Source organism: Eulemur rufifrons, chromosome 29, assembly GCF_041146395.1.
Source record: "Eulemur rufifrons isolate Redbay chromosome 29, OSU_ERuf_1, whole genome shotgun sequence".
NCBI lineage: Eukaryota > Metazoa > Chordata > Mammalia > Primates > Lemuridae > Eulemur > Eulemur rufifrons.
Genome location: NC_091011.1, coordinates 23,165,206 through 23,237,294, shown reverse-complemented (window position 1 = coordinate 23,237,294; position 72,089 = coordinate 23,165,206). Strand labels below are relative to the sequence as shown.

Below are 72,089 nucleotides of genomic sequence, written 5' to 3'. Positions count from 1 at the left end.
TTTTTTTTTTCCTCTCCAAGAATTCTCTTTTCTCACTTAGGTCCAATTACTAATCTTTTTACCAAATTAATTGAATCCTCTCCAAATTCTCCCCAGCCAAATTCTTTAGGCTGTTGAGTTAGCTTTAGGCAGGTTTCCAGAAAGCATTTCACCTGAGCTCCCAGAACTCAGTGGGGGTGGGAGGATACGTAGAACAAGATTGTTGAGTTAAAATCAAACCTTTTCAGTAGCAAAATGAAAACCCAAGGGCCAGGCTAACCTAGATTATATGAAGTTAAAAGGAAATAGATATCTCTAGAGATATATCACATTTTAAATTGAAACCCATGGTGAAGAGGGTGATTGTTTTTTACCCATGGACAAAGAACACAGAGTTACTGATGATGATGCTTGGCTGTTGCTGTCATTCGGTTCCTTTGATGTTGGAGTCAGTGAAGCTGTTCGGGCCTTCTCTAGGGAGAACAGGCACAAGCATGATACTGAGTCATCATTTCCTCTACAAAAGCAAAATCAAAATAGAGGACATTAGCCCTTAGCAGCCGATATATTTTAGTTCTTCCCTCATATTGTTAATAAACAATTCTCTTTCCAGGGAATTTGAATCCGAACAGGAGTCCAGTGATCATTACAGCCCCCAAGAGACGTGGAAATCTCCAAAATGGCCCCATCTATACAGTCTAGATAGTCAGTTCTTCCTTTGACCATATTATATACACTAGATTGTTCTTTGCTTAAGATGTACAACCGCTGAGACTCTTAACTGGGTCTTACAAAGTTCTAGCCCAGTGCAGGTGGCAGGGAGTGGCAAGGGGTGGCTGTGTGATTACTGGTTGCATCAGGAACGTGTGGAAGGTGGGAGGAGACAGGACAGCTTGGGGCTTGCACACCACAGTCAGGACTGGTTTCTTCCCCTGGAGCCCAAGATTTCAGTTGAGATGGTGCCAAATCTTGGAAGAGCCGTGGAAAAGGTCCTATCCTCTCTGCCATGCTGTGGCGTCTCACCTGGCCATCTGGCCCCGAAGCAGAGCTCTGTCTGTCGCTGCCCATAGCCCCACTCTCCAGACTGCTCAGACGGGTCCTTGTGGAGCAGACGTGCACAGTCTTTGCCTGTCTCCAGGCACCAGGACATACACTTCCTCCCTCATCCATTAGGCAACAAATAAATAAATAGATGAAAACCAAATTATGCAAATCCCCATCACACAGGCCAGTGTCTCTGGGTTGCCAAACATGCCCAGACGTGCTTAAGCTGAGAAGTAAAGGCTGATCAACCTCATATCTAAAACCCTGGGTGGTAAGGAAAATTCCAGCTCACTGGGAACCTTGACCCTGACTCCTCCCACATGACACTCCAGCAAAGAGCTGGTCCAGGAAAAACTCTACTCATTCAAAGATGAGTCATCAAAAAGGAAGCCATAAAGGAGCTCTGCAAACAGAGGGAAGGGGTAGGAAAAGCAATGGCAGCAGTGGAATACTCACCAGGAAGATGCTGCCATGGAACAGACAACAGCCGTAACCAAGCAATTGCCAGGCATTTTAAAAACTTAATAAAATGTTTGCCTTTAAGAAGAAAGACCATAAAGTAAGCTCAGGGAAAGGGTGGTAAGACTTCAGCAGGTGGAACATGAGCTGAGGAAAAAAAGTGGAAAAAGAAAAGAAAATATGGGCAAAATCGCCCAACGGAGAAACAGCCCTGCTGAAAATATCCCAAGGACATAGAAGGCAGGAATGACAAAAACCCAGCAAGGTGAAATGGAAAAAAAAAAAAGAGAGAGAGAGAGTTGAAAAGAATTACAGGAAAAAAATATGCAAGGATAGGCAAAGAAACCTGATGTTTTCTAATTTACTAAGCACCCATGATGTGCCAGGCGCTGTTCTAGGCACTGGGAATGCAGTGGCTCCGTGACTGTCCTGATCATACCCTTATGGCCCTCGAAAGAAAACATGTCTTGTTTTCAGCTTTCCAGACCATCTGCAGTCAATAATGCACCTTTGTTGTGAAACCACCCAATAAAGTGCATGTACTCAGGTATTTGATGGAATTCTCCTGCTCTCTCCTGGCTGTAGGCAGCTGTTACTACTATAGCAAGCATTAGAACAACTCCTCAAAAAGAAACTTACAGAGATTTCTAATTTTACCCCCATCACCTCCTCCTGATCCACACACTTTAGTAAAACAGCTTGGTCACTGTTGTGGACTGAATTGGGTCCTCCCAAAATTCCTATGCTGAAGCCCTAACCCCAATGTGACTGTGTGGAGACAGGCCTTTAGAGGTAATTAAGGTTAAATGAGGTCATAAGGGTGGGGCCCTGAAGTGACAAGACTGATGTCTTTACAAGAAGAGGAGGCAACACCAGAGAGCTCTCTCTCTCAGCATGACCACAGAGGAAGGGCCATGTGAGAACACGGTGGGAAGGTGGTTGACTACAAGCCAGTAAAAGAGCCTTCACCAGAAACCAAGTATGCCTGGAAGATGTCCCAAAAACTAGCCTGAGGTTTCACAAAGGTGCTGTTATCTGTGGGAGCAAGGAAGGAAGCTAAGAATCTTTATAACCATCAGCTATGAGACTGCTGAGTAGTAAGCAATTATAGGAAAGCAATTTAGGGAACAATGACTGGTTATACATATATTTTAACTATGCCTATAACTTTGCAGAGTTCAGGCTCCTACCACAGTTCCCACCTTTTGGCCCTTTATTGATTTTATACAGGGCAGTTTCATTCCCAGCCTCCAGGATGTGAGAAAATAAAGTCTGTTGTTTAAGCCACCCAGTCTGGGGTACTCTGTTATGGCAGCCTGAGCCGACTTGCACGGTCACTGAACATGGCCATGCCCAGAATGGGATCATCGCCCCTTGGGTCGCGTCCTGACCAGAACAAAAGGAGTGGGGATCTATATAAACCTATTTTGAAAATCTGGGACCCCACCCTGGCCGTTCCTGGGCATAATGCTTCTTTCTTTCCCCTAAAAGCAATACCAGGCCAAGTCAACCTGTGTATACCCTCTGAGTGGCAGCCCAGCCAGAAAGAAACCTAAGAGCTCCAAACTGAATTCCGGGTCAACTACACTGATTTTCTTGTGTTGAGATGGCCCTAGATCATAAAGACAGTGACCACTTGATGGAGCGCACTGCTCGCTGAATCCTCCTGCAGTGGCCCACACAGCCACTGTTATGGCTCTGTGTAGATTTTGTGAAAGTGCCCTTGTTACTTTCACACTTGCCCCGTCTAGCAAAAAGGTCTGACCATGTTGTGAGGAAAGGTGATGTTATAGGTACAAGAGTACCTGTCAGTGTTGCAGAGGTAGAGGGAGAGCAATAGCCCCAGCATCTGGCAAGAGCACACCTTTGACCTGGGAAGAGTGTTGAGGTTGGGTTTTTGAAAGAGAAATGTTGTCCTGGCCCTTTGGCTCCTTTCTTGGAAGAATCGCAATCAGGGCCGGCGCAACAGAGTGGACACAGACAGGAAGCAATTCCACCCAAACAGCTTTCATTGTAGAAAAAGAAGGAAGAAAGAAGAAAGCTACACAATTGCAGAAAAGAAGGAAACTGCACAAAGTGAAAATATGTTCCAGACAGAGGAACAGGTCAGTTTCCATGAATGGACAAAGACATTAAGGATTCCCAGGTGGTTTCCTTTTATTGGCCTGGTCCGGAGGCGGGCTTACAGGAGGTGTGGGATGTTACCAGATGATCGATATACATGATTGTCAGGTGTTCTGTGTTTTCCTACAGTCCCTTCCCCTGATTGGTCCCCAGTTTCTCCACCCCTAGGAGCCTCCCTTCTGGCCTGTACCTGCCACCTGCAGATTTGACCCCTGCATAACAAGAGTCGGGGTAGGAGGGCTGCATCCAATGCTTCCCTTGTCCACGAGGCCCAGCCTAGTCACCTGGTCTGCCTGAGTTGAGTGGCAGCTATTGCTACAATCTGACCTTCCATGGGATTTGTCACTCCTGCTCATATGCTATGAAAATTTTAAAAAGTTCCTGTGGACACAGCCAGTCATGAGCTATTCTTCTGTACTCGAGGCCTTCAATAGCTCCCACCTGGCAACTGCACCCCCAACCAACAAACACTGTTCAAACACAGGGTCGGGAACAGCTTTGTTCCAAACTGGCTGATGTAAATGCACATGTTTCTCCTGATGCCCAAGTGGTCTTGGGCTGTGCCAGATATGGCAATCGTTGCTACAGCAACCCAGGGACATCGTCCATGTAACCTAATGGACTAGTCTGGGTTCTCTAGGGAAACAGAACTAATAAGACATGTATGTATGTGTATAAAGAGTTTTATTTTAAGGAATGGGCTCACACAATCATGGAGGCTGGCAAGTCCAAAATCTGCAGGGTAGGCTGGCAGGCTAGAGACCCAGGAGAGCTGATGCTGCAGTTCAAGTGCAAAGGGCCGGGTGCTGGCAGAATTCCCTCTTGCTGGAGGTGGGGGGTGATCAGTCTTTTGTTCTACTCAGACCTTCAAGTGACCGGCTGAGGCCCACCCACATCAGGGAGAGTGATCTGCCTTACTCAAAGTCCACTGATTTAAATGTTAATCTCATCCAAAAAAACCTTCACAGAAACATCCAGAATAATGTTTGACCAAGTATTTTGGCACTGTGGCCCAGCCAAGATGACTCATAAAATTAAAATTAACCATCATGCTTAACCAAAACAATGTAGTGATGACCCAAATTGAAACCATCTATATTAAAATAATGTAGACCCATAAGGTATAAATAGTGATCAAAGTCTGATTTTTATGCAAGTATAGATATAGCCAGAAGGTAACCAGCCATTGCTCCCTAACTTCCTTACTGCTATAACTGATTACTGCTTAATGGCACTGTCCTCCCTGACAGGTGCAAGATTTGTGACTTCCCCACTACTTCCCTAGATAACTTTGCCATTGTAAAGCCCAAGACTTGTGTTTACTATTGTAAAGCCTAAGACTGGTCTTTGAAGTATTTTTCAGACTCTGCATTCCAGGGGCACCCACTGACGCCATCCTGACTGGTGTATGGGCGTGAGAACGGATCCAACAGCCTTGAGACCCCCTGCCCACGAAATCTCCCAACTGAGAAGATAATCTCCTCCCCAACCCAGTGAGTTCATCCCCCTACCAATTAGCAGATTCAATTCCCTGAACTTTTGCCCACCAAACTATCTTTAAAAATCCTTTCTCCCAAATTCTCGGGGAGATGGATTTGAGAAATTCTTCCCCTCTCCTCACATGGCGCCTGTGATATTAAGCTCTTTCTCTACTGTAAACCCTGCTGTCTCAGTGTATTGGCTTCCTTCGAGCAGCCAGCAATGAACCTGGTTGGGTTATAACAAAATAAAATTTAACAACAAATCCCAAACTAGAGTGACCTATTTGCCTTTTGAATTGTATCTCTGCATGTGAAGGAGAATGAGCCATGGAATGTTCCTTACCCTGCGGATGGTGGCATCCTGATATCATGACAATCATATTATCAAGAGAGGATTTTCCAAAAGAAGGGAGGGAGTAAAGGAGGCTGGAAAATGCCTGGATTGGGCACTAGGTTGTGGTTAACCCCAGTGAGAGCAAAGTCAGCGTGGCGTGCACGACCCAGCAGGGGGCGCCTCTTCCCGCCTGCCCCCTGCGCCCCTGAGGCCCTGTGTCCTGCACGTATTTGCCACTCCCCCACGGTGCCACAGCTCTCAAGTTTTCTCTGACCCACCCCAGTTTATCCTTTGACCAACTCTGACTTATTCTCCAAAATTCAGCTCAAGCTCAGCTCTTCAGAGAGGCCCAACAGGTCAGTTCCTCGGTCCCAAAGACGAGGAGCCACCGCCATCACTTTGTGTGTTCTTCCATCTGGTCATGGATCATTACGCTGTTTGCTACGCATGTCTGTCTCTTCCTCCAGCCTGTGAGCTCCTTAAAAACAGGGACACGGGCTAATGCGCCTTTGTATTCCAAGCACTCAGCACAGCGCCTGGCTCTGAAATGAGCTCAGTGAGCACTAATGGATCCATGCCTGGGGGGATGCATGCACTGATCTGACCCTCTGCTTTTAGAAAAACACGCTCTGGTTGCCATGGCGCTAAGAGAGTGCTTTCTGTACCTGCTGTTTCTAGGATGAACAAATCACATTCAGCTGACCACTCTTTGGCATCTGGCCAGCAAGATCTGCCGGATCCAGCAGGATGGCTGCTGGGCCAACCCTGAGACGTTTACCTGGGAAGGTAAACCACAGAGCAACATCAAAGAGTTTCCTTTTTTCCCATCCTTGGACGATTTAAAGTGCTCCTCTTTTCTCAATATCCCCTTAGCTCTCCTGCCAGGTGTCTCTCTCCTCCTGCACATTGTTTTTTCCATCTCCTTATCTGCTGCTACTTTAAGACAGGGGTTTACAAACTATAGCTTGTGGGCTGCATCTGGCCCACCACCTGTTTTTGTAAATAAAGTTTTATTGCCTCACAGCCATATCCATCTGTTTACATTCTGTCTGTGGCTGCTGATGCTCTCCAGTGGTAGGGTGGTGACAGAGATGGTGTGCCTGCAAGGCTGAAAATATTTGCTATCTGGCCCTTTACAGAAAAACGTTTTCTGATCACATAAACATCCAGAATACTGTCCTAGAGAATGAGCTTCATCCAACGAGAGACCACCAGGAAATAATGCAACTAAAAATAGGAGGAGAAGGAAAAGAGAAAAACATAATAAGCTCTGATATGCGCAGAGGATATAGGGGCAAATGAGTGGGAGTTGCAAGATACTACAGTATTTATAAACCGGATAGTAAAAGCTTAAATAAGAAAATAGGAATAAGAGCATAAAAAAGGTATACAAGTACATACAAAATAACCACTAAAATAAAATTACAAACTTTCATAAATACATTTTTTTTTTTTTTTTTTAGAAATAGGATCTTGCTCTGTTGCCCAGGTTAGAGTGCAGTGGCATGATCAACGCTCACTGGGCTTGAATGATCCTCCTGTCTCAGCATCCTGAGTAGCTGAGACTACAGGTGCATGCCACCACACCTGGCTAATTATTTTTTCATTTTTTTGGTAGAGACAGCGTCTTGCTACGTTGCCCAGGCTGGTCTTTGAATTCCTGGCCTCAAGTGATCCTCCCACCTCGGCCTCCGAAAGTGCTGGGATTATAGGCGTGAGCCACTGCACCTTTTGCTTACCGCTTTCTTTTACTTTTTAAAAAAATTGTATTTATAAAGTGCATGTTCTCTACAAAAAATTTTAAAAAATTAGCTGGGCATGGTGGCTCGAGCCTGTAGTCCCAGCTGTTTGGGAGACTGAAGTGGGAGGATTGCTTGAGCCCAGGAGTTGAGGTTGTTGTGAGCCACTGTGCTCCAGCTTGGGCCACAGAGTGAGACATTGTCTCAAAAAAAAAAAAAAAAAAGTAAAAGAATACATTGCATAGAGAAAGAAACACAACAGATATAATACACATGATAATTATAAAATTATAACAGAGTAGAGACCCAATATATCAATTGTGGCAATAAATATGAGGGGGCTCATAAAACGAAAAAGATTTTCATTTTGCCTCTTGCTCGTCAGCCTTCCTGGCAGGAACTCCCTGTTCTCTCTTGAACTCATCCAGTCAGGCTCCAGTTCTCACCATTAGCTGAAACAGCTCTTGTTAGGGTAATCAACGGCCTTCAAAGTTTCCGTCACTCTCTTCCCAGACTCTCAGCAGCAGCCCACAAAGGTGATCACTCCCTCCCCCTCGAGCAAGCACACGTTCTTCACCTGACTTCTGGGATAGCCCCTCTCCTGGTTTTCCCCTCCCCCAACACCTCTCAGCCTATTTTGCTGGATTCCTCTCCTCTTCCTGAGCCAATCAAAGGCTAGGTTGTCCCTGGCTCTTCACTTTCTCGTAGTGTCTTTAATCACCCCCTTAGCTTTAACAGATAGGCTGATGATCCCTGAGTTTGTGTCTCAGAGCCTGAACTTTAGACTCATGTACTCAGCTGTCTACTCAGTCCCTGCACCTGGGTGTAGGACAGACATTGCAACCCTGACGTGTTCAAAGCCAAACTACTGATTTGTCGCCCCTGGTTTGTTTCCACTACAGCCTTCCTCATCTCAGAAAGAGGTACCACCATTCACCTGGGTGCCTGGGCGGAGCAGTAGGAGTCCTTCTGGCCTCCTCTCTGGAGTTGCTCAGTAAGTGCTCTTGGCTCTAACTTGACCACTTCTCATCTGCCACACAAGATCACTGAGGGCCCAGACACCCTCCTCTCTGGTCTGGGCTACTCTCACAGCCTCCTAATTGGCCTCCTCCCTCCACCTTCCCGCCCTGCCTCTGCTCTCCACATGTCGGCCAGGGGCATCATTCCAAAATGTAGATGAGACCATACCAGCCCTGTTCAGAACCCTCCAATTGCTTCCCATCCACACTTGCAGGAAAATCTAAAGATCTTAACGTGACTTACAAAGTCCTACATGTTCTTGAGCATAGTAGCTCATGCCTGTAATCCCAGCACTTTGGGAGGCTGAGGTGGGAGGATCACTTGAGGTCAGGAGTTCAAGACTAGCCTGGCCAACATGGTGAGACCCATCTCTAAAAATATATATATATATAATTTTTTAAAAAGAGAAGACCAAAAAAGTCCTTCGTGTTCTGGCCCCTGCCTCTCTCTCTAACCTCACCTCCAGATGCACTGGCTTCTCTCCTGTTTCCAGGACACACCAAGCACAGTCCTGTCTCAGGGCATTTCGCCATCTGGAAGAGTCTTCCCTCAGGCATCCTGAGGCTCTGTGCTCTTCAGAGAGGCTTCCCATGACAACCCTGGACAAAATAGGGTTGTACCCCTTCACTCACCCCACCCAAGCCCTGCTTCACTTTTTCATAGTATTTATCACCACTTGTCATCATGTTGTATTAAACATGTTTGTTTGTCTTTCTCTGCTCTAAAATATAAACTCTCAAACGTAGTGACTTCGTCTTATTTGTTGCTGTATTCTCAAAGGGCAGCTCAGTGCCTGAAAAATAACAAGCGCTCAGTAAATAATTGTGGAATGAATGAATGACCCATGGTCCTGTAGTTTGTGACCTCTGACATGGTGTTCCAAATTCCTGACAGATTTTAATCTTTGGGAATTGGGAATGAAACATCAAAATTTACAAGAAGTCTGGGGAATTCCTGAAATCCTAAATTAGTTCCAGGTTGCCTCATGGATGTTCATTTCTTTTTTAAAAATGAAAATATTTTGTTTGCTTTACAAGAACTGTGGGCTCTAGTAAAGATTCCAACAGTGGAAAATGCCAGTGAACATCATTAGATAGTATTAGGACAACATAAAGCTGGAATCTCCTAGCAAGCTTAACTACTGCAAGGAATCATGTGTCAGAATTGCCAGTTTAAGGACTCATTTCCAAAGCCCTTCCAAAACTTGTTATTTCTGGAACTTCACTCATAGGATGTTTACAAGTATAATATGCATACAAACTGATTAATATTTATTTGATTTGCAAGAAAACTCACTTAGCAGAAGTCATGCCAGGAACACACATACATTGTGTAGCAACTGCAGGGAAGACTGGCTGCTGAAATGGTGAAAGGGTCTGTGCACTTCCGGGCGTGGTTCCCAGGAATGTCAGCCTTAACCTTTGACTCCGTGGATCAGCTCTTGCTTCAACTTGAGATCAGTGCATTTCTTCAAACCAACCACGTCTCCGTGTTTATTGTCAGGCTTGAATTCCCACAGCATTTTAGAACTTTCCCCCATTTTCCTGATTTCTCAAATGATTTTTCTTGGGATCCAGGGTTCAGAAAAACATGCATTTCCGGAGAATTGCTGGAAAGGAATTCTCACATGGAGACACTGTCTGAAAGTGTTTACATCTGCCTTAGTTTCAGGCAAGCAGGCACATTGCGAGCTACAGGTCAGGACCTGAGGCTGTTTTGAAGGGATAAGCAGTTAGGGAAGCAACAGGTCCAGCGTTTCTCTCCTTCTCAGCCTGGCGGGGCTGGAGGTGCGCTGGCTGGGAAAGGGGGCGACCTGGTGGTCACCAAGCCGGCCCTCACTTCTGGTCACTGTCCATGGACAATGTACCTGGCCTTGAACCATACACCAGTGGAAAGGGGAATTTGAGGAAAACTATTAATAGGAGAAAGCAGAATTGAATAGTTAGAACACAACCTCTAGTATGGGAACAACAGTGCTTAAAAATGGCAGAAATCACACAGCATAGAATGAAGAAATCTCACTGTAGGAAATGTGCGACTTTTATGTGTTTTATTTTTTGAAGAATGATATTGAAAGGCAAATAATACTACTTCCTTGTTGGAAAACAGTTTGGAAAAATGGGTCAATATTTTTTTACATGTTTGATACGATTTGTTTCAATAATGTCACTGATTAGAATTCATTCTAAGGATGCGATTCTAAATGCACAAAAAGATTTATGTAAACAGATATTAATTCAGACCCTCTCTCTCTCCACCCAGAACAGCGAGGTAAGGGCACATTCTCAAAGCCGGGCACAATGGGGCCGGTGTCCCAGGATGTTGGGGGCTTGGCGCTGTGACACAATGAGGGAAGGGTTTAATGAATGTGGGGAGTTAACATGATCAAATTTAAATATAAAAGAGGCAAGAACTGTATTTAAATTTTAAGTGGATATCATTTCTTCCTCCAGCAGGCAGTTTATCATCCTCACACCACACCCCTATACCTGTGGAAGTATCCTTGGTGACCAAAGAATTAATCATCTCTCATCCCTCCCCTGGAGTCACAATGGCTGTGACTCAGATTGTATCATCAGGGGTATTGAGTTCAGAACTAGGGAGGTGATGCTCCTGCTGTCTTGACTCTGGTTAGCATGTATGCCAAGTATATCACATCCAGCCCTGGTCCCTGAACCACAAGGGGGAGTTTAACAAACTGGAGCTTGTCTAGGTAAGGTGACCATCAGGAAACCAACGGGGAACTTCTGAGTGTCCTGGACTAGATAGTTTAAAGGAGAGAAGACTGGGGGATATAAGGCCCCTGTGTGCAAGTGTCTAAAGGCAGAGGAAGCAGAGGGGTGGCCCTGGAGTGCAGGGCAAGGGCTGGTGGGCTGAAGTTACTGGGAGGCAGAGTTTTGTCCAATATAAAGAACTTTCTCTGGGTCAGAGTGGCCCCATGTGGACAGGAAGCCCATCCTGAGAGGAGTTTGGGAGGAGACTGAGGAATCCCTCCTCCCCAGCCCCCCAGGGAAGCACGAAGCAGGGACCACAACTCAAATGCCAGTGGGAGCCAGGTGAGTCATCAGCAGGAGTGGCCCAGCTAAAGTCACACGAATAGAAAATTAAAACTAGCAGCATCAACAATAAACACGGTGTAATCCAAACAAAACCTGCTGCAGAGGTGGGATCCAGTCAACGCACAACCTCCGCTGTGGAAGGTGGGAGGGGTGGAGGGGGTATTAGTTTCCTGGGGCTCCCATGACTAAGTACCACAAATGGGTGGCTTAAACCACAGAAACTTACTGTCTCAAAGTTCTGGAGGTTAAAAATCCAAAATCAGAGTGTTGGCAGGGCTGGGCTCCTTCGGATGCCTCTAAGGGAAGATCCTATAGCTTCTGGTAGCCCCAGGCATTTCCTTGGCTTGTGGCAGGAAATCCTACCTCTGCATAACTCCTCCCTCTGCCTGTGTCTTCACGTGGCCATCTGCTCTCTGTGTCTATGTCCAAATTTCCCTCTTCTGATAAGGACACTAGTCCTATCGAGATAGCATAGGAGGTGGACTTTGGCTACCTGCCCGAGCCTTGAGCCAAAGCTTAAGTCTGCTTACAATACTGACAGAAGCTTTGAAAATGATTCACACCCAGCTTTAGTAGAAGGTGGTTCTGCTCTCTTTAACAGGACGTGGTGACCATTGGTGCAGGGGTCCGCTGGCCCGAAAGCCAGCACAAACTGGTTACTGCCAAGATGAAGCCCAAAGTTCACCGCTCATAGACCTTTTGCCCCATTATAATGCTAAAAATCATGCCCAAGGGTGGAGATTTAACACGCTAATGAGACATGCGATGTATGAAGAAGCGTGATCACCAGATGGGCAGCTGCCGACAAAACTCTACCTCTACATGCTATGGTATCGATGGCGGTGTCAAACTTTCTCTCTCTGCCTTTTAGAAGTTCCCCAGCCTTAACCAGCACCGTCTCCCTTTCATTTGGGCAACCCCACAATAAAGCCTTGCCTGTATAAATTTCTTTTTCCATCTCGTGCCAATTTCCGTTGTCTTGGGGACCAAGAGCTGTGAGGTTGGTAACACTACTGGATTAAGGGCCCACCCCACTCCAGTATGAGCTCCTCTTAATTTAATTAATTACATTTGCAGTGACCTTTTCAAATAAGATCCCATTCTGAGGTGACCTTACCTTTTTGGAGGACACAATGAAAATCATTACAGAGAGTCTGAGGTCCATCCAGCTGGAGACTTGTCAACCTAGAAGTAACACCTCTCTCTGGTGAGGCTTTTTGCTTATTTGTCTGTTTTTGCCTATCTTGTCTTCCTAGCTTGAGTACACGTCCTCCTTCCCACCGAACTGGCAAGGCCAGACACCACTCATAGTTACTGACCAAGCCACCTTCTCTCTGCAGAAGAGGGATGGGGAGTCTGGGACGCCTTAGAGCTGAGAAGGGGCCTGGAGGACTTCCCTGGGGTCCCTGTGCAAGGCACAGAGTCTCTTCTGCTTGGACCCCCTTGGCTCAGAGGCCAGTTTTCTGCACAGAAGGCCTCTGAAGGCGGAGCCTGCCCACAGCTCCCTCCCAGCCGGGCCTTGCTGAGGTGTTGGTTTGTGGGTAGCTGCTCCCCTCTGCTGGACAGAGTGAAACCTGCTCTCCTTCCATTTCTTAGGGATTTTGTCTCCCTAAGTCACAAGTTCGTAAACTCAGAGCAGGAAGGGGTCAGAAGTTCAGCAGGCTCAGCTGCCCTCGTTGTTCAGATGGGGAGACGGAGGCCAGAGAGGCCAAAGGCCTGGTTGAAGGTCACACGGAGCGAGGAGGAGCTGGGCCTAGAAACGTGCTGCCTTCCCTCCCACAGCAGTCTGGGAAGCATCACTTAGGGCCCTGGCCGTCTGGGCTGGAAGACAGCCAGGGCTCGGCAGCTGGGAAAGAACTCCCTAACTTTATCTCTCTCACGAGGGGAGACTCCACAGGCTAAAATCTAGAGGAGGGTGTATGAAAAATTAATGTATGAACCAAAGAGCAAAGGGAAAAATAAAAAAGTGCTACTCATGGTCAGTAAATATGTGGTAAAGAAGGAAAATGACCAAGTTAAGGAGGGGATTCAACTGTTAGAAACTTCTGGAAAGGAGAAGGAACAGCAGAAGGAAGTAGAGCCCCAGAGGTCCAGCCTCTCCTTTCCCTTCCCTGCAGAAAGAGCTATGAGAGAGAAATCCTCCCAGGGCCTCTCACAAGGCAGAGAAAAGACTGCCTTGAGGAGCAAGTGGAAGAGGTAGAGACCTCCTTAGGCCCCCGAGGCATGCGCTTCAGCAGGAAAAGGGCAGCTTCTGTTCCAAGACCCGCTGAGGGCACTTCCAGAGTTGCAACACATGAGGGACCAAAGGAGAAATCCTCCCTAGAGGCAGGTTTTACAGGCCAAGCGGTTCTAAGCCAGAGGCACCCTGGGGCGGTATTACGGCAAGGCCTGGGGAGGTCATGCCACTGGGCAGAGCCCACCCTCAAGGCAGCACCCAGGTTCCAGAAACCCAGGGCTCAAAGGGGAAACGGGAATGGAGATTTCTGAGTATGCAGAAAGGGAAAGACGGACATCTCAAATGAGGCTGTGACACAGACTTCTCCATGGCAATGGCTATGTGGTGTCAGAAGGCCGGAAGGTCTCAGGGGCAGCCCCTGGAGAGGAGACGATGTGGACAGTGGATCATCCCTGAGACGGGGCAGATGGAGCTCACGTTGGGAGTTAGCCGAATGGCGGGAGATGCTGGCCAGTGCAGGTGACTGTCACAGGCCTGGCCTGACAGGTGTCTGGGGAGGCTGAAACCAAAACCATCTCGGTGGCCCTCCTTCACTCGGTACTACTGAGTCTCTGATAAACAACTTGTCCTTGTGGTGCCACCTTCTAGCAAAACCTTAGCCTGGGATTGGGCCATCAGCCCCTTTTCTGTGGGCTCCCAGCCACCGAGCCCTGCCAGGGAACATCACAACAGACCAAAGACCTGTGCGCACTGGAAGCTCAGGGTCTCTACAGATATATGTATCCATATCATAGAACGATCACCCCTACCTGATCTTAAGGGAAAAACCAGCAAGATTCATTGCAGTATGTTTCATACAATAATTCCTGTAGAAATACTATGTGTATGGATACAAAACGGACTTGTATTTGCTTAGAAATAGTACAAGTTGTGGACCTGGCTGATAATAGAGTTTATCTCTGGGGAATTAGATTTTGAAGGACTTTCACTTTTCCTCCATTTAGAAGTATTTTTAAATGTAGAGGTAATTCAGGTTGTAAAACAATAGAAACAGAAGATTAGCATGGCCCCTCTGTGTAAGGATGACACGCAAATTTGTGATGTGTTCCATATTTTTAAAAAACAGAAACTTGTTCTTTCACAGACTGGAGGCTAGACATCTGGACTCAAGGTGTCGGCAGAGCCCTGCTCTCTCTGAGACTCCAGGTGGCATTCTTCCTTGCATCTTAGCTGCTGCTGGCGGTTGCCAGTCCTTGGTGTTCCTTGTGTTGCAGCTGTATCGCTCCATCCTCACCTAGTGTTCTCTCTGTGGATCTGTGTGCCCACATGTCCCTCTTCGCATAAGGACACCAGTCGTAGTATATTAAGAACCCGCCCTAATGACTTTACCCTGCTTACACCTGCTAAGACCTTATTTCCAAACCAGGTTATCTTCACGAGTAGCAGGGATTGGGATTTGAATGTACCTTTTTGGGGGACACAGTTCAACCCATAACATTCTCCAGCCTCGCTTGGGCCTCCAGGTCTGTCCTGCATCACGTCCACGTCTCCCCGGCAGGGTCCACCTGGCTATTCTCCACGGGGGCTCTTGCGAGCCTTCCCCATCCTCCTCCACACTGCAGCCCTGCAGCCCTCCCCTCACGCCCAACAAGACTTTCCCCAGACTTCCCAGATGCCAACAGCAGGGAAGTCCCTGCACTTCACGCAGCTTCTGCCTCTCATTACCTGCTTTCCTGTTCTCCAACATCAAGTTCTTCCTTAGCTCTAACCTATATCCAAGTTTTGGATCCCTTCCTGAGGATGTAGGGAGCCTGCCCACCTCCCTGTTTTATCCAGATCAGGAAACAGCACCACAATTTACCCATTTGCTCAGGCAAAAAATACCTACAAGTCAATATTTATTTATTATTTTCTTTTCCTGATTTTCCTCCTTCCCTGACACATGTAATCCTTCATTATGCCCTATCAAGTTTTCCTAATTTATTATTTTTAGAGTTTTGTCAGTATCTGGAACCATTTATTAATCAGCTTATTTTTATATTGCTAATCTGTTCCCAAAGACTGTAAGTTCCATGAAAATAGGGCCCTTGTCCGTTTTATTCACTGCTGTCCCTCCGGTGCCTAGAACTATGCCTAGCACATAATAGGTGCTTTGTAAATCTTTATTGAATGAGTACGTGACAGGTGTCAGGACTCTTCTACATCACAGAAGATTCAGGGAGGACACTACCTCACGCCCCTGACATTCACTGTTCAAATCCTAAGAGGTCCCTCGAAGGCCAACAGTTTGGTCACATGTGTGCCAAGCTGCAACACAGGAGTCCTTTCAAAGGTTAGGGTCCCCAGCACTGGGACCTAGCCTCCCTGAGAGCACCACATGGCCACTCTCTCTGAGCCCGTCACTGTCACCCAGGTGCTATTTGGGAACAGCTTCAGGTCTCCATTTCTTCTGGGATCCACAGACCTTGGTTCTATAGATCCTGGCACTCTGGCCACTTCTGCTTCTCACTCTCCAAGCCCCTGAGTGGGCACCTCTCCCCAATCCCTAATTAAACAGTTTAGAGGATAAACTCTTCCCTTGACTGTGCCCTGGGAATCAAGGAGGGAGGGAAGGGAAACATATCTCTTTCCACCTGATGCTTCTATCCCAGTGAAATCGAAACAGAAATTAAATCTTATAATAAATTACCCTGCCTCAGCCACTGACATTACCACTCAGGCTTCAAGGGACCTGGCCTCCTCGTTTTTGGAGGACAGAGGCTGAAACTGATCTTTGCTAAGAGAGGCAGGAGTCAAAATGTTGCTATTGGTACAGAGGCCAGAAGGAGCATCAAAGAGAGAATTACTGAAGCCAGATCATCTGGCTCACAAGCCCGGTTCACTCCTCCTGCACTTAGAGCCTTCGTCAGGGCACCTACCTGCTTTGTCTCCTGCTGTGGTTGCCTGAGCCTAAGCAAATAAGACCCAGAAAATCAAGACTTGAGTTCTCTGCTTTTCAAGTAAAGGGGCAGATGTTTATTGAATGACTATATGACAGATGCCAGGGCTCTCATACAGTATAGAAGATTCAGACAGCATACTACCTCACTGCTAAAGCCCCAAAAGGTCCCTTGAAGGGACCTTACTTCTCAAAGAAAGGGACTGTTTAACCCAGTTCGGGGAAGACCACTGTATTAATCATTTATTGTTGTGGGACTAATTACCCCAAAACTTAGCAGCTTGAAAAACAACAAATTTTTATTATCTCACTGTTTATGTAGGTCAGAAATTTGAGAACAGCTTTGCTGAGTGGTTCTAGATCAGGGTCTTTCATAAGGTTAGATTCAAGATGTTGGCTGGGACTGCAGTCATCTGAAGGCTGGATGGGGGTAGGAGGACCTGCTCCTAGAAGGTTTATTCACATGGCTGTTGGCAAAAGGCCCCAGCTCCTCACTGGCCATTAGCACTGATCATAAAAAAGCTGGAGTGGTTATATTAACATTAGGCTAAATAGATTTAAAGATAAGAGGTGACACAAAAGTGTCATTCATCAGGAAGACATAACAATTATAAATGTGTATATGCATAATAATAAATTCAAAATACATAAAGCAAGCATGACAGAACTAAAGAGAGACACAGACAAATCCACAGTCATGGTTAGAGATTTTAACATCTTTGCTCAGTTATTGAAAGAATAACTAAATACAAAATCAGTAATGATTGTGAAAGTTGTCAGAATCAAAATGGAGTTACTCGTGTCAAACTCTAACAAAAATAAATAAACCCAGGAAGCTAAGAAAGGAGGCCCTCGTGCACACATGCCTGTGATAAGCACTATTACAAAGACTCTGCGAAGGGCTCTTATGCCCATATGCCTGTAACAAGAACTTTTGCCAAGGGCTTTTCACACTGCAGCTTGCTACACCAGTCACAAGGACAGCTAGCTGGATGTACGAGAACATTTGCCTGACAACAAACTGTCTCCACTAAGGAACTAGCATAAACTCCTGCAATAACTGAGCCCCTGTAACCGATGTTCTCTTTGTTTCAAAACAAATTATGTGTGCTTTTCCCTTTTGCCTCTAAAAGCTTTTCTTTGCTTCAGTCTCTTTGGATATATTTATGGTCCCTATGGCCTGCATATCCCAGATTTGCACACTCCTGAATAAACTCAATATTTTTGGAGAATTTCTCTCTGTCTGTTATTTAGGTTGATGTGATATAGACACTGAATGACACTATCAACCACCTTGATCTAATTGACATGTGTACGCTACACAAAACAAATGCATAATACACACTCTTAAAGTACACATGGACCGTTCGCCAAGATATGCCGTATGTTGGGTCATAAAACAAGTCAATAAACTTCAAGAGTTTTCTTCAGATCACATGGGAATTAAATTAGAAAGCAATAGTAAAAATACTAGGATATGTTTTAAAAAGCTCCAAATATTTGAAAATTAAACAATATTCTTCTCAATAACTAACAGGTCAAGGAAGAAATCCCAAAGGAAATTAGAAAGTTTTTTGAACTAAAACAAAATGAAAACACAATGTATCTAAAATTTGGGGGTTCAACTAAAGTAGTACTTAGAGGGAAATCTAGTTTTAAATGTTTGTTTTAGAAAAGAAGAAAGGCTTAATGATAAATTATTGAAGTTTCCACCTTGAGAAGCTAAAAAAGAACAAGAGTGATAGGTACACTAAAAACCCAGACATCACCACTCTACAATTTATCCATGTAGCCAAAAACCACTTGTACCCCTAAACCTATCAAAATATAAATTAAAAAAAGAAAGACTTCATTATTTTTGTCTTGCTGCCTTCTATTTTGAAGTAACTTATGCCTCTTCTGTCTCACCTTTCTTGAAGAATTTGTCCACTTTCGTATTGGCTGAAGCTAAACACTGTGTGAAAATAATAGAAGGGCTAAAGTTACACTTTCAGTTTCTGGTAATGAGGGTGTAAATAATTTAAAAATAAAATTACAATACAATAAGAACAGGCCAGGCACAGTGGCTCATGCCTGTAATGCTAGCACTTTGGGAGGCTGAGGTGAGAGGATCGCTTGAGCCCAGGAGTTCGACACTGGCCTGGGCAACATAGCAAGATCCCTGTCTCTACAAAAAAATCTAAAAATTAGCCAAGTGTGGTGGTGCACCCGTGTGGTCCTAGTACTCAGGATCCCTTGAGAAAGGTGAGCTGGCTTGCCCAAAGCGAAACATCCAAGTCACAGAAATAGCAAGGGTGGAAAAGCGAAAATAAGGGTGGGAAACCCCAAAACAAGAGCATTATGGAGAAAGGCTTGCGTACAGAGAAATATTCAAGTCACAGAAATGGCGGGCATGGAAAAACGAGAGCAAAGGGCTGGAGCAAGGCTTGCCTAGAGAGAAACATGCAAGTCACCGCACCAAATATGTCAGGTTTTAGGCTGAAATGTCGGTTCTTAGGGCACTCGTGGCCGATGAATGACCAGACGCACCAAAGCAAGGCAAGCGCGAGTGAAGTTTACTGAGTGGGATCAAGATAGGATTACAGAAGAACACAAGCTACTGCCTACAGACCCTTCTTCCCCTAGTCCTTGCTGTCAACCAGGGAACTCAGTGCTCATCAAACAAGTGGAAGGATGGGTCCCCCACATCACAGCTAGCCCGGGTGTGGAAAAGTCCCTATCCAGTCTTATTTTCTACCCCACAGGCTACCTACTTGGATCCATCATTCTTGGGTAAAGCCTTGGAAAGACCAAAATGAAACTCATCCAGCCCCCACGGACAAATGGACTCCAACACCAGAGACAAATACCCGTGTACTCCCTCGGAGGATCTCCAATGCCTGTTCAAGTGGACTCCTCCTGCTGTGGCTCCTTCAGAGGAGTAGCAAAACTGTCCATGGGCAAGACAGCTTTTGCCCTGGCAAACCAAACCGCCTCTTTTTGCCCTCATGGGAACAGCAGCCACTGCTGGAGTAGCCACAGGAGGCACATCCCTGGGCCTGTGACAGTCTGGCTGTGGAGGCAGCACGAGCCCTACTAAACACTAGAAGTACACTCGCCCTCTTAGAGGAACAGTTAGATTCGCTGGCGGGGCTGCCGTGCAAACTAGCTGGGCCCTCAATCTTCTAACTGCAGCAGAAGGGAGCACGTGCTTGTTCTTAAAAGAACAGCTCTCCCTCTATGATAACAGGTCAGGACAGGTTCAGGACAACATCAATGCCATCCTAGGGTCTGCCTCCAATCTCCAGACACGAGGCAAGACCTCTAGGCCCTGGTGGATGTCCTTAATAATTTTCTTGGTCACCCCATTACTTTGCATCCTGGGAATTCCTATATTGTGACAGATCCTCATAAATTTTCTAACTAAATTTATTTCATCCCCTCTAGAAGCCATCAAGCGACAAATGGTCCTACCTTCTCTGCCAGCCCTCACCTACAACTACAACAATCTACCAAGAACATAAACCGAAGTCCCTTGGAGAGACCCTGCAGAACCTACAAGAGGCCGCCCTAATAGGGATCATCGCCCCCTACTCAGCACGAAGCATCCAGATGAGTTGACGCCCCTACCCAGTGATTTGGGCCTCTAGAATAGAGAGTGGGGAACATTAGGTAGACAGTGAGGAATTCTGGGTCTCTTAGGGACGACGGTGGGTGCTCTTGCCCCCATCTTGGTCCTGCCCAAACCTAATTCTCCATACCTGGGGGAGGAGGGAATATCCTACCTATCTGTCAGTCAGAACTTGGTGTGCCAGCTGCAAAAGAATGCAGAGGACTCTCTAGCCCATCGGCCAAGCCACATGGGTACCATAAAGTCTGGAAAGTGACCTAGAACCCACATGCGCGGTAAGACTTAGGTCATGCAGCTCCCCAACTGTCAAATCAAAGTGGTTCTATGGTGACATCTGAACCATGGGGAGGTCCCTATCCAGACACCAGACACAAGACCCTGACCCATAACCAAGCTCTCTTTTTGCACCTTTCCTTTGGCTCTCACTTTGCTGCATCAATGGGTCCAGTCGTCATCTGTGGCGTATGTACCACGCTCTGTAAACCTACATCTTTCTCTTGCCCTATAATCTTATCTTTCTCTCCTCAATAAACCTCATTTTCGTGCCTGCCTAACTTTGGTGCATTTGGTCATTCTTTGGCCATGGGCGTTTCAAGAACCGATATTTCAAACTGAAACCTGACAGTGTCAGATGCTGCAGGGTGAGGGCTCAGTCCCCAAGACTGCCCCTACCCCAACACCAGTTGCAAGTCCAGGCCTCTGGAGCTTCTGACTGACCAGCTTCAAATTTGGGTTCCCACCACCCTCTCCATCTTTGGGTTCAATTAATTTGCTGGAGCAGCTCACAGAACTCAGGGGAACACTTACTTGTACTTACCGATTTATTATAACAGATATTATAAAGGTTACAGATGAAGACATGCATAGGGTGAGGTATGGGGGAGGCGGGGTGGAGCTTCCATGCCCTCCCTGGTGTGCCACCCTCTAGGAACCTTCTCGTGTTCAGCTATCTGGAAGCTCCCCAAGCCCAGTCCTCTTGGGTTTTTATGGAGGCTTCATTACATAGGCGTTATTGACAATCATGTAGAAATGTCATTGGACAAAAGGCGCATGATCTAAACCCAGCAAGGCCCGTTTGTTCTTCTTGGCCTCCCCGTGTAGTATTCTTTCCTCCAGGGTACGGGGCAACCCTTTCTGTAATGAGAGTCTTTTGAATCACAGTCAGATTAGAATCCTGCCTTGGGCAGGTAAAAGGAGGAAAGGAGATCAGAGAGATTCTATCTCCTGAGGCCTAAAGTGCCCCAACTTTATAACAAGGACTGTGGGTGTTATGAAATTCCATAGGAACTGTGGATGAAAATCAATATATTAATATATAACATAATACCATAATATCTACAACATTTATAACTCAATATTAAGCAAAGAACCCAATAAAAATGGACAAAAAAGAGGACATTTCATGAAAGAAGATATACAAATGGCCATTTAAGCACATGAAAACACACTCAACACCATTAATCATCAGGGAAATGCATAAAAACCACAATGTGATACAACCATTAGAATAGCTAAAATCTGAAGGACAGGCAACGCCAAATGTTGACAAGGATGTGGAGTAACTAGAACTCTTACATATTGCTCGTGAGCATGTAAAATGGTACAACCACAGTGGGAAAAGTTGTGGCATCTAATAAAACTACATATGCATCTACCCTTCAACCCAGTAATTTCACACCTAGGTATTTACTCAGAGAAATGAAAATATATAACCACAAAAAAAGATGTGTAAGAATGTTCACAGCAACATTATTCATAATGACGAACAGGAAACAACCCAAATGTCTATCAACTAGTGAACAAATTAACAAATTATAGTATATTCATACACTGGAATACTACAAAGCAATAGAAAAGATGAATCACTGATACATGAAGCAACATGGATTAATCTCTCAGACATTATACTCATTGAAAGAAGTCAGACACAGAGTATATATTACATGATTCCATTTGTATGACAGTCTAGAACAGAAAAAATCTAAGAGGAAAGAAATCAGAATAGTGATTGCCTGGTTGCAGAGGGTGGGATGACTAGGACAACATGCAAGGGAACTAGTGGGGTGAGGGAAACATTCTTTATCTTGGTCAGGGTGGGGGTTACAAGAGGGTATTCCTTTGTTGAGAGCCATTGAACTACGCACTTTTGTTCATTTTAATGTGTGCAAAAGTTATTTCCCTTAAAGAAAATAATTTTAATAAAGACGTTCAGGAGAAGTGGCTCACGCTTATAATACCAGCACTTTGGGAGGTCGAGGCTGAAGGATTGCTTGAGGCCAGGAGTTCAAGACCAACCTGGGCAACAAAGTGAGAAACCATCTCTACAAAAAGTAAAAAAAAATTAGCCAGGCATGGTAGCACACCTGTAGTGTTGAGGTGGGAGGATCACCAGAGCTTAGGAGTTTATGGCTGCAGTGAGCTATGATTGAGCTACTGCACTCCAGCCTAGGCAACAGAGCAAGGCCCCATCTCTAAAAAAAAAAAAAAAAAAAAAGAGAGAGAGAAAAGAAAAATATATGATCATGTGTGCACAATGCCAGGGCCTCTTGCAGGGTGTTGAAAGAGCTCATGCAAGAGAAAGGCTCTGAAGGTCACTTAAAGCTTATTAGCTACATGGTAAATCTGCCTCTACCCTCAGCTCATATTCTGACCCCACACTCACTTAGTATTTGTGTGATTGTGGACAAGTTAATATCTCAGTGCCTTGAGTCCCACATCTGTAAAATGGGACTAATTATGACGCTATCTCATTGGACTAGGTGAATAAATTTCATGAGATAAAACACTAACTGGTACATAGTGAACTCTCAACAAATATAAACTATTATCTTGCAGACACAGTGTTCAAAGGAAAACTGTTTGGATAATTCTGCTAAGGATCATGAAGGGCCTGTTGAAGTGCCCTGAGAAGGGAAGCAAAATGGTCAGATTTGCCTTTTGGAAATAATGACTAAAGCAGCAGTGGAGAGGATAAATAGGTGGAGGGAAGAACGGATTTGGAGTCCTATCAGGACTGTCCTAACATGAAAATGAATGAGACATTATTTTGATCTAAAGAATTAAAAAAAAAATATATAGTTGTACTCAAAGTATACAGGATTTGAACATTTTAATAAAAATTTAAATAAGAGTAAAAATTAAAATGGTTTTTCACGTTTAAAAATATTAAAATAGAGCTGGGCAAGGTGGCACATGCCTGTAATCCCAGCTAGTAGGGAAGCTGAGGCAGGAGGATCCCTTGAGCCCAGGAGTTTGAGGTTACAGTGAGCTATGATTGTACCACTGCTCTCCAGCCTGGGCAACAGAGCAAGAGCCCCATCTCTAAAATAAATAAATAAATTTAAAAAAAAATTAAAATTAATTCAAAATTACCTAGTAAAATAAAAGCCAAATAAATTATAATTAATATCAAATATTGAAATAAAAGTTTTAAAAATATGAAACAGGAAGAGAAGTAACATGGACTTTCATTCTACTGGGAAAGGAGACTTCGTTCTGGTGAGCCTGTCTACTCTTGTACGCTCCTGGGGTGAAATTGTGGGGCACAAGGAGGTGTGTATGGTCAGCTTCAGTAGATGCTGCCAGAGTTCTCCAAAGTGGCTGCACCGGTTCACAGTCCCCTTAGCAGTGTAGGGGAGTCCCAGAGCACCATTTGGCATTTTCCATCATTTTCATTTTAGGCATTTTTGTAGGTGTGCCCAGTGCTGTTGCTCTACCCAAGACATTCTTTATTTTTCTCTTCTCTTTCGGGAGAGGAAATCCAGCTTTTCCAGCCACCACACCCTTCGGGCAGGAGGAAGCCATCTCTGGATGGCTGGTCAGCTGAGGCAACTCCAAGCAGAGGGATTTGCCGGGCACCTGCATTCTCATCTCCACACCCCTGCGTTAACATGTTTCCCAGCTTTTTCTCATCTCTCTGATTGTTACCTCTTGCTCTTCCTCGTCTCTCTTGGTCCAAATCCTGCTTGCTCCGCAAAGGCAGATCAGAATTTACCTTCTCTAAAAAGCCTCTGCTGACCCTAACCCCTCACTCCTCCTCCCCCTTTCCTGGGCTTTTGTTTAGACATCGGCGAGCCGTGGACGTGTGACACTGGGCAAATCGTTCACTTCTCTGGGCCTGTTTCCTCATCTAAAGAACACTTGAGCTTGAGCAACTTTAAGTCTAAGTCCCTATCTGATTTGATGTTTTACGACCCTTTTAGGTCGCAGAGCGTGAAAGAACAGCAACCGAAGTGTGTTCAAGTGGGCCAGCCCGAGTGCCAGTGCCGGTGTACCAGCCTATGCTTTGAAGGTCCTTGTGCGTCTCGGTCTGCAGGTCTCGGATGGAACTGTTTCCTTGAATGTCCACCCTGCTGGGGTGGCTTGACGCATTTCTGTGCAAATCTGTTCGCTCGCAGCCCTGCCCGGCACCCGCGATGCAGAAAGCCCTCCGCGCGGTCCTTCCGGGTTTTGTGTCGAATCTGCGGGCGGCGGCCCGGCGCCGCGTCTGGGGTGGAGAATGTGCGGCTGCGCGCGCGCCGCGGCGTTTACGCGGCGATTTCATCATGCTCCGGGCCCGGCCGCGCGCGCCGCTTCCGCCGCCGCCCCCTCCGGACCGCCCAGGGCCGCCGGCTCATGCCCTCCCTGCGCCCGGCGCTGCTTAGAGTTGCCCGCGCCGCTCTGCTGCTGTCGCTGCCACCCCGGCTCCCCGCCCGGCCCTCGCTCCCGCACCGCCGCTTCCTCGGCGCGCCCTCCCGCGCCCCGACCTCCTACCCCGCCGCCGCCTCCCGGAGCAGCATGGACGGCGCCGGGGCTGAGGAGGTGCTGGCACCTCTCAGACTAGCCGTGCGCCAGCAGGTACCGGCGTCTTGCGCCCTCCGCTCAGCCTCCGGCTCTCCTCCCCAGACTCCTCTCCTGGTCATCCTTCCTTCCCCCGGGCGCCCGTCTACCTCCTGGTTTCCCTTCTACTCTGGTGTCTTCCTTGCCTCCTGGAGTCTTCCTCACCTCCCCACTTTGGACCCAAGTCCCCCATGCGTCGGCCACCTTCCTTCCCTCATACTCCCATCCCTCCCCTCTTTTTGGATGACTCCCTCGATCCCCCTGGATATTCTGCGTCCCTGCCTTCCCGATCTGTTCTCTTCTGTTCTCTTTTCCCAATCCCTGTTGCTGCCCGCGCCTCTTAGGTCTCCAGTGGGGCTGGGATCCGTAACCCTTTGGTTCTCCTCGTGTCCTAAATGAATAACCTTAACTTCAGTCCTCCAGGCTCTGCTGTGCTCTGTGCACACTGGATGTAGAGGTTCCCGATTCTTTCCCCGGTCTGTGATGAGCCGAAGCTGCCGGTTCTTTCATGTACGCCCAGACTCTCTAATCTTCAGGATGCTTTGAATAGTGTTTCCTCCTTTACATCTTCCTTCATTCAGTGCTTAGCCGAACGATGGCTGAGAAAATAGAGTTGAAACGTGGATGTTAGGAGGTGTCAAACTTTCTTTTCTAATAATGCGGTGAATTCATCGTTCTTTGCGCCTGTCATCTTTTCTGGCTTCTGAAAAGGCCTTTTGGAACGAGTGAACTCCCAGATCGTAAACCTGGGGGACTGTAAATGTTGCGGAGTTACTCGGTGAAGTCAGCCATCCTTAGTATGGAACATCTTGAAATTTGATTTTGCGGAAGGGAGGGAAGGCTGGAGGACTTGGTGACTTAATACAGGCCTCCTTTTCTGAGGGCACTGCATAAAGAATAGAATATAGAGAGGGCAAGGAAAAGATTATCTCAAATGATTCTCATATCCAGTTAGTTAGGTAGAGCTAAAGGCTTGCAGTAGGACCCCGGGGACCGATGACCTAGTAGTGAACACCAAACGGGTTTCTCCTGCAAGGGTGCCTGATGCAATAATTTGCCTTAGCTACAGAGGGAGGAACTCTCTCTCGGAAATAATTCATTGGGGCACAGCTGCCGCAAATTCAGCAAATTCTGCCACTTTGCAATCTCTACTTCTTGCTGGTTTGAGCCTGATTTAATAGTCTTTTATTTTGAAATTTCACTATGGGCTTAGTTTTTTTTATTATTGGTATCAGCACACTATTCATATTCTCTGTCTCCCTCCACCCACCTTCCACTCCCCAAATAAAATTAGGTGTGGTTATTTTGTCTTTTCTGTAACTCTCAATTTTTTTCTCTATCTTTCTCTTTGGAAGGAAGAATACATCTAATTTGGAAAAAAAAAAAACAAAAACCATACACACACACCCTCAAACCCCTCCCTCTGCCACGTTAGCCTGGAACTGCAGTGCAAATCATCCATCTGTAGTAAGACTGGATTTAGCTAACTCATGTAAACTTTGATTATGGAACAGCCTTCCAGTGTTACTGTTGTCTCATGTATTGTTTATGTTGTCTTGATTAAATTTTTTGTACTTTAAGATATTTTTGAAAATGTGAATTAGTTTATGTAAGTTAGTTTGGGTTCTTCTTCTAATTCTCCAAGAACACATATCAGTTAATTAATTGCTTAGAATGTTGAATCATATTGAGTCCACTGTTAGCTGGAAGGGAATTTAAAGATCATCTAGTTATCTTATTTGCATATGAGGAAGTGAGATACAGTTACCTCTATCTATTTTACATATTTCCATTGTGAAGTCTGTGCAGTTAAAGACCTTCCTGGAGTGGGATTTTTAAAGAATTTAACAACTGATCTTGTTTCATATAAATCTGCTGATCTGGAAAATGAATGAAGTGAGCATGTCACTTTAAGAGAACAACTGGTAGTATTTGTGGCCAGTATTAAAATTCAAGCTTTGGGGAAATTTGGGGATTTTGGGAAACTTGTTATTGTGAGTCTGGAAGCTTCACAGTACTTAAAGACTTTTCTGATGCGATAAAGTGGTGATATTAGCAAATGTGGGCTTTTTTGATATTGTATAATAAATAGGTTAATATTTGGAAAATCTGCATAACTCACTTAACCAGTATTTTCTAAATGACGAATGCATGATATTATAAAATCAGATATTGGTAAAAGATCCATTCAAAGTCAAAGGTACATTAATGGATTTAATGTAACGAAGTACAGAAAGTTCATTGTTGTAGTTTCTTAGTTACAAATAACCTTGAAGACACTACCACTTGTCAGAGTTTCGATGTAGTATCAAAGAAGAATATCTACAATTATGTGAAAAGGCTTTTAAAATTCTCCTCCCTTTTCCATATGATTTTCTTCATATACTTTACACAAAACAACGTTTTGAAAAGAAGCAGATATGAGAATCTGGCTGTCTTCTATTAAGCTAAAAATTAAGAGATTTGCAAAAATCATACAAATGTTATTCTGTCACTATTTTTTATTTTGGAAAATAGTTATTTTCATAAAATTTTTTATGCATGTTAACATATATTGAGCTTTTATCATTTTAAATGAATTGATAAATATTTTTTAAATTTCCATTTTAATTTCTAATACAGTAAATACTGATAGAAATAGTCCACATAAACAAAAGCTTGGGGGGGGAGGGTCCTCAGTGATTTTTAACAGTATAGAAGAGTCCTGACACCACAAAGTTTTATTTATTTATTTTTTGAGACAGAGTCTCACTTTCTTGCCCAGGCTAGAGTGCTGTGGCATCAGCCTAGCTCACAGAAACCTCAAACTCTTGGGTTCAAGCAATTCTTCTGCCTCAGCCTCCTGAGTAGCTGGGACTACAGGCATGTGCCACCATGCCCGGCTAATTTTTTCTATATATTTTTAGTTGTCCAGCTAATTTCTTTGTATTTTTTTAGTAGAGACGGCGTCTTGCTCTTGCTCAGGCTGGTCTCGAACTCCTGACCTTGAGCGATCCTCCCGCTTCGGCCTCCCAGAATGTTAGGATTACAGGCGTGAGCCACTGCTCTCAGTCACCACAAGGTTTTAGAACTGCTGCTTTAGGGGAATGGAATTATCTGAAGACAGATTTGGACTGCTGTCTGAACACAGCTCCTGTTCCCCAGTTGGTTTTTTCCTTGACAGCCAAGGGTTTTCTCCTATACTCTCGCTGTCTTCACTTTCTCATTTTCCATTCGTTCTTCTGTCCTCTGCACTCACTCTGCCTTAGGCCTTTACCACTCCCCTTGCCTAGTACCCTAAAGGGCACTTTTCCGTGATCATCACATTTTTCCTGTCTTCAGCATGTAGCTGTTGACTACTCTCTCCTGTCTAGAATTGCTTTTCTTCCCCCCTTTGGCTTTGTTTGAATGTTAAGTGAGATTCAGTAGTTGAAGAAATATATGTCTCAAAGTCTCCTAGTGCAAGTAGGGTCTGTTAAGATGATTTTTACCTGCTGTGGAGATTTAGAGAGGAACTTGTGTAGAGATTTGGTGAGGTGTTTTCAGTATAATTGTACTTAAGCGTCCACTCTAAAATAATTTAGATGGATGTGGCTTGATGGTCTAACAGTAACTAGTATGAAGAAAAGTAACCAAGGAGGATTTTTTTTTAGCCTGTAGTGGTACTTAATAATTGTTGAAATAGAAGAGGTTTTGAAGAATTGCTAGGTGGACTTTCTTTATACTCCTTATTTTTTATGTTGATGAGGATTAAATACTAGTGGCAATATAGCCTAGTAATTCAGAGTCTAGGCTCAGAAATTATGTTTCCAGAGTTTGGATCCTAACTTTGCTGTCTATTAGCTGACCTTAAGCAAATGATTTAATCTTTCTGTAGCCAAACTTCTTCATCTGTAACATGGAAATGGCGTTGTAAACATTAAAATGGGCCAGTTATGTAAAGTGCTGAGAATACTGCCCACAGTACATAGTAAGCTCTTGGTAAAATGTGAGATATTATTCTGAAATGATTGTGGCCTATTGGAATGCTGGTTTTATCAAAACCATTGCTGACATGAAGCTCATATATTTTCTTGTGATTGTCACTTTGATAATATTTGAACCTTTATAAAAGAATTGATGTCTTCTGAAATTGGTAAGATAAGATGATAGAAAAGTCTTTTTAAACGATTTCTTGGGAGGTCTTTAAATGATTTACTGTCTGAATCACTAATGATATGAATAGGCATGTGGATAATAGAACACATGTTTCAGGATTTCTGTTATTGGAATTGGGGACAACACAATAAAACTCAGATCCCAGTAGTAGTGAGAAGACTTAGCATGAAGAGCCTTAAGTTTTCCTCTGCTTTGATTTTCTGGACAGAGAGTACCTGTTAAAGCTCTTGCTTAATCTACAAAGGGCAAATGAAAAGTTTATGAAGTTTTTGTCCATAGTTATAAAACATTTGGAAATCTGAGATCGACTCAATCCTAAGAAAAATCTTCCAGTCATGTGTGTAAACCCAAACATCTTACAGAGGTGAGGAGATGTTTTCTTGTTGTTTTTCTTGGCTAATTGAATATGCACCATGAATATATATGAAGGATCCCAGAGGAAGATCCCTTGGAATAATTTTCTCATCTAATAACTACTCTGCTTTATAATCACAGACTCTTAGTTCTAATATATATCATTATGGTAAGAAATTATTCAGGAACTAAACCTCTAGTGGATGTTTCCTAAGAGTAATTTAGAGATGTTGATGGTATTTCATGACGGTTTCATTCAGTATACACAAAAAAACCCCAAAATAGAGCTGAGTGATGAAGAAAGAAGAAAAATAATTAGAAATTAGGAATCCTTGAGTACTTTCATTCCATATCTGGATCACCTCCAATTCTTTTGTTTTCAGAACTGGATCATTACATTATAAATCGTGATTTTAATTATTCCAGTATTCAGAATAAACGTAACTATTTCCTTTTCTTTACTGAGACTTTAGAGATGGTTAACTCAGAGTAGGAATCCTCACTCTCATACTACTTCTGATAGCCTTAAATATATGTGTGCCTAATTCTGTACCTGACCCTTAAAAGACAAAAAAGTGATTCCAGACGATGAATTTTAAGTTCGTTGTACCTGTTAGCTTGTGGCCTTGCTTGCCAGTGCCCTTTGAGAAGCTCCAGGAGAAACTGGACGCATTGTGTGGCAGTGCCAGTGCATGGCACACAGGGGAGACATTCAGGGGACAGACTTGCCTACTTCTTTCAGACATTCAGAAAGAACTACTACTTCTTCAGTACAAAGGCTCCCACAGGCTTCTCATCCCCATCATACAGCACAATTAGTTAACATTTATGAGGTAGGTGTTCTGACAGGTAGAGGAATGAGGAAAGAATAAGCCAGTGATATTTACTGGATAGTAAGTATAATACTTGGCACAGTGCTGGGTTTAGGTTGCGGTATCAGTCAACACATATTTGAGTGCCAGAATTAACATGCCAGAATTCCTGTCCTAAGAGAGCCTGCTTTATAGTGACAGGTATAGATAAAATGCATGTAAATGAATTAAATAAGTGGAGGCATTCATAGGACGATTTCAGATTTTGTAATGAAGAAGATAAAATTAAGTTAGGTGACTGGGGATGTTGCTTTAGCTAGAGAGGTCAGCATAATGGGACACAAACTGCTTGTATAACAGACCAGATTTGAATATGATAAGAGAATGAGGGGAATAACTATAGGCATACCTCAGAAGTATTGCGGGTTTGGTTCCAGAACACTTCAATAAAGCGAATATTGTAATAAAGCAAATATCACAATAAAGCAAGTCACACAAATTTTTTAGTTTCCCAGTGCATGTAAAAGTTATGTTTATGCTGTAGTCTCTTAAGTGTGCAGTAACATTATATCTAAAAAATAATGTACATACCTTAATTTAAGAATACTTTATTGCTTAAAAATGCTAATGATCATCTGAGCCTTCGGTGAGTCATAGTCTTTGCTGGCGGATGGTCTTGCCTCAATGTGGATGGCTGCTGACTGATCGGGGTGGTGGTTGCTGAAGGCTGGGGCGGCTGTAGCAATTTCTTAAAATATTATAAGACAGCAGTGAAGTTTGCCACGTTGATGACTCTTCCCTTTCACAAAAGAGTTTTCTGTGGTGTGTAATGCTGTCAGCATTTTACACACAGTAGCACTTCTTTCAAAATTGGAGTCAGTCCTCTCAAGCCCTGCCACTGCTTTATCAAGTAAATTTATGTAATATTCTAAATCCTTTGTTGTCATTTCAACTATGTTCTTAGCATCTTCACCAGGAGTAGATTCCATCTCAAATCAGCATTTCCTGCTTCACCTTGCACTTTTATGTCATGAAGACAGCTTCTTTCCTTAATCCTCATGAACTAAACTCTACTAGCTTCAGACTTTTCTTCTGCATCTTCCTCCCCTTTCTCAGATTTTAAAGAATTGAAGAGAGTTTGCTCTGGATTAGGCTTTGGCTTAAGGGAATGTTGTGGCTGGTTTGATCTTTCCAGATCACTAAAAATCTCTCCATATTGGCGGTAAGGCTGTTTCGCTTTCTTACCATTTGTGTGTTCACCAGAGTAGCACTTTAGTTTTCTTCTCTTCTTCTTTACATGAAAAATGCAAAGAAAAAGCTCCTGTCACCACCCTTGGCTAACTGTTTGTCACAAGAGGCCTAGTTTTCTACCTATCTTGGCTTTCAACGTGCTTTCCTCCCAAAGCTTAATCATTTCTAGCTTTGATTGAAAGTGAGAGACAGGCAAACTCTTCCTTTCACAGGAACACCTAGGGGCCTTGTAGGGTTACTAATTGGCCTAATTTCAATATTGTTGTGTCTCAGGGAATAGGAAGGCCTGAGGAGAGGGAGAGTGACAGGAACTACAGGTCAGTGGAGCACTTGGAACACACAAATTTATTAAGCTAGTTGTCTCATAGGGGTGTGGTTCATGGTGCCCCAAAACAATTATAGTAGTAACATCAAAGATCACTAATCACAGATCACCATCACAGATATAATAATAATGAAAAGGTTTGAAATATTGCAAGACTTAGCAAAATGTGACAGAGACATGATGTGAACACAAACTGTTAGAAAAATGGCACCAACCGACTTGTTTGCTACAGGGTTGCCATAAACCTTCAATTTGTAAAAATCTGCAATATCTGTGAAGTGCAATAAAATGAGGTATGCCTTTATTTTATTTTATTTCATTTTTTTGGAGACAGAGTCTCCCTCTGTCACCTGGGCTAGAGGGCCGTGGCGTCAGCATAGCTCACTGCAACCCTAAACTCCCGATCTCAAGCGATTCTCCTGCATCAGCCTCCTGAGTAGGTGGGTCTACAGGCATGTACCACCATGCCAGGCTAATTTTTCTCCCAAGTACTAACCAGGCCCAACCTTGCTTAGCTTCCAAGATTAGAAGAGATCAGGCACGTTCAGGGTGGTATGGCTGTGGCCTAATTTTTCTATTTTTTGTAGAGATGGGGTCTCAGTCTTGCTCAGGCTGGTCTCGAACTCCTGAGCTCAAGCAATCCTCCCTCCTCGGCCTCCCAGAGTGGTAGGATTACAGGTGTGAGCCATTGTGCCTGGTCAAGATATGCCTTTAATTCCATGGTTCTTGGCTATATTGGACCCAGTGTCCCCTTTCTATAATACATCAAATATTAATGAGATTCATACAAAATATCAACCTAGATTTAATTAAAAAATATATATGTACATAATGCTCTAAATGTAATACAAAGAAATAAAAAAGCGGCCGGGCGCGGTGGCTCACGCCTGTAATCCTAGCACTCTGGGAGGCCGAGGCGGGTGGATTGCTCAAGGTCAGGAGTTCGAGACCAGCCTGAGCGAGACCCCGTCTCTACTAAAAATAGAAAGACATTATATGGACACCTAAAAATCTATATAGAAAAAATTAGCCGGGCATGGTGGTGCATGCCTGTAGTCCCAGCTACTCGGGAGGCTGAGGCAGTAGGATCGCTTAAGCCCAGGAATTTGAGGTTGCTGTGAGCTAAGCTGACGCCACGGCACTCACTCTAGCCTGGGCAACAAAGTGAGACTCTGTCTCAACAAAAAAAAAAAAAAAAAAAAAAAAAAGAAATAAAAAAGCAATTTATAATACATTTATAATAATATGTATTTCAATATGTAAATTCTTGGGTATGACTCCACTGGGAAGTTACAATGACATAAGCAGATGCTTATACCTCTCCATGAATTTACAGTGAATGCAGTAGCTTTAAATGCACACTGATAAAGGTATATTGTGTTGGTTGCTCAGATACCACAGCAGCATTATCATTGGTGACGTATTTTGTTTTCTCAAAAAAATGAAGAACTTCCTTGAGGCACAACTCATAAAACTGAACAAAACAGGATCCAGTCTTTATTTATTTTTTTGACACGGGTTCTCACTTGTTGCCCAGGCTAGAGTGCAGTGGTGTGATTATAGCTCACTGCAGCCTCAGATTCCTAGGCTTGAGCGATCCTTCTGCCTCAGCCTCCCAAGGAACTGGGTGTCCTCTTTTAAATTGCATTTTATTGTATGTATTCCAGGAAAATTCAGTGTATGTTAAAACTATGGGGAGATACTTCTGAGTATATATAAGCAGAGTCAGGTTCTAGGTTCAGATAATTACATTTGTCTACTCAAGACAATTTCAAGGGGAGAAATGTCCTCAAGGAACAATTGTAAGGTTGGAATATTTGAGAAATGCTTTATAAAGGAGATGGTAGAATGTTGGTAAGTGAAGGGAAGCACTTTTGGGTAAGAGAATAAACATCGAAGGCATGCGGGTAGGAACAGTCACCAAATTAGGAATGCTGTGTGTTTGTGAAAAGAAGGCTTACAATAAGATGGAAGAGAAATGACATGAATTAGAGTAATTTGGGGACAGGTCTAATCTTAGTCTAGATACCTTTGGATGGGAGAGAAACTGGTCATTGGTTGTAGCAAGCTAGTCTCTGAGGGGTGAAAAGGAGAGATTAGATTGAAAATTTTGAAGTGAAATTGATCAGACATTAGAGGTAAAGAAGCATAACTTTATGTTTCTTGCTTGGGAAAGGGTAGATGTGTTGCCGTTAACAGATGGAGAGGATACACAGGAGAAGGAACAGGTTTGGAGTAGAGCAAATGGTTGAGTTTGAAGTTTCTGTGGCCACACCCAAGTTGAAGTGCTTTGTAGCATGATGACAGCTATCAGTTTACATATGTCTACTGTGTGTTAGTACTGTTAAAAATTATTTAAAGTGTTTTATTGGGGGGTGGGGAAGGGAGGGATATATACCTACATGATGGGTGCAACGCACACTACCTGGGGAACAGACACGCCTGGAGCTCTGACTTGGGGGGAAAGGCGGTACATGGGCAACGTATGTAACCTGCAATTCTGTATCCCCCATAACAATAAGATGAAATTTAAAAAAAGTGTTTTATTTATTCTTTATAACAATCCAATGAGTTGTAAGTATTATTTTCACTTTATAATTGAGGGAGCTCAGAGATATTTTTTGAAGAGACAGGGTCTTGCTCTGTCATCAGGGCTAGAGTGCAGTGGCATGATCATAAGTCACTGTAACCGTGAACACCTGGGTTCAAGCCATCCTCCAGCCTCAGCCTCCCAAGTATCTGGGACTACAGGTGTATGCCACTGCGCCTAGCTAATTTTTACATTTTTTGTAGAGACAGGGTCTCACTGTGTTGCCCAGGCTGGTCTTGAACTCCTGGCCTCAAGATGTTCTCCTGCATTGGCCTCCCAGCCTCCCAAAGTGCTGGGATTATGGACACCACACCTGGCCTTTAATCCTTTTTAAGCACTGTATTTTACTAGAGCTTGTCTAGGTGTGGATTTTTGTTTTGTGTACTGTTTGAATTTCCACATGCTTTCTGAATTTTAGAAATCATGTCTTTGAGCAGTTATAGAAAATAGAAAATATTTTAGCCATTATCTTTTAAAATATTGCCTCTTAACACATTTTTTTATTCATCCATATCCTGGCTGGATGAATATTGCACTCTCATTCACTTCTCTGTGTCTCTTTACATCTGTTTTATATTTTTAATTCCATGCTAGTCTGGATAATTTCTTTAGGTCTATCTCCTAGGTCACTAATTCTTTCTTCAGCTGTCTGATCTGCTATTGAACCTGTCCAGTGAAGTATTTTTCTTTTTTTTCTTTTTATTCAGCTGCTAGAATGGGAGAGTTTTTAATTTTAGTGATTCATTTCCATATGATCTATATTGTTCTTTTTCAAGCTGCCTGATTGTTTTTAATAGTTTCTTATTCTTGCTCATATTTTTGATGCCTCCTTTTATTTGTTTTAAACATGTTAAGCATTTAAAAATATTTGATCATTCTAATACTTTTGGGGGATCTAATTTTGTTTTCATTCTGCTGAGCCTTATTCATGGTGGCTTGTTTCCTTATGGGTTTTTAAATTTTGAGTTGAGCACTTAACTATTTGGTAACCTTAACCTGTGAAAATCCTAGAAGGCCTGTGTGGAAGGTCTGCTCCTCCAGAGAATAATTGCTCCTTTTGGGCGTCCAAGGGCTCTATCAATTTGACAACTTTCATTTCTCATACCATGTAGATAGTGTTTTGTTTGTTTTCTCAGATTACCTGTTCTACCACATTGCTGTAAATGTGGAATCAGCGTACAATAGTAGGTTTTTGGAAGTGAGTAAAATACTTCAGAAAAATTAGCAAGGAAAAAATTCCAACAATAAGGAAAGGGGGCAAAGGAACATGAGCCAGTAGTGACTATGAAGAATGGTCAGAGAAGTAGGTGGAAAACTAAGAGTAATTTATGGGTTCTTCTGTGTTCCCAGTACAAATCTTGCTCTTTCCTACTTTCTGTCAATGCTTTTCTTGCCTCTTTCTCAACTCCTGCCCCCCTGCAATTGAAAAAAAGCATAGTTATTTATTAACTCTTCTGTATGTTCTTCTGGATAATAAATGCTGAGGGCAGAGGCCTTCAGTTATTCGTAGTAGCCTCTCACATTATAAACATTTGAACTGCATCATTCTTACACAGATACTTTTTAAAAGGCATGCTTAAAAACACATTCCTAACATTTCTTGACTTCTGAAATCAGTCCTGAATATAAATTCTCTTTGTTGGCTAGGGAGATCTTGTACGAAAATTGAAAGAAGATAAAGCACCCCAAGTAGATGTAGACAAAGCAGTAGCTGAGCTCAAAGCCCGGAAGAGAGTTCTGGAAGCAAAGGTGAGTCTTGGGATGCTAACGTAAGTTAGCATAAGGAACATAAGTACGTATAGGATTGTTCATCTTTATTTAATCATTTTGGGTGGGAGGGACCTAGAAAAGTTTCAGAATAAGCATCATTTGGGTTATCTGTTTATCCAGAATGCCTTTTCCTCCTCCTGCCCTAATTGGCAGGCTCCTCATCATTTCAAAGTATAACTTAAAATGTCACCTTTTCTACAAAGCCTTCCTAACCCCTGGCTCCAACCCCCTCAAATCCTGGACTCAGTGGGCTACATGAATTTCCCTGGAAGGCATTGTGCTCTTCTTTATGAATTCTCCTGGAAGTAATGGTTTTGTTGTTTTATATATTTTTTTTTTCTTTTAGGGAAAAGGTCTATCCATCTGATACCTGTTTCCAAATCTTTCAAACAATAAACTCCCCATCTCCAAACTTAAATAGTTTGCAGTTTTAAAATCACCATTTTGCTATAGTGATCCATTAAATACTCAGAGATTGCTTATATTGCTTATCAGTATCTACATCTAAGTAAGCTTAGTCTTGATATCTTGGAAATGATCATATGCTTTCCTAAATAAGTAAAATCACCTTTTTTGTTACGCGAAGGGGAAGAAATAGCTAAGGCTTCTATTTTTTTAACTTATCGAAATCTTGTCTATTTGACAAATTTTATATTGAATTTTGCTAAGGAATAAATTAAATTCAGGTATAGAGTTCAAATTCCCACCCACTCCTCCAATTACACACTTTTTATTTTATTCCTTACAGGAGCTGGCATTGCAGCCCAAAGATGACATTGTAGACAGAGCAAAAATGGAAGACACCCTGAAGAGGAGGTTTTTCTATGATCAAGCTTTTGCTATTTACGGAGGTAAGGGAATAATGATAGAAAGAACAATTGTGTTGTTAGTGGCTCCAATACTGTTCTTAAATGAAGTTGGCTTGCCAGTTGGTATCTAATTGTATCAGGTCACATAAAGCAGATGGTAGATATTTTGCTTTTATTTGTTTAGAGTTGTCATTTGGTGTAATACCTGTTGTTTTTTCTCTCCACCTTATTTATTTTTTTTTAAATTTCAAAGTATTGTGGGGGTACAAATGTTTTTGGTTACGTGGATGGCTTTTGTAATGCTTGAGTGAGGGTTAAAAGTGTGCCCTTCGCCCAGATAATGTTCACTGTACCTGTTGGGTAGGTTTTTGCCCATTCTCTCCTTCCCCCTTATTTATTCTTGAAGACTGCTTTTTTCCATTAGGATGTAGGGAATTGTTGGGGGCCCAAGTATTAAGCATTTGATTTGTCCATGTACTTACATACTTTTTAAAATACAGGGAAACTTAGGAGTAATAGAGGGCCCTGGTAGTCCTGGCTAACTGTATTGTGCTCCTCCACATAAGGGCAGTCATAAAACAGAGTCCTTAGATGATTATTCATAGGTATGTAGATAAATCACGTGTTTCTGAATGCTATATGAAGATATATTGGCAAACATAATTCATTGATTAAATGTACAACTATTATATATTTTTCACAGTCAACAGATTATTACATTAGACTTTGCCAATGAAACTTGATTCAAATTTGGCTAAGCAGATCTCTAAATGTTTAACTTCTTAAAGTTTAAATAGAGGCTCAAATACCCAAGAATAAATTAGAGAGTTGGGTGCTAAAATTTTAGACCATTATTATCAGCTGCCGTGACAAATTATTTTCTGATTTCTATGGCAGAAAACTATACTCTGCTTTTTCATTCTGTTACATATGGGGGGGAGGCTTCTTTTGTTTTAAATTTTGGGCTAATTCTACTTGAAATTATAAATATGGAAATAGTAAGTGGAGTAAGAGTTTGTTTACTTCTGTGAGCTAGCTGGAAGTAAGGCTCTCTGGTATTGAGGGATTTGCGTCATTGACTTTAATGCATTTTGGGGGAGTACGTGAGGTCTTAGAGGTATCAGTTTCTTGCCTCTCCTTGCCTTCATTTGTTTAGAGTAACAAGGTAAAATGCACGTTTTCCTTTCGTATTTTACAGGTGTTAGTGGTCTGTATGACTTTGGGCCAGTTGGATGTGCTTTGAAGAACAATATTGTTCAGACCTGGAGGCAGCACTTTATCCAAGAGGAACAGATCTTGGAGATTGATTGCACCATGCTCACGCCTGAGCCAGTTTTGAAGTAAGATCCTACTCTGAGAGGGGAAATTCTTTATTACACGTATTTAAATAACTTTCTGATTACAAAAAACTATCAATGTTCATGTAGAAAATCTGAAAAGTATAGACAAAGAAATATATACTTACTGCTCACAGATAGCCATGTTGAAATTGTTGTGTATTCTCTTAGTCTTTTTTTTCTGTATGTCCCTATATATTTCAGTGTTAGCATACTGCCTATTTTCATGTAATAAAGGTGAGCATTTACTCATGTCATTAAATTTTCATTTCAAGCATTTTTAATGACAGCATAGTATTCTGTTTTATGGATGTGCCAGTTTATTTAGTTGGTGCCATATTGTAGGCATTTAAGGCATTTCTGATTTTCAACTGCACTAAACATCTTGATAGATGGATTTCGTGTATATCCCTGATTATTTTCTTAGTATGCTTTTCTTAATAATGAAGTAAAATCAGAGGTTCTGAGCAAAGGTATGTGTATGTATTTTCAATGAAATACTTTACTATTTGTAAAGAATACATACATTTCAGTGCAGAAACTTAGATTATTCCTACCAACGTTGTTGAAAGTAGGGCAGAATTTCTGGAATATAAAACTGTGAAAGAGGAAATCACCATTTTATATATTATTGCTATTCATTTAACGTTGCCTGATAAAGTGCTAATTTTTACTATTGACATCCTTTAGGTTGTCTTAATTTCAGCCAATTAGGACAAGAGGAATTCCTGATGAAGGATAAGATCAGGACTACCTATTCTTTTAGCTATTTGTTCCACCAGTAGGCACTGTGTAGAGGTAATACCAGTGTCCATAAAGGTTTCAGTGGCAGAAAACTCTTTCCTTAAGGTTTAGTGTCTATATTGAGCTATCACAAATTCTTAGCTAGTCAAATTCCTGATGATTTTGGCCTTTGCTTAGATCACTAAGAAAAATGGTGTAGGCATGGATTAATTGATTCTGAAAAGCAGCACAGACTTTATGACAACTTGTGAAAAAGTATAACCTTAGTTAATGTCTTTTTTCCTATGGGAAGGAAGAACATAGGAGAGGGTAAGAATAGATTCAAGGAACAATTGTCTCTGGTATACATTGCTATCTATCATGGATACCTTACTATAGATATGGGGCCTTCTGTCTTTGAGATACACAGATATAAACTGTGGATAAACATATTGAAGTGGGATTGTTTTATAAGGTAATATCTACATATTTGAGAATGACAGATTGGTTTGGCATTTGTTAACTTAGGACCTCTGGCCATGTAGACAAATTTGCTGACTTCATGGTGAAAGACGTAAAAAATGGAGAGTGTTTTCGTGCAGACCATCTATTGAAAGGTATGGTTCTTGATTTCCTTCCAGTAGAATTAATCAAAACAAAGTGTTTAGATTAAATGTATTTCTCAGAATTTTTCTATTAAAAATATTGAGGCATAACATACAAAGAGTAAATTACACAGATCTTAAGTATACAGATCAAGTCCTTTATTTTTTTTAAAAATGTTATATATAGATAATTAGTTATATACAGATGATTTTTCTAATTAACAAAAGAATCAAGATAATATCATGACTGTCCTATAAAATCAACCATGGGATTCATATAAATTAAGCACATTATCCTGGAATTATCTTTTTAACTGTCCAATATGAAATTCAAAAGTGCATTGTCAGGGTGTGGTAGCTCATGCCTGTAATCTGAGCACTTTGGAAGGCTGAAGTGGGAGGATTGCTTGAGCCTAGGAGTTCAAGACCAGCCTGGGTAACATGGCAAGACCCCATCTCTACCAAAAAAAAAAATTAGCCAGATGTGGTGGAATGCGCCTGTAGTCCCAGCTACTGGGGAGGCTGAGGTGGGGGAATCATTTGAGCCCCAGAATTGGAGGTTGCAGTGAGCTCGGATCATACCACTGCAGTCTGAGAGACAGACGGAGATCCTGTCTTTAAAAAAAAAAAAAAAAAGTCAATTAAAAAAATAAATGAAAAGCCACAAGAATCAGGCAAAAGATATGTTAAAAAAAGTACGCGGTCCTCCTTTTTCCCATTGATTGAAATTGACCCATATCAATACTGTTTTTTGTAGCTCATTTACAGAAATTGATGTCTGATAAGAAGTGTTCTGCTGAGAAGAAATCAGAGATGGAAAGTGTCTTAGCCCAGGTGAGTACTTTAGAGATGTTATCAGAGAAGCCTAGGTAGTTGTCCTTTCAGCATTTGATAACTATTGAATTCCATATTATGCCAACCCTCCTCACAATGGTAAAGAAGCAGAGTTTACCTTATGTCCCTGATAGCAACTCATTTTGCATTTTTATTTTTTTCTTTTGTCTTTTGTGGCTAACCCTTTATTTCAACCAAAACTAACAAGTCAGTGTAAATAGACATTAAAATTGTCTCTCCTTGGAAACCACTTTTCTGAATTTCATAGCTAAAGCCAAAGGAAAACTGCTGATGAGTAGTGTCTGTGTTGGTGTGAAGATTTTGGGGCAGATAACTTTGTGAGCCCTGTGCCATTGGCCACTTGATCTGCCTCTGGTTGGACTGTCCCTGACTACCTGCTATTGTTCTTAAAACCTGATGAGCAGGTCCCTGCTTTTCTGCCCTTGATTTTCCCAGTTTGCCTGTAGATGTAAGTTTTATAATTTGTGTTTAAGTTGACAAATTTTAGGGAAAGCGAAAGAGACCGTAGAGATTAATTTATTCTGACCTTTTACCAAGTGCAGGAATACTTTCTATATTAGAAGTAATTCATCCCTTTTGGGGTCACAGACCATTTTAAGAATATAATCAAAACTGCACATCTCTCCAAGAAGATGCGCATGTCCATGTATACATATTGCTGGTTTCTCACCTCATCTATCAGCTGTTTTGTGTAGGCAAAGTACATTTCTCCAACACCATGTTTAGTCATGAGGTCCACTAAGGTTCATCTCTTTAATTTTATTTACCTTCTTGGATGAAAAACAAACAAAAGACCAGTAATGTGTTTATGCTTATTTTTTTTACATCAAGATATATCTATATATAGATATCTATATATATATCTTTATAAATAGCTGAGGCTGAATATGAATATAAGCTTTCTTAACTTTCTGCTTTTTTCTCATGGGAATTGCTGGATACTTTTCCACTGTTGCCCTAAGTTTTTTTTTAACATGCTAATTTTTCTCTGTGGTATGTAGCTTTCCAACATCAGTTGAGATATTTTCTCCTTCATTTAAATTTAAATGTTTCTTAATCTGGCTGCTGAATCATCTGCTAATTTATTTTGATCCTTGCGAAGTATTTAATTCCTTGCTGGAAGCTCATTGTTTTTGTATTGTTACTCATGGTTTAGAAAATATTTTTGTATTTTGACACTGTTATAGCCATACATTCATCTCATTTTCTTTTCCAAAGGCATGACCTTTATTAGAAAGACGAAATGAAAAAATGCCTCTACTTATCCCTAAATTCTTTTGTTTTCCATTCAGAATTTCAGATTTACTAAGTTTTTGTGTGTATATTTCTTTGCGTGTCCTTGATGTTAAAGTTTAATTCATTTCCAAGTAAACTGTCAGAATTGGGAAGTAAGTAGTTGATAAGTCATAATTTATATTTGGAGCGCTGGCCTTCTGTTTCATTTCAGAACCATGTTTTAGGAGAGCAATCTGTGTTTTGATTTGCCATATCAGATATATATACAGCTGTCAGTATAATCCTCAATGAAAGTAAGGGACCCATGGGAAATAGTGTAGTACTCAGAAATGGCCCTGGTGGATTGACTGGCCAAAGCCCATCTGTTGCTTGAGGACATAATAGCGGTTTCTGCACCTGTTAGTGCCTGACTCCTTTTCAGCTGTATGAAGCATGATAATTTCTTTAAAAGATACTGATTTACCCTCTGTGCTAGGAAGAGCTTTACTTCTATTATGTAGATTTAATAGCTCAGAATTAATTCTCTAGTTTCTCTTTTCTATCCATTTTTGCTGACCCATATCTAGATGTACCACTTTTTAAAATCATTTTATAAACTTCTTACGAAAAATTCAAAACATATAAAGGTAGAAAATAAAACATAATGAACACTTGTGTACCCATCACCCTGCTTAAGTATTATCAGTCATTTCAAACTTTTTTGAATCTATTTCCCACTCATTTCCCTGACTTCTTCCCCTGAATTTTTTTGATGCAGATCACAAACCTTATTCTATTACATCTGTAAACATTTTATTATATATTTCTAGAAGATAAAAATCCTTCAAAATATGGAGCTCAGTGCTTACCTTGGGAAATATTGATAATTTATAAATATATCGTCAAATATTTAGCCAGTGTTCACATTATCCTGGCTGTCTTAAATGTTTCTAGTTTTTTTTATTGAGTTGGGATCCAGATAAAGTCCATACTTTGTGATTGGTTGATAGTGTTTCTTAAATCTCTTTCAATCTATCTGGTCTTCGTTCATCCCTTTTTTCCTTACATTCTTACTACATTCTTGTTTTTTTAAGAAGCTGAGACATTTGTTCCTTAATGTTTTCTACTGTTTGGATTTGGCTAATTGCATTATTGTAGAGATATTAAACGTGTTCATCTGTTTCTGTATTAGATTGAGAGGCTTGACCAGATATTTTTGACAAGATACTTAGTAAGTGGTGTAATGTTCTTTCAGGAGTACCTGGTTAGCTCTTCTGTGAGCTGCAGCCATTGATGTCAGTTGTGTAGATCCCTTACTTGTTTAGGTGCTTCAAATGGTGATTTTGTCATTATGTTATTTCTTTTTTGTTTATTAGCTAAAATATTTCTATATGGAAAAAATTTCTCTTATCAACTCTTTGACTTCTCTGAGAAACTGTTTGTAAGTGCTCGACCCGCTCTCCCACTCCCTATCCTTTTAAATCTGTTTTCAATTCGTTACTTTCCTAGCAACCTTCAGAAATGCATGAGTTCCTGCCTACCTCTTCCTCCTTTCTACTGTTAAGAACTTATAGATTAAAATATTTAATCTTCAGTCAGTTGTAGTTATTGTCTTATTGATGGTTAAATTATTCAATCTTTGGCTACCAGGAATTGTCTGCTAAGTCCTTTTGACACAGCCCTAGTGGTCTTTGATAACTCCGTTACTTTTTAGGATGACAAGATATTGCAGCCTCATCTTGTACATTTCCTATCCTAGATCTAGAATCCTACATTTCTCCCAGGGACACTAGTAGTGAGGATGTTATTGGTCATTAGTTCTAGACCTTCTCAGTGGACTGAGCTAGGAAATTGGTATTTTTTTTAAAGATAAAATAATCATGAATTAATATTGATACTTAAGGTTAGGTTTATGGGATTTTTACTTTATTAATCTTAAATCTCTGTCTCCTTTATCTGCACCAGAAATACCAGTTCTCAGCAACACCAACGTAATTATTGATATGCCTTATCTCCCACTGTATACATTAGCAGTCTCAGAATAACCATACCAATATTACCATCGACAATATGAATATTGAAAATAGTTAAAAAAAATTTTTTTTGTTCTTTTTTTTTTCCTTAGGCATACATCAGCAATAGTAGTCTTGCAGTCTAATAACTGTGTTTAACGTCACTTGGAGTCATTATCTCTGGGTAGTTAGGTCACGAGCTAGATGCTGTTAGTCCATGTATTTTGGTTGCAATATTTAGAGTTTCAATTTTTTGAATTTGTTTTATAATTATGTCAAAACGTTTTTGTAACTCCAAAGTCAAATCTAAAGAACAAGGTATATTCTAGTAGATCTAGTGTCTCTTCCCTCCATCTTATTCCCTTCCTATCTCATAGGTAAGCAGTTTTTAGCTTAAAACAACTTCCTTTTTTAAAAAGAACAATATAAACAAAGACATACAGATATCTGTATACCTCTCTTTCTAGGTAAATGGGAGCATTCCATACACGCTTTTCTCTGTCAGTTTTTTCAAGTAACAAATATCCCAGAGATTGCTCCATAGTAGTAGATAGAGATATACCTCCTTTCAGTTTATAACTAAATAAGTCTATGTTGTGTGGATGTAGTTTACATAACCAGTTCTCCACCAATGGACATTTGAGTTATTTCCCTTTTTTACCATTACAAATAGGGCTGCACTGAATAACCTTGTGTTTGTATCTTTTCATATTTTTGCTATTGTATCTTTGGAATAGATTCCTAGAAATGGGATTACTGGGCCAAAAGGTAAATGCAAGCCGGGTATGGTAGCTCATGCCTGTAATCCTCGCACTCTGGGAGGCTGAGATGGAAGGATTGATTGAGGTCAGGAGTTCAAGACTAGCCAGAGCAAGATCGAGACCCTGTCTGTACAAAAAAAAATAGAAAAATTAACTGGGCAAGGTGACATGTGCCTGTGGTCTCAGCTACTTGGAAGGCTGAGGCAGGAGGATCGCTTGAGCCCAGGAGTTTGAGATTGCAGTAAGCTATAATGATGCCACTGCACTCTAGCCCAGGCAACAGAGGGAGACTCTGTCTTAAAAAAAAAAAAAAAAAAAGTAAATGTAATTTTGTTAGACATTGCCAAATTCCCCTCCATAGGGGTTTTGATTCCTATCTCTATTGTCAGAATCTTTTTCTTATTTATTTATTTTTTCATTATATCTTTTATTGAAAAGCATTATATATTGAATTACCTGGGAAATAGAGATGTTCCCTAGGCTTTTTGACTTTTTTCTCAAGTAGGTAGACCAGCTTATGTTGATGGTATTCATATCTTGAAGATCACTGGAACAGTTTCCTCACTGATCCAGCCTCCTGGGCAATGGTATAAAGCATGGTATTTTGTGAATTCCCTCTAGAAAGTCTGTAGAAATAGAGCCTAGAAGGTTTAATATTTTAAAGTGCTCATTCAAATCTGGAACATGTGGTTAGTGTGAGTGAGTTGTCTTTTTGTGGATGGAGATGCCACTAAATTTATGAGGGGAGCAAATATAAATTATAGTAGTCATCCCTTATTGAGTAGGTACTATGGAACAATCTCTGGGATATTTGTTACATGAAAAAACTGGTGGAGAATAGTGTGTATGGAATGCTACCATTTACCTAGAAAGGGCGGCATACAAATATCTGTATGTCTTTGTTTATACTGTTCTTTTTAAAAAAGGAAGTTGTTTACCTATGAGATAGGAAGGGAATAAGATGGAGGGAAGAGACACTAGATCTACTTTATTGAGTAGGTACTATGCTCCAGGTCTTATGCTAAGTACTTTATGTATTTTGTATAATCTTCCTAGTAGCCCTTTAAGTGAGGTAGATTCTTTTCTCCCTGTGTTACAGATAAGCGAGCCTCAAAGAGGTAAGAACTTAATCTTTAGTCACACAGCCCATAATTGGTGGAGTTGGGGGAAGGTCTTTCTGACCTAGGTCTTTCTGACTTCAGAAATATTGCTTACTATTAGACGGTTTGTCATAGTCATTTAAAATTCTTGAATTAGAAGTCATTTTACAGAATTTGGCATTGATCATCAAATGTATAGGATGTGCAATACGTTGGAAAATGCAGAGAGGAATAAAACACAGCTTCTACCTTCAAGGAGCATAATATCTTGTGGAAAAGAAAAGTTATATGCACATATAATTATTAAACAAGAAAATGCACCTGACTCTTAAATTTATTTGTTCAGAGTAATAAAATTCAACTTTGAAAACTTCTTTATATAATTTCAGTTTCTTGCCTACCAATAACTATTATAATTGAAAACAAGGTATTTTGTTTTATCTTTCATTGTAAAATGGTGAATGTGTGAGTTCTAGGTCAGTCCCAGAAAGGTATTTCTCTGGTAGTAAATGGAAAGTGTGTAAACTGGTTATGGTTCTACTGTGGATATCCTGAAGGTTGGGTTAGTTCTGATGTTCTTGAGTTTTGTTTGAGTTGTAACGTTGGATAATGGGGTTATATATAATACTTTACCCTATGCCTTGTCCTCTCTCAGTCTTTTATACTAATTATTTTCATGATATATCCTTTAGCTTGATAACTATGGACAACAAGAACTTGGGGATCTTTTTGTGAACTATAATGTAAAGTCTCCCGTTACTGGAAATGAGCTGTCCCCTCCAGTGCCTTTTAACTTAATGTTCAAGACGTTCATTGGGCCTGGAGGAAACATGCCTGGGTATGTATCATTTATTATTTATCTATTTATGTAATGAAGTTGTTAAAATTGCTTGTAACAAAAAGTAAACATCAATGCTATGAAGGAAAAATTTTGAAAAGTGATAGAAAGTCTAGATGAACATATTAAGGAGAAATAAATGACAGAAATATTCTTAAATTTTATTTTATTTCTTCTAATTCTTTCTGAATATAATCACCTTTATAAGTGTATATCATTTTTTTTTGCCATAAAATGAATATAAAAGTCTGTGATCATTATATCTTCTAGTTCTAGCTGCATAGGGCAGAAGGGACCATTAAAGAATGAGTTTGAAAGGAAACTATACTTTTTGCTAAAGGATAGTTATTAGAAACCATTTAGTCTAGCACAGTACTGTCTGATAGAACTTCCTTCAGTGATGGAAATGTTCTGTATTCTCTGCTGTCCAATATGGTTAGCCACCAGCCACAGGTGGCTATTGAATGCTCAGAATGGGGCTAGTGCTTCTGAGGAACTCTGAATTTTAAAATGTATTTCATTTTAATTAATATAAATTTGAATAGATACGTGACTAGTGGCCTACCATCTTGGCCAGCATAGGTGTAGCCTGCTGATTTGAAATATGTGGTTTTCACAGATAAAGAAAACTTGGACAGTTGACAGTATGATCCAGAATTGGAATCTCTATCTCCAGATTCCTTGTCCACTGTTAACGGATTAGTCAGTATTCTATTTTATAACTTTAGATATTTTTCTTTTTCTTTTTTTTTTTTTTTTTTTTGAGACAGAGTCTCGCTTTGTTGCCCGGGGTAGAGTAAGTGCCGTGGCGTCAGCCTAGCTCACAGCAACCTCAAACTCCTGGGCTCAAGCGATCCTACCGCCTCAGCCTCCCGAGTAGCTGGGACTACAGGCATGTGCCACCATGCCCGGCTCATTTTTTCTATATATATTTTAGTTGGCCAGATAATTTCTTTCTATTTTTAGTAGAGACGGGGTCTCACTCTTGCTCAGGCTGGTCTTGAACTCCTGACCTAGAGCGATCCACCCGCCTCGGCCTCCCAGAGTGCTAGGATTACAGGCGTGAGCCACCGCGCCCGGCCTAGATATTTTTCTTATGGTCTCATTTTACAGTAAGAGAGTAGGTTTTTGGTAGATGAAGCTAGATAGATCATGTTTCCTGGAGTAGAAACTAAAGAATAATAAAAATTTTGACAAAATGTGTCACAACTAATTATTTTAATAAGACACTAGGTTCATTTGGAATATTTTGTGGGAAGGGGCCAATGATAAGCCTTTCATTTTGGCAATACATGCAGAGAGTCAAATTCAAAAGGAAAGGAAACTATATGTATAAAAAGTATATGAATTAAAAGTAGGAATACACTACGTGCATTGGCTCACACTTGTAATCCCAACACTTTGAGAGGCCGAGCCAGGAAGATTGCTTGAGGTTAGGAGTTTGAGACCAGCCTGAGCAAGAGTGAGACCCCATCTCTACAAAAAATAAAAAGATTAGCTGGGCATGGTGGAGCACGCCTATAATCCCAGCAACTCAGGAGGCTGAGGTAGGAGGATTGCTTGAGACCAGGAGTTTGAGGTTACAGTGAGCTATCATGACACCACTGCACTCTAGCCCGGGCTATAGAGCAAGACTTCATCTCACAAACAAAAAAAAGTAGGAATAACCTACTCATCCAATACTTGGAGGGTGGTTAAACAAATTATGGTAAAATGGATTAGTTCAGTCTAATAATCTGCCGCTGTTAAATATGAGAAATTTTTACAATTACTTAGAAAATGGAAAAGTATATAATAAGTGAAAGAAATAATATGTAATTTTATACATGCTATTTATAAAAATGCATATTAACTATAGCTATGCTTACATTTGGATGAAATCTGGAAAGGACCACAAAAATGAAAAGAATTGGTCTGTGTTAGTGAGAAGAGGGTAAAAATTTAGATTCCCCCCCCCCTTTGGTTTTGAAGTTATTTTAGTAAAATATTTATTTTGAGCTAGGCCATTGGGAACACTTTCTTAGTGGATGTTTTGCACGGAATATTTTCTTTGAAATTGAGGAGAGGGCAATGGTTATAATAGTGTATTTGCTTGACTATATCTGTAAAATATAGAGAAATGCAGAAGGCTTTGGCTGAAAATATAAAACACTGCAGAGAATGAGATGATATGAAAAACCTTGAAAACTACGAGACTTGGTGGGGTGAGTGTTAGTGATAAGTGAACACTAATGCTAGATGTTAGCTCATACTGACTTCTTCTTAGCCCCACAGTTATGTTTAGAAATGTGGGTTAGCTGGGAGAATTGGTTAGCCACTTGTAGAAGACTGAAACAGGACCCACAGCTTTCACCTCTCACAAAAATCAAATCACGGTGGATAACAGACTTAAACCTTAGGCGTGATACAATCAGAATTCTAGAAGAAAATGTAGGAAAGACTCTTACAGACATTGGCCTAGGCAAAGAATTTATGAAGAAGACCCCCAAGGCAATCACAGCAGCAACAAAAATAAATGAATGGGACATGATTAAATTAAAAAGCTTCTGCACAGCCAAAGAAACAGTCCAGAGAATAAACAGACCACCTACAGAATGGGAAAAAATTTTTGCATACTACACATCAGATAAAGGACTGATAACAAGAATCTATTTAGAACTCAGGAAAATCAGCAAGAAAAAATCAAGCAACCCTATCAAAAAGTGGGCAAAGGACATGAATAGAAATTTTTCAAAAGAAGATATAAAAATGGCTAACAAACATATGAAAAAGTGTTCAACATCTCTAATCATCAGGGAAATGCAAATCAAAACCACAATGAGATATCACTTAACCCCAGTGAGAATGGCCTTTATCAAAAAAACCCAAAACAACACATGTTGGCGTGGGTGTGGAGAGACAGGAACACTAATACACTGCTGGTGGGACTGCAAACTAGTGCAACCTCTGTGGAAAGCATTATGGAGGTATCTTAAACAGATTCAAGTAGACCTGCCATTTGACCCAGCAATCCCATTACTGGGCATATACCCAAAGGAAAAAAGGTCATTCTGTAACAAAGGCACGTGTACCCAAATGTTTATAGCAGCACAATTCACAATAGCAAAGATGTGGAAACAACCCAAATGCCCATCAATACATGATTGGATTAGTAAACTGTGGTATATGTATACCATGGAATACTACTCAGCTATAAGGAATGATGAAGATACAACATCTCTATGGTTCTCCTGGAGAGAGTTGGAACCCATTATATTAAGTGAAGTATCCCAAGAATGGAAAAACAAGCATCACATGTACTCACCAGAAAATTGGTTTCCTTGATCATCACCTAAATACAAATCTGGAAACGACACCAATTGGACATCAGACTGAGGTGGGGGGTGGGGGAGGGGATGGGGGTATGCCTACACAATGAGTGCATTGCGCACCGTTTGGGGAGGGGTAACACTTGAAGGTGCTGACTCGGGAAAGGGGGGGTGGGGGAAAAAAATATGAAACTATTGTTTTTAAAAAAAAAAAAAAAAAAAAAAAGAAATGTGGGTTAAATGAGGGATACTTAGGCATGGATCTTATTTTCAGAAGGAACTAAAATTGTCTTCTGCCTTTATGTATCTGGTTACTGAAGAAGACATCAGAGGTTTTAGGTGTACTATAAAAGAGGTGGTATTTTTTAATTTATTTTTATTTCTGATTACCCACTGGAGTAATTAAATGAAATGGCATTGCTAACAGTAGTATTGCCGTACCAATTATTATACTTAACACATTTTTTAATACTTACTATGAAAATATTTGCTACTAAGGAAAATATTTCTAAAACCTCATTTTAAGGCCTGTCCAGCTTTGATGTGAAAAGGGTATATTTAAGACTTTGAGGATTTGTTTCTAGAATTTTAAGATTGTTGGAAAACATAATTTATTTCTTTATAACAGACTCATTTGCTTAAATTTGTAGGTACTTGAGACCAGAAACTGCACAGGGGATTTTCCTGAATTTCAAACGACTTTTGGAATTCAACCAAGGAAAGTTGCCTTTTGCTGCTGCCCAGATTGGAAATTCTTTTAGAAATGAGATCTCTCCTCGATCTGGGCTGATCAGAGTCAGGTACTACCCATGTTACTCTTACAAATTAGAGAACGACCTTGACATTGAATTGGAAATGAAAGCTTGCTATTTTGAAACAATACTGCTTCGTAATCCTGATTATGGATTTATTTTTGTCTTCTCCAAAAAGTATGTTTTATATTTGTATTCTCTAAATGTACTCTCTGGGATGACAGGCAGTTTTGAGTGATGAAAGTGAACTTGAAGGTAAAGGAAGGAGGGTGGAAAATAGCTTAAGTTTCTCAGTTTGCTCCAAAATTATTTTTCCCTTGTTCATCATAAGTTTTGAGGATAGTACAATCTTGATTGTCTAAACCAAGGCCGTTCTGACAATGGTGATATGTGTGGGTGTAGGATGGGGTGGGGATGAGGAGATGGTTTTAACAGGAGGATTGTTCTAGGTGTCCAGGGAAGACAGCATTGCTGGAGGTGGGGTGAGGATGTTTCAGTAACCAACTCTGCTACCCTGGACACAACCTCCAGATATCTGGGGGCCAGTATGACAGAAAGGCCAGCTAGCAAGTTTACCTCCATCTACTCTATACTCTAGTTCAGACACTCGCCTGCCTCTATTCTAATAGCCTGCGTTTGTGCAGTGTATCCAGGAATGTGTGGGAAGGCATACTGAAACTGTTCCACTTTTCTTTAGAAACTCATGACTAGCTGCTTATAACTTAAGCTTTTTGTGATTTGTTTATATTTTCTTCCTAATAACATCTCTTAGAATAATACATTCCATTTAAAAATAGATGTGTAGTTAAACTGAACTTTCTTAGGCTCCAAAAGTGTTTTCCCAGCCCCAGCACCTCACCCATTTCTTCTCTTCTCTTCTTACTCGCTATAATTACAGACTTTGGTCATAGCATATCCCAGCCACTGACTCTGGATCAAAGCACCTGCCCAGTCTTGTTAGTCCCCATCATGTCCTCTATGAGCAGATGCCTCTGCGTTTTAACCAAAGTGTATCTTCAGGCCTGTAGTCCCTTCAGGTTTATGGGCTAGGAGGGAGAGACTTCATGGAGGAAAGAATGTGCACAGCTTAGGGAAAGGGGGTGAGAAGGACCCCTCTGGGCTTTCACATAGGAAGAAAAGGTAATCAGAAACTTTAACCAGGTATTACAACAATGAAAAACCTGTCAGATTTGAGTTTGTTTTATTTCCTGATGTCTGGGGTTTTTTTGTTTTTGTTTTTTGGGCTCCCCTCTGCCAACAGTGTCTAGCAGGTGTGCTTTCCCTACGTGGAGGAAGCTGGGTAAGACTGACCTTGTCTAAAGCTAGCGTTTCAGAGAGGAGGACCGAGAAGTAAGGCAGCGTCTGGGGCCTGTGAAACAAAAAGTGATGAGTAGGAAAACCAGCTTGAAGCTGAGGAGTGATCCCAGGGGTTAACTGGTAGAAAGGCCCTAGGGCTTCTTGACAGTTTGTTCCTTGGTCATTTTCACTTCAAAGTGTCCTGTCTGGGTTTTGGCTAGTTTTGTTGTGTACCTCTGCAAGTTGCTGACCAGAAGTCCACTCATTCTTCATGAGTCAGCATCCTCATGGTTGGACTAGGATTGTTCGTTTAGTGTTGTGATTCTTCCTGATAACAGAGTTACCGGGTAATTAGTCATTCTATTGCTGTATTTCCTTTTGTTTAGAAGTATTAGATTGTTCATGTGAAGCTTTTTTTTTTTTTTTTAATTTTTACTTTATTTTGATTGGCTGGTTCTGTCTTTTCTGGCCTGTGTGTATTTTAGGTCTGCACAGTTCCAAGTATAGTCTCTGAACTCAAAGACAAGAGACAGAGCTGGTCAAATCAGTGTTAATGTTGAATACTGCCTTTTGTCTATGAGCTGAGATTACTTTCTTACCCCCAGCTTTACTGAGGTAAAATTGACGAGTAAAAATTGTATATATTCATGGTGTATAACATGATGTTTTGATAGGTATACATTGTGAAATGATTACCACAGTCTAGTTAATTAACATGTTCATCCGTTTACATGGGTACTTTTTTTTTTTTTTTGGTGGTAAGAACACTTAAGATCCTACTTTCTTAGCAAATTTCAGGTATACAATGAATGCATTATTGCTAACTATAGTCTCCATGTTGCAATTTTTGGCAGAACAGATGGAAAAACTTTGGCAGCAGCTTTTTTGGGGATTCTAGGCAGGGCCCTTAATTTATCTGCCCCACATTGTAGATGCTCAGTTGCTGTCAGCCCAGTTATAAGCTATGTGAGGACAAACACCATGTTTGTTTGTCTCTTTCTCATTTCTATGGACACAGAAGATGCTTGACAGTTGTTGAAAGACAGTTGGAACATTGATGCTGCAGGACCAAATAAAATATACTATTAAAAAATAAAATTTAAAAATTAAGGCTCTTCTGCAATGTATTTTGTGTATTTTTAGGACCCATTTAAGCAATTTTACATCACTTCTGAACATCTGAAATAATCATGAAATTGCATCAGTAAATGTTTTTTTTTTTTTTTAAAGAAGAGATTTGATTTTTACTCATCAAATTAACTTAAAAGGCTTCCTTCCAATAGCTACTAAATTGCCTTTCAGAGAAATCCTTTTGGGAAACCATTACTATGTGCATATTTATTTCATCATTATGTAATTAGCTTGATGTTAGCTTGTTCAATTCATGCCTTAAGTCCTTTGCCTTGAATAACACTTTAAGAAGCTCTTATTCTAAAGAAACTAACTGTATGATGCCATTACCAGTCATTTACTCACTCATCGCAGTAAAAAAGAAGAAATCAAACTGCTACAAAAGCTAAAGAACCATTTCAGTTTGCTTTTAATTTCCCATTTTTTCAAAAGTAAATATCGGGAGCTTCATTTAGTGTATACTTGTAAAGACTTGCTAATGCTTTAAGGAAAATTATTTTATTTGGACCTTACTATTCAGTATCATTTCTTTTTTGTATGTGACATTTGCTTATGTTATTCTAATTTTAAAAACTTTATTAATCTGCTTTTAAAAAAATATTTACTATTAAAAGTAATAACCTTTTTGAATGTGGCTAGAAGGAAGGAATTAATATTTGAGAGAAGTTTGATAATAATAAAGTTTTCATTAGTGTATTTAAAAATGACATCCTTCACATATATACCATAAATATGTATGAATATAATGTATCAAAAAATAAAGATAACCACCCAGACAAACCTAATCCAAATTTTTTTGGGCCATTTCCTTAGGAAACCAATTTTCTTTTTAGTGAAGGAGATTACTATAATATAAGGCCTTTATCAGTGTAGAATGCAGTTGAAAATAGAGGCCTTGTTTATTGTTTTTTATAGTTAAACATGTAGATTTTATCTCTTACATTTTTGTTTTCAGAGAATTCACAATGGCAGAAATTGAGCACTTTGTAGATCCCAGTGAGAAAGACCATCCCAAGTTCCAGAGTGTGGCAGACCTCCACCTTTATTTGTATTCAGCAAAAGCCCAGGTCAGCGGACAGTCTGCTAGGAAAATGCGCCTAGGAGATGCTGTTGAACAGGTAAGATTCTGGAGCTAACTTATTTAGATGTGCTTATTCGGGGTTTACAACACTTAGCAAATTCCGGGTGCACTGGATGACAAAATTATTTTGGCAGTCATTTTACTTTTTATACAGCACTTGTTTTTATAAAGAATTTATTATACAGTATTATAGTAGTGGGAAAAAATCACCTCAACATCCTGATTTCTGAACCTCTGGGGCTAACGTGAGAAAAAGGTTTAGCAGAGCATTTGGAAAACAGATCTTGGTTTGAACTGTGCCTTACCGATGCAACTTTGGGGGAGATAGAATTTGACTCACAGAAACCAAGCCCTCTGGACTTTAGACTCTTCTATGTTACCCATAGCAATTGGGATAAGACCTTGTATATAACAGAATTTCTCTAAATATTTGCCTGGAGAAATGAGTGAGTGAAATATTTCTACCAGTAGCTGCTGCCCAGTAGTGGAATGAGTTGCCTTTGTGAGCAGTGAGCTTCCTGGCCCTGAAAATATTCCAGGAGAGACTGGGCAATAACTTGTCAGCTGTTTTGCAGAGAAGACCCCTGCAGTGGGGGGGTGGGGGGGTGGGGGGTGGGGCTAGATGATTTCTGAGGGTCCTTCCAGTACTAAAATGGTAAGATTACATGTATTAGTAGATAAGAATGCGTTAAAATCCCCTCAACATGTCTCATTACTTTTGTTAATTGAGAAGGGGATATCTTTGCCATTCTTTAGGGTCATTATTATGAATATCATTTTTAGTACTGCAGATTTAGAAGTTATGAGGTATTGGGCTGAATTTTTGCTGGCCTAGTAAGTATGTCAGACAGATTTTTAATAACTCCATTATCACCTTGTTAATGTGACACTAACCCCTTTAAAAATAAAGATCACATTCTGGGTATCTGACATTGTTCTAAAATAGGGTAAAATAGTTTATTTTGTGTTTCAAATATTTTCCAGTAGATTATGAATAACTCAGTGGCAAATGGTACTTTGGCCTTCAGAAGTATTAATGTGTGTTTCCTTCCCCTATACTTGCCTGCTTATTTATTTAGGGTGTGATTAACAACTCAGTATTAGGCTATTTCATTGGCCGCATCTACCTCTACCTTGTGAAGGTTGGAGTATCTCCAGATAAACTCCGCTTCCGACAGCACATGGAGAACGAGATGGCACATTATGCCTGTGACTGTTGGGATGCCGAATCTAAAACATCCTACGTAAGTGGAATGGCATGGTTTTTGCTGTGTGGTTTTCACATTGTTAACTTAGAAGTGTAGGTATCAAAACTGACTTTTGTGTACTCTGTCAGGGTGGAACAAAGAGAAACGAAAAGAGATCTTTTCCTGAGCAAAAATGGAAAAAGCTGTTGCCCCCTGCCTTGTAAAGAAGGGGTTACTCTTTACATCCCAGGAGACTTCTGTAGACTTAGCTTCGGGAGAGGGAGAGATGGAGAGAGAAGGTTGATGGTGAGGCAGTGCTGATGTATACGTTGCTGGATGGGCAGTATTACTGGTAATATCCTTGGGTGGAGCTAAGACAGGGTGGCTTCTTCCTGATGAGAATCCCAGCAAATGTTGGAAATGGTGGGGTTGAGCGAAGAAAGTCATAGTGCTCTTAAGCACTATGCGACGGCATGTGCCTTCAGTCCCAGCTACTCAGGAGGCTGAGGCGGGAGGATCATTTGAGCTTAGGTGTTCAAGGTCAGCTTGGGCAACATAGCGAGACCTCATCTTTAAAAAAAAAAAAAAAAGAAAGAAAGAAAGAAACAGACTCACAGACTCATGGTGCTCTTAGCTTAGAGAGCTATCTGGTAGATATACTAGTATACTCTGATCTCTTTTTAAGAACTATCTTTCTCAAATTCTGTGTATTTAATAAAAACTCAGAGAAGGTCTCCAGGTACCCTCCTAACCTCCACCCCCTCAGCATGAACATTAGTACCGAAAGGCATCTGGATGTAGGAAGTGCTTTCTGAATTGGTGGCAGTGGTAAAGGTGGCATCTAAAACAAGGGGGTTGAGAGCCTTTTGGCATTTCCCTTATTGAGTATTAGAGAGGCCTCCTTACATACACAGAAAGAGGCTTTACTTTAGCGCAGGGTCATTGGTTTCCATATACGCTTGGTTTTGGTTTTTACTTTTTAAAGTGGTTTTCTTTTTATGGATTCATTTTTTTTAATTAAAAATAAAAATTAGTCATATTAAAAAAGTAATGATTATTTTTTATAAAACAAAAAGGATAAAATAATTCTGAAGAATATTTTGTAGAAAGTAAAACTTCCAATTGCATGCCTCTCCCCAAAAATGTTCACATCTCTTCTCCATATTGAGGATTGGCAAACATTTTCTATAAAGGGCCAAATGGTAAAAATTTTCAGCTGTGGGTCACGTAGGATCTCTGTCTCATATCCTTTGTTGTTGTTTTTTACAGCTCTTCAAAAAATGTAAAAACCGTCCCTAGTCTTGTGGTCCTTGATGTGTCCTCCGACTCTGAAATATTTTTCTGTACAGTACAAACATATACACATACATAAATGCATAACGATATGCATATGTCTATGAGTAACTATTAATAATGTTTTTAATATATTCTTTTTCCTTTGTCGAATTGAGAAAGAATTACTATAATCTGTTGAGTTTTTCTTATCACTTTATTTTCTTAGCAAGCTTGCTTGATATATGTCAAAATAACAGTAATTATTTTAGGATTATGGGTGATCATTAATTTCTTTATATATTTTGGATTTTCTGAAATTTCTTTTTATTTTCAGATCAAACCAATAAAATGTTTTTCCTTTGTATGAGAAAAGTTTATTTCATTTTTTTTTGTTCCATACCAGTTCCATCTTTTCGTTTGCTCTGCCCCTAATTTCAGGTTAAACCAGGTATTCTTGCTATCTCAGTTAAGATTCTGAATCTCACCTGTCTTACCTTTCATTTATTTCATTTGTTTGTTCATTCTACATTTGTCAGTGTTACAAGCCAGGTCCCATCTTAAGTGTTTCACATGTATTATCCTGTGATGTCTTCACAGTAGTTCTGTTTGTAAGTACTGTTTCTAAGGAAACTGAATTCCAAGTGGTTACGTAATTTGCTCAAGCCTGATACCTAGTAAGTGGTGAAGCCGAGATCTGAACCCAGCTGTCAGCCTCCGGCCCATGTTCTTGACCCTTATGCTGTGCTGCTTTAAAAACCCTGCTGCATGCCTGCCAGTCTTGAACTGGGTGCCACTGGGAGGGCTGGGGATCAGGAAACGTGGGCCTAACATTGAGATTAGGCTGTAACACTTGTGTGAAACCACTGGAAAACAGGGCTGAACAAAACCGGAAGTTCCAGAGTAACAGAAACTTTGGAAGAGAGGGAAGAACTTCTTTACAAACTTTAATACTTTCTGTTTGTGTACTTCGTATTTTATTTTATTAATGAAACAAGTTACTGTTGCAGTTAATGCCATAGCAATTCCTTCTCCCTCCAGAGAAGTAACCACTGTCCCCAGTTTGTTATCATTCTCGGGCATGCTTTTGTAATTTTACCTTTTAGTACATAAATATGTTTGTTAGTTGGCATGTTTAGTGAATGTCAGATTACCAAATTAAATGTTTTCAGGCTTTCTTATTTTCTTTAATTCCTTTTTTGTTTTGGGTTGAGGTTTCTGAGCTTATCATAGGAGTTTTAATATTTGCTGTCTTTGTCACCAGTGTCCCATGAGATAACTTGTGCTGGGAAAGCTTAGCGGTTTTTATTTTTGAGACAGAGTCTCGTTCTGTCTCCCTGGGTAGAGTGTAGTGACGTCATCGTAGTTCACTGCAACCTCAAACTCATGGGCTTAAGTGATCCTCTTGCCTCAGCCTCCCAAGTAGCTGGGACTATACACGTGCACCATGAGGCCCGGCTAATTTTTTCTAATTTTGGTAGAGATGGGGTCTTACTCTTGCTCAGGCTGGTCTCGAACTCCTGAGCTTAAGTGATCCTCCCTCCTCGGCCCCCAGAATGCTAGGATTACAGGTGTGAGCCATGTCCGGCCAGCTTAGTGGTTTTGATGGTTAAATTTTCCCAAGCTTTGGATCAAAGGCATAAAAATAAATATTCGTGAGAAGGACTAACCAGGTGTCTACTAAAATAAACGTTTTACAGCTCTTTTGTTCTTACTAAAAATGGGTTCTTGGCCGGGTGCAGTGGCTCACGCCTGTAATGCGAGACCGAGGCGGGCGGATCGCTCTAGGTCAGGAGTTCAAGACCAGCCTGAGCAAGAGCGAGACCCCGTCTCTACTAAAAATAGAAAGAAATTATCTGGCCAACTAAAAATATATACAGAAAAAATTAGCTGGGCATGGTGGCGCATGCCTGTAGTCCCAGCTACTCAGGAGGCTGAGGCAGGAGGATCGCTTAAGCCGAGGAGTTTGAGGTTGCTGTGAGCTAGGCTGACGCCACGGCACTCACTCTAGCCCCGGCAACAAAGGGAGACTCTGTCTAAAAAAAAAAAAAAATGGGTTCTTAAGGGGTTACAATAATGAAGTACCACATACTGGGTGGCCTATAAACAACAGACATTTATTTCTCGCAGTTCTGGAAGCCGGAAGTCACAGGTCAGGGTGCCAGCATGGTCTGGTTCTGGGGAGGGCTCTCTTTCAGGTTGCGTGCTGCCATCTTCTGTGTCCTCATGTGGTGACAGAGGGCACTCTGGTGTCCCTTTTATGAGGGCTCATATTAAGCCTCCACCTTTATGACCTAATCACCTCCCAAAAGCCTAATACCATCACACTGGGGGTTAGGATTTCAACATGAATTTTGGAAGGGACACATGTTTTCAGTTCATTGCCGGTTCTTAGAAAATAATTTAAAATTTTGCTTTTTAAGAATATTTTGTGCGTGCATTAACAAGAAATGGAACCTGGCAGTGATGTGATTGTAATGCTGTTAGTTAATTTTATTCTGTGACCTAAACTTTACCTGTTCTTTACTGAGTATTCTTTTGTTTGTAAAGAAAGTGAATTGAGTACGAATGCCCACATCGTGGCCAGCTGAAGTATGTGTTTAGTCAGGCTGCTGATAGCAAATTGTGAAAAAATAGTAGGCCAAAGAGAGTGGTGGTTTCTGCCAAATTCACTTTGAATCTTCGTCGTAAATTTGAACCAAATCTGCAGGCTTGTCTAGGTTCATGTTTAATTTCCATAATTAAATTCTAGAATATATTCATTTACCCCACAGTTACAATGTGGCAGTATAAATCCATCCAAAGATAAGACTACTACTTTGTGTACAGTATGAAATGTATTTTATAAGCTTGTTAGCTGCCTGACATACGAAACTATTACCATTTCAAATATTTATAGGATTGAATATATAAAAGGGTTCGTGATAGTCTGCATGCATTTGTGAACAGACCCAATGTAAGTAATAATGTTTTTGTTGGTCATGTCTTCTTAGGGCTGGATTGAGATTGTTGGATGTGCTGATCGTTCCTGTTATGACCTCTCTTGTCATGCAAGAGCCACCAAAGTCCCACTTGTAGCTGAGAAACCTCTGAAAGAGCCCATATCCTTTCCAGTCACTCCAAAGCTCAGGACTAAAGTGTAAACATCTTGCTAATGCATAAGTTCAAGTCTATACCTTGTTCTGTGGATACATTGAGATGTTTTGCGTACTGTGGCAACACTTGTTTAAACCTCTTATTTTGCCGCTTTCCTGTTGTTCATGCTTGTAGTCTGACATGTGACCACTCGGTGTTTGGCCCTTAAAAGAAGCATATTCAGAAAAATGCTTTGATTGTCTTTCAGAGGGTTGACCAGTTTTTCTCTGCCGTTTCTAAAAATGTGTATTTCCACACCTGCACCTACCTACACGCTCTTTACATCCGGGTACCTTGTGAATACTTTTTGTTTAAAAATGAGTGCCATTTTATGGTAGATGAAATAATAGCTCACTTGGTCTGAAAATCAGCAAAGTAGAAATTTTCTTTCTTTACCAGGCCAGTAAAGGTTGTGAGCTGACTTCTTAGGGGTAGGCCAGTGACAAGAAATAGATCTTGTTGGACATTTTAGAAAGAAATAAATTGTTATCAGAAGTTTTGATGCTGTGGATGGGGTCATATTGCTGATGAGTGATACCCCTTTTATCTCATTATAACTGAAAAGGTCTCTGTTGATGGAGTTGACTTATTTGTGAGTGAGGTTTGTCTGAATGATTTTGTGGATAGTTGTTTCATCTTGCACTTGAAATCAGCATGAGCAGGATTTGGGGCACTAATGGAGAACTGGGGTTATTTTAAGTTGATTGTTACCTAGATCATTTTCTGAAATACTGGGACAGTGCTGTATTTTTGGATTCCTTGACTATTTCCTACAAAACAGTCAATGTTGTTCAGTTTGAACCCAATAAGGGAGCAATTGGTAAGGCATACAAGAAAGATGCAAAACTGGTGATGGAGTATCTCGCCATTTGTGACGAGTGCTACGTTACAGAAATGGAGACGCTACTGAACGAGAAAGGGTAAGATTTAAAATGTTTACTTTTACGTGGGCTCCAGTCAGATATGTCTTCTCTACCAGCTACTGAAAGTTGGGTAAGATTAGTTTCTTCAGAAATTTTTTGCAGGTAAATACTGTTTCTTGGCTGTATTTAAAGGACAGTCTTCAAAAATGAAGAGAAAATACTTTTAGATAAACAAAAGCTCCAAGAATGCATTGCCAGCAGACTTTTGTTATTAAAGGAAGTTCTTCAGGCAGAAATATGTAAATTTACATCTACCCAAAGAACTTAGGAGCTCTATAAATGATAAATACATGGATGAATATAAATGACATTTTTTCTCATCTCTTAATTTCTTTAAAAGATAACAGGTTGTTCAAAGCAAAAATAATGTGGAATTTATAACACATGGAGGTAAAATGTATGCCTTCAGTAGCACAAAGGATGGGAGCAAAGAATTGGGAATATATGTTATGAGGCACATGCATTATGTGTCAGGTGGTATAATATTATTTGAAGGTAGACAATGATAAGTTAAAAAATGTATATAGTAAACTCTAAATCAGTCCCCTGGAAGAAAACACACCAAAACCAAAGGGATATAACTAATAAACCAGTAATGGACTTGCTCCAGAAGACAGGAGAAGAGGAAAAGGAACAAAAAACAGAGGGAACAAATAAGAAATAACTAGTGAGATATAAACTCAACAATATCGATAATTACATTAAATATAATCTAAATACGAGAATTAATAGCCAGTGATTGTCAGACTGGTTAAAGATTTCAAAACTCAATTAAATGATGTTTATAGGAAACTCACTACAATTGTAATACACAAATAGGTTTAAAAGTAAAAGGATCAAAAAATATTTCCCATAGGTTTCTGGTCTTCCAGAATTACCATCTGTTTATGCATTAATTCCCACTAAAATGGACAAAGTTATATCACTAATTAGATATCATTATCCACAAACAACACACCAACCCAATTTCTTTATTAATTATTTTCAAATAACAGCTGTCTTCTTGCTAATTGCAGCTCTTTATTACCGTTACCTCTGCTATACTTAGACTGTGCTCACAGAGAGGATACATGAGATACTATGTAATGGATCCTTTAGTGCATGCACGCATAAACTTCAGTCAGAATAGTGAAAAATGGAAGAAACCAGTGAAAACCATCCAGTTGAGGCATGAGATTATCACAGGCAGAAACTAGCAAAATACAGTTATAATGCATGCCAGCGGTATAGCTTCAAAGACGACCACATGAGGGCTGTCTTTCCCAGCACTGAGCTGTTTGTGAGGCAAGAGAAATCCAAATTGATCTCCCTCATATGAGGAAATACCTCATAAGCGGAAATATAGGTGTTACATGAAGCTTTTTGTAAAGGTGAATTCTTGTAACCTGAAACTGAATGGGTATATCTCGGGACACGAGCATTTATTTGGCAGGCAATGATTTGGGGGGGGTAGTATTTTATACTGACCTATCAAACAGAATCATTAAACTTCTTTTAAACTGGTCTTTATCAACATAAGAGTCAAAGTTTATTCTGGAAATAGTGTGGGAGTTTTAAAATTACTTCTGTAAAATGACAAGCTGGTTCATTTTTATATTCGTTGGGACAGTAATGAGAACAATTGTCTTTTTACCTGCAGGTCTACTTCTGACTAACTTGTTATTCTACAACCAAAATTTTAAAAAGTCGTTTTTGGTTTTACCTTACTCTGAAAACCAATGGAATTTGTCATGTGGAATTTTATATAACTAGTCAAATTTTGGGGTGCCTACCCAGAGTAAATTAGAATAGTATTTAATTTGGTGTTCCTTATGAAATAATTTAAATTTGACTACAGCTGTTATATCCAGAGAGTTGACCAAGTTGTAAACTCCTTTAAATTAAGGCACAGGGGTGCATGTTTTAACTAATATAAAATGTGTTTTGTTTCTTTGTAGGGAATTCACTATTGAAACTGAAGGGAAAACATTTCAGTTAACAAAAGACATGGTCAGTGTGAAGAGATTCCAGAAAACACTACATGGTAAATTTGTAAAAATAATTAAAAGTCATTACTCATTAAAGCTTTTTAAAAATGTTTTTATAACATAACCATTTTATAGAAAAGTTGAAGAGAAAAAAAAATCCTTAATGCCACAACCATAAATTTGGTGAATATGTTTAAGATATTCACTTGGGCCTTTTTTTCTTTTTAAACATAATTGTACTGAAAAATAATTTATACTACCACCTTTACACTTTCTGTGGCCTGAGGTGCATATGAAGAATATTTCTTTGATTAAAATCTTTTTCTTTTGTTTGTTCGTTATAAGGAAAAGTCCTTTTGTTACTTAAGCAAAAGAAGGAACTCACCCCCCTGTCTTTTTTGGCAAAATAACTTGTTAAAAAGTCATTTAGAGCTGGGTGTGTGGCCTCGTGCCAGCCTCCAGCCTGCTTAAAAAAAAAAAAAAAATCATTTAGATAAGTGATCTTTCATGCTTTTTTAAAAGCTAAAGAGATTATTTTTGTAGAACAAATTCTATGAATTGAGCAGTATTTTGGAACATATACGAAGTGTGCTGATGGTTACTTGTGGCTGAATTGAAGCTCCTGGAAACAGAGTGCTGGGTGTTTGAGAAGCTGCTGTCAGTGGAGAGAGTAGACCTACCGTTCCATTTCCTTGGCCTTCCCTGCCCTGCAGCCAGGCTCCAGGGGGCAGTGGTCGGACTAGGCAGGGGCTGCGGACTAGGCAGGGGCTGCGTCTGCGTGCTTCAGGCTTTGTGGTCATCGTCCTGGCAGCTGGTTCAGAGCTATACTTCACCGTTACTCAGATGCCATGGAAGGATGGGTGGAAAATGCCTCCATCATATTGCTAAAATATTCTTACTCTTTATCCCATTGAAAAGAAACAGCCTCTCTTTCCCCCCACATATGTGAGTTTTGGTTCATCTCATTTCCCATAAGACAGAAACTCTCCAAGGTTATGGTCAGTTACCTTAGGCCTGGACGGTGTTTAGCTGTGCTTCCTTTTCAAATAATAGGAAATGATTTTCAGTACATTTTCTGTGTGTACCACAGGTATTGCCTCATCCATGGGGCCCCTGGTAAAGCTGTCTTTGATGTCCCTGAGCAAACTCTTTCCTGAGGGCCTCCCGACCCCTGAACCTTGGGGACACAGTGCCAGTAACTTGGCTCTGAACAAGTTCTCATCAAGATAACAAGCTCAAGAAGTAAAACAAACACAAACCATGTGATACTTTTTGCATGTAGGAATTGTTTTTGTTAATTTCTCCACCTATGGTAGATTTTTAATTCTAACAAAGTCTTATGAAAAGCTTTAAAATTTTTATGCTTTCTACATAGGGAAGGCAGCTGATAGGGTGTAGCTAATGTTTGTAGTTTACCAACTGGGAAAGGAATTCTCTAGTAACTCATTTCATTTTTATACTATGTAAACAAAGAATTGTATCTGGTGAAAATTTCTTTCACTCTTTCTCTTCAAAAGGTGTTTTTCTTATCAGCAAATAGCTTTTATGTATGTTCCAATTTTCTTGTCCTGATGTGCAGAGATCAGAATCCATCTAGGGCCAGGCACAGTGGCTCACATCTGTAATCCCAGCTCTTTGGAAGGCTGAGGCAGGAGGATCGCTTGAGCCCAGGAGTTCGAGGCTGCAGTGAGCTATGATCAAGCCACTGCACTCCAGCCAGGTTATCAGAGCAAGACCCCAAAAAATCCATTTGGAATAGAGACATTTTTAGCGCCAAGAATTAAATAGAAAGGATGTGAAACGCATCGTGTGGTATTTGAGAGAATGGTACTGAATTTCTCTCTCTTTTGCAGTGGAAGAAGTTGTTCCAAATGTAATCGAACCCTCCTTTGGCCTGGGCAGGATCATGTATACGGTGTTTGAACATACATTCCACGTACGAGAAGGAGATGAACAGAGAACGGTAGGTTGTCCTGTACGGTGTACTATCTTTTGTATCAGAAAATAAAATTTACTAAAGTACATTAGTAAGATTCTGGAATGATTGATTAGTCATTGTTTACTGTAACATATTAGTGATGTTACTCATCTTTGCTTAACTATTACAAACTACTTTCGTATATAATCTTATTTGAGCTTTAGGATGTATAGGTTATTCTAGAAGCTATTGTTTCATTTGCCTGGTGCTCTCTATTTTGAGATCAAATGTATAACTTTGAGTCACAGTCTATATTGCATCAATGCAAGAAATGGTACTTTCTGTGTATACCCTTGTTTTCAGAAAATTGGGATTCATGAGATGGCTCGCAGACTTTGGCTAATCCACCAAGCTGTAGCTATGCTCTGGTAAAGCATTAAAGGAAAGTGTCTCAAACTGCGTAAAATAGTCTGGGGTACTTTTGGGGTAAAAATGTAAATTCCTAATTCTGTTCCAGGTCTGAGACTCGGAGGGGTGTGTGTACGTTTAATTAAGAACCACAAGTGATTCCAGTGTGGGAGCTTGACAGGTCATAAATTGGGCAGTAGTATCTGGGGTGTAGCCTTTCCTAGCACGCAAGCATTGGCTGAAGATAGACGTTTATAAGAAGTCTTCATTGACTCCCACATGTTTTCTTTGGCACTGCTGCCTCTGAATCACTGCTCCTTGCCTTCTACTTTATCTCCTTATTCTGCCTTACTTCACCACCTCACCTCACCTCACCTCACCTTAACCTGTGCCTGCAGAAATTATAGTCCTTTAATTTCTAGGCACAGATTTCTAGGAAAACCAATCAGAAGAGTGGATATAAAGGAGAGGTTATATATGTCAACTTAATTGAAAGAAACAGTCTTGGGCTGGACGTGGTGGCTCATGCCCTTATCGTAGTGCTTTGGTAGGCCAATGTGGGAGGATCACTTGAGGCCAGGAGTTCGAGATCAGCCTGAGCAACATAGCAAGAGCCTGTCTTTACAAAAAATAGAAAAAGTTAGCCACATGTGGTGGTGGGATGCCTATAATCTCAGCTACTTGGGAGGCTGAGGCAGGAGGATCACTTGCACCCAGGAGTTTGAGGTCGCAGTGAGCTATCGTGATGCCACGGCACTCTAGCCCAGGCAACAGAGCGAGACTCTGTCTCAAAAACAAAAACAAAACAAAAAAACCAAAAACGGAAACAGTCTCATCTGCTTGATCATTCTAAAGCTCGAGTGTACATAATGTTGGACATCAATCCTGTGGTTTTTGTCTAGGACATTTAACCTTGAAGAATGAACTGGTGAGTTCTTGGCGCCAGTATTTTAAGAGATCTGATGCATTATTGTAATATATAGCTAATAAAGTTAGCATTTAATCTGCGCCCTAAAGTTGCATCTTCATTTCCTGATGTTGAAGGAACAGCTCTTCATTCATTCAACAGATAGTAAGAACCAGGGGTAGGCCCAGCTAGGCCATCATAGGGCTCGATTTTTCTTGGGGAATGACAACGTGTATGACTGCACATACTCTTTTTAGATGTCAAGTTTGCTTCAAGCTTTTTCTGCTTATTTTCCTAATAAAAATTTTTTTTTTTTGTTTAGCTGTTCCTTTGAATCTAACAATATTGATATAACTAGAGCTTTAATAGAAATTCCGTAAGGGCTAAACAAGAATGAATTAGTCACAGTGTTTTATGAATTCCCATCGTGAAGAGAAATTTGATTAGGCTGTGGGAAGCCAAAAATGTTTCTAAATTATTAGCACCTAGTCCTTCAATCCATTTGCCTGTAAATTTGGTATAAAAACATTGCTAGTGAAATTTGAAAAAAGTATTTTCCTGCAATGGCAAATTCCTACTCTCTCTCTCTCTCATGTTAAATAAAATTATCACAAGATGGAGGAGGGAAGTAGAATTCTGAACTTTCTGTGATGTGGGCAGCTATGTTGATGGAGTATGGGGTTTACTTATAATGGGATATTTTTCATTGCTTGGCATTAAAGGTTAATTAAGCTTTGAGTGGGGGGCTAAATTGGAACCTTGTCATTCATTATATTTATGGGACAAATTTTTTCCGTATTTTTGCCTTCAAGTGAACCTTTTATACAAATATTATTTAAGAACTGCCTTCAGCTCTCATTTCCAACCCCAAATGGTAGGTTGGTTTGCCTTCCCCATAATATCTTTGCTTTCTTTGATACTCAGAAACCTATTTCAGGAGCAATTTAGGAAAGCTATACTTTTTTAGCGTAGGCATATAGAACATCTTTCTTGGATTGTACTGTTTCTTTTGGACATATGTTTATGAGCTAATTAAACTTTTTTCTTTCACTTGGTCACTAAGGCTCACAGATTCTTCTTTTAAAAGACAGAATGGGATTGTGTTTTTTGGCACTACAACTTGTTATTTGATGATTTGTGGGGAGGTTCCTCAGGTGGGCTCCATAGAAAGAAGTAAGGGTTTTATGTGGGACCAAAACATTACCGTCTTATATTAATATATGTAGTAGCTTTCAGAATGCTTTCACATTATTGGACTTTTTGTATAATAGACTTAAGGAGCAAGCAGAGCAGGTGGTGGAGACGTCCATTTTAGGTGAAAAAACTAAGGTTCAGAGAGAATTCTCTGAGTTGGTCCAAAGTCATAGCTGAAACTGGGTGTTTCTGATTCTGGTTCTCTTGTTTCTCCTTTGTCATACTGCTTTTCATATCTTGTTTTCTGGCATTTTGATAGTGAAGTTATGCTTGGACACCCACTGAATGTTAACCTCTTAGTTTGGGACGTTAGCATTTCAGTATTTATAAATTAATATATTTGGATTTCTTTCTTTTTAAACCATCTAGTTCTTCAGTTTCCCTGCTGTAGTCACTCCATTCAAATGTTCCGTCCTCCCACTGAGCCAAAACCAGGAGTTCGTGCCGTTTGTCAAGGAATTATGTAAGCAAATCCAATTGGGTAATCTCCATGGGAACACTATCAAGTAGACTGAATTTTAGGAAATGTATCATTGATTTCAATAAAAATATAGATTGAATAAATAATAAATCTAAGTGATTTTAGCCTGTGCTCTTATTTCTGAGAGAGAGAGTAAGCTTGCTCAGGATTTTTTATCCTAGCATTTGAATGAGTCAAGGTAGGATCTAAGAGTCAGATTTGGCCTCTTATTTTCACCTTGGTGCTTATTTCATCAAGGGAACCCGAGTGGAGTGTAACAACTCTGGTGAGTCTACAGCCACTGGATCTGTAGTGCCGAAAGGGATCCTCTTGGTCATCTGGTGCGACCCACTTATTTCAGAGTTGGGAAATGGGAAGAGTCCATTGAGCTGCCAGGGCCATACAAATAGGAGGTGCTGGAGTCAGAACTGGCCTCCTGGCCTTGGCTCTTAGTCCAACATTTATTCCCCTGAAGCTATATCAGATGTGGGTTTGAGGGAAGGTTTGGGCTTCAGCAAGAGATTTATTAAAAATTTGGGGGCTTTCTCTTGCAAGTGCAACCTCTGCTTGCTCTCTTGTGTTGGTCCCTTTTATAAATTGTCTGAGCTTGTAAGACAGCATTTAGATAACATTAGACTTACTCCATTATTTTATTTTGAATTTACTTCATTTATTTTGGATAGCGGAAGCTCTGACCAGGAACGGCGTGTCTCACAAAGTAGACGATTCCTCTGGGTCGATTGGAAGACGCTATGCCAGGACTGATGAGATCGGTGTGGCTTTTGGCATCACCATTGACTTTGATACAGTGAACAAGACCCCTCACACTGCAACACTGAGGGACAGAGACTCAATGCGGCAGATAAGAGCAGAGGTATCCAGCATTCTCTTCGGCATTTTTAGTCTTAGAAATGTTTACTGCTTCTTACTGATTTGAATTGGATTTTGATGTATTTATGCTCTCTTTCCTCCTTTTTTTTTTCTTTTTAATTTTAATTGTCTGATAGGCTTGTATCAGACAGAGTCCAGATTCCCAAGTCCCCTTGGTTTAATTATGGAAATACCCATTAGCACTTCTCTAATATTTTCTAGCATTTGGACTGCTCTGGGCCCATTCTCCAGCAGCTGCTTTTAATGGTTGTTTGTTTATTGGGCAAGAGAAATAGGATCCCAAGAGGTTGTTGCCATAGTTTTATTGGCAGGCTTTGCGGGGCTTAGACATTTTTATCTTTATATTTCTATAGAAACGTGTATGTGTGTATGTATAAACTTCTCTGTGTTAACCTATTCTAAACAGTGAGTAATGTTTCAGTGATTTCACTCCATAGGAAGGGAATGATGGGGACAGCACAAACACAGCAGGGGGAGGAATGGATGGGAAAGGAGAGAGAGGCCACTTCAGTTGACAACTGCCTGACCCGTGTATTAACTTTGAACAAGTATGACGTTTCTTTAGAGTGCCCACTATGTGCTTGGCTTGATATAGGTAGTAATAGGGAAAACAGAAGTCAAAGGCTGCTTTTTTCCAGACGAGTTTGTAGTCTAATCTAGAAGTCAGGGATTTCTGGCTTGTCTTTCTACAAACCAGATCTGGCCACTCAGGACCTATGTCCCTATCTGGTGGTGTTCTCATAGTCTGGTCCCCAGACCAGCAGCGTCAGCATCACCTGGAAACTTGTTAGATGGGCAGAAGCTCCACCCCAGACCTACTAAGTCAGAAACCGGGGGTTGGAGAGGGAGGGGGGCAGGCAGACCTCCAGATGATTCTGATGCATGATTCCGAGAACCACTGCCGTGTGGCCGCCAGCATTGGCTGTGGCTGAGGGACAGTCGACCCTTGTAGCACGAGCTTTCCGGTTTGCTGATCTCACCTGACTCCCCTCACTCGTGTTACTTGACTGACTCCTGTTCTAAGAGTCAAATTTAACACAAGTGAAGTAACTTCAAGTGACCCAGAGATTTAGGAAAGTTAGGAAAAGCTTTGTGGCAGAACTGAGTTACCCAGGGGAGCTGGTGGGCATTCTGGGTTGGAAGAAGAACGTGAACACAGGCCTGGAATGACAGTGTTTGGCTCTGTGTAGGGTTTCCCGAGTTCAGCGTGAATCCTCTTTTTGAAAATCCAAACAAGTTTGTTGATACTTAGTCTTCTCTTTTACTCCAGGTTTCTGAACTTCCCGGCGTAGTCCGAGATCTGGCCAGCGGCAGCATCACGTGGGCCGATGTGGAGGCCAGGTATCCTCTCTTCGAAGGGCAAGAGACTGGGAAAAAAGAGACAATCGAGGAATGAGGACAATTTTGGCAACTTTTGACCACTTGCAGTAATAAAAAAATAACTCTTATCATGTCCACTTTGCGAAAGAAAACAGCATTGTGATTTTTCCCAGGGACTGCATTTTCTCCTCAGTGGCTGCCTGATTTTACCCAAACAATTAAAGTTGGAGGAATTCTGGACAAACTTGTGATCCATTGGCTCGTGTTTTTGCGTTCTCAGCAAAGCTGTTTCTCCCACCTTTGGGTAGACACACTCACAGCTTAATGTTAAACACAATACTTTTTTTAATTAACAGCTTTATTGGGATATAATTTACGTACCATAAAATGAGCGTGTTTTAAGTGTACAATTCAGTGATGTTACAATTCCTTGATGCTGAGTATATATACAGAGTTGTGCAACCACAATCCGATTTTAGAGCATTTCCTTCAATCCCCATTCCAACCTCAGCCACACTCGGCCACTCATCTACTTTCTGTCTGTAGATTTGCCTTTTCTGTTCTTTCTCTCTTTCTGGGAAAATGATGCATTGTGCTAAAGAGACAGTAGTCACTGAGGAGGTGGAATCGCTTCTGAGAAGGCTGAGGTGAGGACTGGTGGCGGGCGTGGTGGAGGGGGAGGAGGTGATGCGCTGGCATGGGGGTACAGGGCCGCGCGGTCTCCAGGAGGGCGTGCGTGCGTCAGCACCCTTTAAGTCATGCTTGTACTTGGCTTCCCTGGTAGCCTTGAAAATCACCGAGCTCCGGCTGCTAAAGGAACTCCATCTGTCTTGTCTCACTTACCAATTCTCCACCATCCCAATGTCTTGATTCTAGCCTAGTATTTTTTGGCTCAGCTTTTAAGATACTTCTATTAGGTTTTGTTAGAACACTCAGAAAATGTATGCTTATTTGTAAGGAAAAAATTCAAGGATGTGTGAATTTGAACAGCTACTTATTTGCGGAGTTAGGACCTTGTCTGGTATCTGGACCTCATTTGATACAGTATTGGGTGGGAGAGTCGTGATCTCCAAAATATTTCCCTTTGTCTTGGATATGAAGAACAATTGAAGTTGTCATTTCTTAAAAGCAAAATAAGAATCCCCCAGGGATTCTCCCATTTGTATCTTATCTCTGATGAGACTGCTGCAGTCCTGGACATAGTAGGTATTCAAGTCTTTAGATAAGTCTTAAATTTTAGAACAAACCTCTTTGGGAAGAAAGTCTTATACTAAAGCTCATTTTTCTTCTGACTGGTACTTTTGAAAGCATTTGTTATTAAACTAGAAGGAACTAGATTTTAAAGAAACTGAATTTTCATTTTCTAGGGATTCCTCTCACTTCTAACTCCTTATGATATAGCTCGTAACTGGGCATATGTTCTAGCAGTGTCACCTTGCGGGGGGTTGTCTTTACTTCTTCCCATTCATTTACTTTCTTTTACAGCATGACTATGTCCGCAGTCAAATGGTCACCACCACCACACACTGTTATGCTTACTAGCGAAAGAGATATTAAATACATGGTGGAATTTACCTACTTTGAATTGTAAAGGGATTGAAGCCAGAGCTCTCTTCGGTTTTCATTGGCAAACATGTTTGTTATGAGGTAGAGGCTGGGTATTGAACCTGTAAGCCCTCCTTTTCTCTGTTCCTCTTTCTAGGTGGCAATACATGATTTCTTCCCAGAGCACACCTGCTCTAAAGTAGGTTTTTAAAGTGATAGATTACCTGAGTGAGGAAGACAGGCCAGTAGCCTGGCTCTGTTTGTATTACGTTTGCCTGATTTTAAGCACAAGCAGGCCAAGTGTTGTTTCTTAAATGAAGAGGCTCGTTAGACGCGAGAGTTTGTATGTGCGTATACACTCACCTCTTCCGTGCAAGCCCAATGTCCGTCTAAAGCCGGGGTCTTTCTGGCTTGATGCCCTGTGAGGCCTTTTTTGTTATTTATGTATTTGTATGTGTGGAACTGTGGGTTAGCTAAACAAGAGCTAGATAAATAGCATTGCTTCTCAGAGAAGTTACTCCTGTTCATTACTTCCCCCAAAAATAGTGATGGGGAGGGTCAGATTCTAACCAATTTCCACAGAGTGTATGTAAGAACACAGTAGTTAGATTCTTTAAAAGTTAGGTTGGAATTCGGGGCATTCAGTCAAATATAATGTGGAGTTATATGTAGAGAGGGCAGTCTATGCCTGGCTTCTGTAGGATTTCAGCACCTTAATATTGCTTAACAGCTCATGAGGACAAAATACTGAATGTAGACAGATGTTCCAGAAAAGGAATTCATCACCAAGTCCTATAAATATAGAAATGATCTTACTGTTTTCATGAAGTGGTACTAGAGATGTCAGATGTCCCACGTTCTTTGTGATAAGAACTTGGCAAAATTATTTTCTTCAATAATAAGTCACTTGAGATAGATTCATTCTAGACCCTTATTTACTGTTCCCTTAATCAGTATAATCTCAGGGTAATGGCAGTGACGGTCTTAGTCAGTGGAGTCTATTCCTGAAAGGACTGGATGCCCTAGAGAGAAATCCCAATTATCTCTGGATATAGCGGCACTTAACCGAACCTCCTTTCACAAGGGAAAACTATCATCTGTGTCTCTTATGCTGGACTA

General features: G+C 40.8%; 1 protein-coding gene and 1 non-coding gene across 2 annotated transcripts; both read left to right on the top strand.

The window, feature by feature from the left end:
* The first annotated feature begins 14,424 nt into the window (after positions 1–14,424).
* Positions 14,425–14,532, top strand: LOC138377696 (U6 spliceosomal RNA). The gene has a single exon (XR_011231858.1). It is a non-coding gene; the product is annotated as a U6 spliceosomal RNA (small nuclear RNA).
* A 9,859-nt stretch (positions 14,533–24,391) lies between these two features.
* Positions 24,392–69,669, top strand: GARS1 (glycyl-tRNA synthetase 1). Its single transcript, XM_069462718.1, has 17 exons — positions 24,392–24,799; positions 35,898–35,999; positions 36,769–36,871; positions 38,028–38,169; positions 39,418–39,506; positions 40,252–40,328; positions 46,130–46,275; positions 50,234–50,383; positions 53,718–53,880; positions 54,923–55,087; positions 59,296–59,403; positions 60,212–60,357; positions 62,298–62,383; positions 64,181–64,290; positions 67,124–67,217; positions 67,898–68,088; positions 69,376–69,669. Exons 1-17 carry the CDS (start codon positions 24,578–24,580, stop codon positions 69,499–69,501), a joined length of 2,220 nt encoding a protein of 739 aa, XP_069318819.1. The 5' UTR covers positions 24,392–24,577; the 3' UTR covers positions 69,502–69,669.
* Positions 69,670–72,089: the final 2,420 nt, after the last annotated feature.

Bases quoted from the DNA above. Each gene is read 5' to 3' on its own strand.
- GARS1 (XM_069462718.1), top strand. From the start codon at position 24,578: ATGCCCTCCCTGCGCCCGGCGCTGCTTAGAGTTGCCCGCGCCGCTCTG. The intron at 60,358-62,297 runs GTAAGATTTAAA...GTTTCTTTGTAG, and splicing joins ACGCTACTGAACGAGAAAGG to GGAATTCACTATTGAAACTG. The intron at 64,291-67,123 runs GTAGGTTGTCCT...TAAACCATCTAG, and splicing joins AAGGAGATGAACAGAGAACG to TTCTTCAGTTTCCCTGCTGT.